We start from the raw sequence: 55,289 nt of genomic DNA, 5'->3' as shown, positions 1-55,289 counted from the left end.
GGTCCTTGACAGTCACACCTGCAGAGTCCCTTTTGCCATGCACAGTGACATTCCTAGGTTCTAGGGATCAGACCGTGGACATATTGGGGGCCATTATTCTACCGAGTTCTTCCCTTTGGCCCCACTGGTTCTTGTCCATCCCACATGCAAAATGCATCCACCTCATCCCAACACCCTCCAGAGTCTCATTTACTACACCATCAACTCAAAGTCGAACATGTAGTCTAACTATTATCAGCTCAAAAGCCTAAATATTTTCATCCTTATCACCTAAGTCAGGCAAGATTGAGACCCTGGGTGTGATCTTCTCTGCTCAAAATCCTGCAATGGCTTCTCATTTCACTCAGTGAAGAAGCGAGAGTCCTTATGGTGACCTTACAGCTTTCCTCCCCCTCCCCAAGCTGAGCTCATCTCCGGTTTTCTCCCTGGCTCACTCCGCTCCAGCCACACTGGCCTCCCTGCTGGCCCTTGGGGACATCAGATATGCACCCACAGGCCTGTTGCCCTGGCCGGTCTCTGTCCAACTCATATGCTGAAGTCCTAACCCCCAGGACTACAGAACATGACCCCATTTGGAAATAGGGTTGTTGCAGATGTCATTGGTTAAGAAGAGTTCATTAGGGTGGGCCCTAATCCAGTATGACTTGTGTCCGGATAAAAAGGGGCAATGTGGACACAGAGACACGTGTACATGGAGATGACTTGATGAGATGTGGAGAGAAGACGGTCATCTCCAAGCCAAGGAGAGAGGCCTGGACCAGCCTCTCCCTCCCAGCCCTCAGGAGGAACCAGCCCTGCTGACACCCTGCCTGCAGACTCCCCGCACCCAGGGCTGTGAGACAGTGAGCCTCTGTGGTTAACGTCACCCAGTGTGCGGTGCTGTGTTAGAGGGAGCTCAGCAACTAGCACCCCCTTCTCAAGGTCCTCAGTGAGCCCAGCTCTGGCCATCTCATTTTAACCTGGAAACTGCCTTCCCCTTGTCTCTGCCCCAGAAACCCCCTCTCCCTGATCATATTATTTCTATCACCTTCTAGAATACTATATATTTCACATGACTGTCACGACTGTAGTTTATGTTCTGCTCCTCCTCAGTCCTATAGGGACAAGGATCCTTATTTTTTCACTGACGGACCTCAGGTGGCTTGACCAGTACCCGTGGCACTGCAGTCAATACAAATTGGCCAGATGGAAGGAGGGATCGTTCCTTACATTCACAGGTGAGTGAACGAAGATTCCGGGGGACTGAGAGTTTTGCTCAGGCACAGAGCTGGTAAGTGTCAGGCCAAGGTGGGTTTCAGGTACCTATGAACCTGAGGGAGCCTTGAGTGATTTCCATTGATTAGTATTTCTCAGGTGTCTCTTTTTCTGGCTCTAACTTTTGACTTCTTTCTGTTATTCTTCTAAGCTTTCAACCAGTTTTAAGTTTTAATTCTGCTTTGTCTCAGGTAAACAAATGAAATCTGTAAATCTTTTAACTCATTATTTATTTCATCTAAATACATTGTGATTAGTGATGATATTTTATTTCTGGCATCTTGTTTTGTGAATTCTATTTGCTTTGCTCTGCTTTTCTCCTGCCTGTTATATACCTTGCAGTCATGGTTAAGAGCATGGCGTCTAGAGACAGCCTATCCGGGCTTGGTTCCCTCCCTCGCTAACCATGTAACCAGTATATGTAATCCCTTTGAGACTCACTTTCTTCATATACAAAAAGTGGTAGTATCCACCTCAAAGACTGTGAGGATTAAGTGATAAAATAGATGAAGAACTTAGAATAGTGACCGGCCTATTTTGCATTCTTCATTTTGACTTCTTTATTTTTATTCTCTTTTTAAACAATTACTTTAGAGATTACTGTTGAATTTTAATGAACACCCTAGATATTGAAGATTAAAATGTTACTTAACCCATACATTGAATTTTATATACCAAATGATATCTGTATTTTGTTTCCATAAGTTCTGTTTAGTTCTTTAAAAAATTGATCTGTTTTCTTTTTCATGATGTCCTGATTGTTCATTATGTTATATAAGATTCATTTTATCTTTTAATGATTCAGTCATACTTATTTTATGCTCTCTCTTAGATTGTTTCATAATTTTAGGCTCTGGAATATTAATCATCCTGTGTTTTACGGTTAGCTCTTTCTTCCCTGTGACACTCATTTCCTTCTGTTTTTAGTTGTGTGTCTGTGTGTGTGTAGAGTTGTGGGAGATTCTCTATAGTGAGTACAATTTTTTTTTCCTATGATTGTCCCTTACATCCTGGTTTTTAAAGTTTCCCTAGAGAACAGTTTTGTGTTGCTTATCCTAAGGCTCCAAGTGATATGATCAACCATGAATTATTATATTTTTCAGTTTGGGAATTCCGGAATCTTAAGTGGAGTATCAATTTGGATTCCACATTCATATAAAGCAGGGGAGTGGAGACTAGATTTTTTTAAGGGAGACTTTGTTTTTCCCTAGAGAACCAGTTGTTTCACCCCTTTCCTGTGTGCACATGTGAAGAACTTTGAGTCTTCCTTTCAGTGAAGAGGCAAGTCTTCCAATACGTCTTATGCAGAGGTTTCTATAAAGGAAGACTCTTCTACATCTGGTATGGACCCTTTTTCCTAAATGGACATTGCATCCCTATTTATGTGCAGATGAAAACCCCTTCCCTCCAGGGTGTGGTGGCATCAGCTCACAAGATTACCATTTTGGCGTTAAGTGTCCTCTTTGTATTGTCACCTGGGAACTTCTCTCTCCAGAGCAGAGTTAGATCTGTGTTACTTTTGTTGTTGTATTTTATCCGGCATTACTGAAAGTTTTACTTAAAAAGGATCCTAATTAGCTCTGTTTACCTGTTTCCAGAGCTGAAAGCTTCAGTTCTAGAGTATCTGTTTGATTTTTCTTAAAAATACATTCCAGTATATTTCTCTGGTGAAAGTCTTGACCCTGTTATATATTCTCCCATCGTTTCCTTATTTTCTTGAATATATTAAAAGTATTTTATAGCCTTTATTGGTAACTCTGATGCCTACCTACATCACCTGGGGGTTTGCATCCTTTGTCTAATATTTCTTATTCTCATTTTATCCATCATATAGTCTTGACATGTTGCATGTCTAGAAATTCTTTATTACATGGCAGACATTGCAAATGAAAAATCCATATCTTATCTTCCGTAAGAGGTTTTCTACTTTCCCGTTAGGCAGACAGGGTGAGGGACTGATCATCTCACTCCAATCAGGCCCTGAGTTGTGTCAGGACAGAAGTGCCTTTTTTCTTAAGACAGCTTTGAGGTATACTTGGCAAAATAATTTTCACACATTTAAAGTGTACAACTTAATACGTTTTGACATAAGTATATCCCCAAGAAACCATGACCACATTCAAGACAGTGAACATACCCATCACCCACAAAACTCTTCTCCTGCATTTTGTTGTCCCTCCCTCCCTCTCCGTCTATTCCCCTGGAAACCATTGATCTGTTTTCTATCACAACATACTGGTTTGCATTTTGAAGATCGTTGTATGAATGGATTCATGCAGTATCTACTCTATGTTGTCTGACTTCTTTCATTCAGTGTAATTATTTTGAGAGTCATCTATGTTGCTGTATTAATAGCTTATTTTTCTTATAGCAGAGTATTGCTTAGTGCTGAGTTTTTCCTGAATAGTTTATTGTGAGCAGTGTTTGGATAGACCATCCTTTGTTTCTTCATTTACTTCTTCATGGATGCATGGGTTATTTACAACTTGTGCTATTATAAATAATATTGCAGTGAATATTTGGTTACAAGTCTTTGTATGGACATATGCTTTTATTTTCTAAAGCATCAGATGAGGAATATCTGGGTTATATGTTAGATAAGTGTTTACCTTTTTTAAAGAAACTGTTAAACAGTTTTCCAAAATAGTTGTGCTAATGTAAATTCCTCGTGCTGTGTATCAGTTCTGGCTGCTCTATTTCCTTGACAGCACTTTGTAAGGTCGGTCTTTCTAATCATATACATTCTAGTATGTATGTGTACTAGTATCTCACTGTGGTTTTTAAAAACATTTCTCTAATGACTAATGGCATCTTTAATCAGCATCTTTTCATATGCTTATTATCCATCTGGATATCTTTACTGAAGTGTGTTTTCTGGCCTCATTCATTCATTCAGGTGTTTGCATTATTATTGAGTTTTGAAACATTTTTATTCTGGATCAGACACAAAGAGAGACCTTTACCATATATATGATCTGCAAATAGCTTCTGTCTATGGCTTGTCTTTTCATTTGCTTCTCAGTGTTTAGAAGAGCTTTGAAGAGTCTTCATTTTTGTAAAGTTCACTCTATCAGTTACTTTTTAAAATAGATTATACTTTTGGTGTCATAGCAAAGAAATATTTGCCAAACCCAAGGTCATAAAGCTTAAGCCTATGCTTTTTCTCCTAGCTGTTTTATAGTTTTAGATTTCCTATTAAGATCTATGATCCACTTTGAGTTAATTTTTGTATATTTTGTGAGGTGTGGATCAAAGTTCATTTTTTTTTTTTTGCATATCACTATCTAACAATTCCAGCACTACTTGTTGAAAAGATCCTTTCCTCCACTGCATCCTTTTTGAGAATGAATTGTCTATATAAGTGTTGGTTTAGTTCTGAACTTTCTATTCTGTTCCATTATTCTATTTTCCTGTTTTACACCAACACCATACTTTCTGATTACTGTAGCTTTATAAAAAAATTCTGAAAATCAGATAGTGTAAGTCTTCCAACTTTGTTTCTCTTGTTCAAAGTTGTTTTGGATATTTGGGATCCTTTGCATTTTTATATGAATTTTAGAATCAGTTCTTAAATTCCTTACATCCTGTTCTGCCAAAATTCCACCCATATCTTTGGCCATCTCCAAAGCCACATTTTCTGAAGAAGTCTCTCTAGATCCCAGGTGAAAGGAATTTCTCTTTTGTCTGTGCTCCATTCACATTTCATAATATTTGATTACATTTATTCATATTTGGATGTATGTACTTGTCTGATCTTTCCTGCCATATAGTAAGCCTCTCAAGATTCCTAATCTGCTGAGAAAACTAGTTCTATGCTTTGCAGGAGTGAGCCCTGCAGTAAGAGGTAACTGCAGCACACATCTAGCTCATTGTTTGCATATCGTCAAGGAATCCTGCAGATTTAGAATTGTTTATTGATTGTTGTCTCCAAGACGGCTCAGTCTTTTTTATTTCTATTACTACTGCTGCAGTTTCAAAGAACAATGAGCTAATTATTTTCCAAATATCAAAACATACTGTAATTGAGTTGTGATGCAAATTATGTGCTGCTTTGTCTTAAAAACCTGCTTAGTGTTCACAGGTTCCTTCACTCATGGAAATTTTGGGAGAATGACATATCCTTAGAGATAGCACTGCTGACTTTGGCGACCTGAGCAGCAGTATCTGAACTCACTCCTGTTGTTTTTCCAGTGTCCCCTCAAGCCCTCCTCCAGCCCTCCATGTGGGGACCTACAGTTCTGCCCTAGAAAAGCCTGTTGCTTCTCAGGAAGACTTCCCTATGAAACATAATCATATCTTTCTTGTGGGGACATTTAGTCCAGTGACCTGACAGCAGGGGAAAATGTTTAGTCTGTTCTTGGTAGAGCCTAAACTTTTCCATACTTATTAGAAGCAAATCCAATGAGGAAACTGTGTTGGCATCTAACAAATCAGCATAAATGTCTGATGAGGAAGATCAGCTTCCCCATCCCACTCAGGCGTCATGTTGATATGATGCTCACCTTGGCTAACATTTTCTACTGTGAGCAACGTAAAGTTCAAGATGTTATGAATGGCTTTTTGTTTTTCTTCCTTGGTCTTTCCACACTCACTGTGTCTGGTGAGATTATATGAATCCTGCTTATTTTCAGCCCAGCACTTACTCTTTTTAAAGGATCACGTGTTTAAAAGCCTAGTGGACAATTTGTTAGAAGATAGAAATCCTTAGATTTTGGTCCTAGAGTTGAATCCTGGTTAGGGGTGAATGAAAATTCCCAGTAAAATTTTAAATTCAGTGTTACAAAGTTTTAAAAATAGTTAAATATTAGTCAATTTCATTAAACACTTTAGCAGTTATTTACTTTTAAGCCTGTTTCTGGGGCAATTTTGCAATGATTCCCTCCCTTTATTGATTCCCTCTTTATCAGAATCCTTGAGAGGCCCCCGTCATCTCTGTCAGTATCATCATCATCATCATCATCATGGAACTGATTCCTCTGGATGATTCTAGGAAAATAAAGAGATGGGTGGGGTTATGTGTAGGTCAGTGTGTGCATATACAATAAGAACAGTTATCAGACATTAGATGCAAGATACCCATTCCATTTAGAGAAGAATGTGGTCATGAAATCCTGATGTGGTGAATGAAGGAAGCAGTGGGAACAGGATAGTCAATACAAAGGAGGAGGAAGTGAGCGAAGCGGGGAGCATAGATCCTTTGTTAGCCGATCATCAAATTGGTGTGAATGAGTGGAGTGTGGCGGCAGAATCATGTTCCTCCCCCGCCACAGGTTAGCCAACACTGACATGTTTCTATACATGGCAAAAGGGATGACAGATATATTAGAAAAATCTTAGAGGATTTCTGCCTTCTAAATTGTCTATTAGCCTTTTAAACCCATGATACATTATTAAAGATTAGTGGAGGGCCACAAATAAAAAGGATTCATATAATCTCACCACACATACTGAAGGTAGAAAGACTAAGGAAAAAAAACAAAAAGTCATTCATAAGTGCCTTGAACCTTAAATTGCTCATGGGAGGAAATGTCACACAAGGTGAGTGTCACAGCCACATACATAATGCCTGAGTGGGAGGGGAGAAGGGGATCCTGAGAGGAGACAATAGGGTGAGTAGCCTGGATTGTCCAGGTGAGCCCAATGTAATCACAGGGGTCCTTAAAATGCAGGACACAGCCCAGCTGAGTTTAAAATCAGAGGGAGGTGTAGCCATGGAGCAGTGTTCAGAAAGGCTGCTGACCATGAAAATGGAGGAAGTCGTGGGGCACAAGCTAAGGAAGGTGAGTGACCTCTGGAAATTGGAAAAAAAACAAACACAAGGAAACATTCTCTTCTAGATCCTGTAGAAGGAAGGAACCCTGCTGTTAACTTGAATTTAGCTCAATGAGAACTGTGTTGGATCTCTGACCTCCACAGCCATAAGGTGATAAATCTGTGCTGGTTTAAGTTGTTACGCTTATGGAAGTTTGTTACAGTGGTAATAGAAAAATAACATAGTGAGCGGTAGTGTAAGGGATTAAAGTTCTAGGCTGGGGTGTGGAGAGGATTCTGACATTTACACCTAAAAAACAACCAGGTGCAGTGGGAAGGTGTTTTAAGGAAGACCTACCCGGCAGGGCTGTTAGGAGGACTGTTTGGTGTGAGGAGAGCATTGGAGTAGAGGAATCAATTAAATCTCTACCAGAAAAATAAGGAATAAAATATAACAGGGCTTCAGTGTTAGTGGATTCAGTAATGGAAATGGGCTGAGAGATATAAACATTACTTTGAAATTAGCTACAGGTTTGATGATTGCATGTTGGGGAGAGTTAGGTGATGTGTGGACTGAATGTTTGCATCCCCTCAAAATCCATGTGTCGAAACCCCAACTCCCAGGGTGATGGTATTGGGAGGCGGGGCCTTTGGGAGGTGATTACTAGGATAAAATGAGGTCATGAGAGTAGAGCCCTCATGAATGGGATTAGTGCCCTTATAAAGGGCCCCAGATTGCTTGCTTCTCTCTGCTCTCTGGCCCATGAAGATAGTGGGAAGACAGCCATCTTTGAGCCATGAAGGCTATCCTATCCCAGATAGCCTCCAAAACTTAAGGAACATGCTGGTTGTTTAAGCCACCCGACCCATGGTAATTTGTTACAGCATCCCAGACTGACGAAGACAGTGGAGAATGCCTCTGAGTTTGACACTGATTGCCTGGAGAATGCTGAAACCCAGGGAAGTGGGCAGCACAGACGTTTAGTCATTTAATCCTGGCAACACGGTATGAGATAGAGTCTACATATTCCTCGCTATTTAAAAGGGAAGGAAAAAGAGGCACAAATAACAACAACAACAACAATAATTTTTCCAAGATTCACACAGAATCCCCTGGAGGCAGAGTGAGAATTTATACTCAGGCAGGCTGACCCCAGAGCCCCTGCTCATAACTACTAAGTCAGATCACCTTGCTTATGTGGTTCAATTTTTTTCAAGTGTGATATGAGTGTACTGTGTCCAGTAACTTATAATTTCAAAATAACTCACTGTGAGGGAATCATTAGTCGCAGGCATTGCAAACCACAGGAAGCTAGACATAAAAAAATAACTCGTTAGGGCAAGATAACCAATAATGTTTTTAAATATTATATTTGCTGAACCTTTGCAATAAAATGTGTATTTACAAATCTGTCTGGCTACAGAATAACTTCATAATCCTGAATGTGGCTGGTGGCTCCCATGGTGGACAGCACGGGCCTAGAGAATTTAAGTGACTTGTCCAGCCTCACTCAGGAAGCTCATGGTGGGATCAGAGCTATAGGCTGGGACTTTTCCTTCCTATGCAACAAGTCCCTCATGGAGGCTTAGAAGCTTCTCCTTTGGTGCCCAGCTGTCTATCCGTACTTATGACATCTTGTCAGGTGTCCCAGCCTGCTCCTGAACATCAGCCAGTGAACACTTCTGCTCTTTTCTGGCCAGGTAATACATTCTAGCAACTTCCATTGACTTCTTGGCATCAGTTCTTACCTGGAAGGGTAGTGGCAAGAGATGCAAATGTGTCCACATGACAGGCTTTTCATAAACATAGCAGGAGTGGTCAAGAGAAGAAAACGTCAGGAAGACGAGTGGAAGCAGGTCATTTAATATACCAAATGGGTACTTTCAATGTATGTTTGTGTTTCCAAGTCCAGGCTTGTTCTGCTTGTGCATTACAGGCCAATAAATCTGGAGACCATTTTGGGGCAAGAAATAGCGACTTTAATTTGGAAAGCCAGATAAGAAGATGGAAGTCTAATGTCCTGGAAAACCATCTCCCAAAGTCAGAATTCAGGCTCTTTTTATATTAAAAAGGGGAAGCAGGAATGCTTGGTTGTTGCAAACTTGGTTTATGAATTCTTTGTTGTTAGAATATTTTGTTCTTGCAGCTCTTCGCCTGGGTCAGATCCGTGTAAACCTCCAACAAACAAATGTTATTTTCTATTCTGTAACTTGTTATCTTTATATGAATGGAAAAGTGTTAATATCCTTTAAAGTCAGAGCCTTGAGAATAGGGTCTCCTGTATATTTCAGGCTCTAGGCAACATTGTTTTACAAAAGGTGCAGAACCAACAAGACTAAACCTAGGAAACAGGGCACAGGGTTAAAGTCAAAAGAACAGATCTAATATGGAGTCAGATTTGTTCTTTCCTATTTCAGTAGTGCCATGGAGAAGGCACTTTGGGCAGCTTGTTGTAGGGTCCTGGAGGCTTTCTCTCTTAGCCTCTGGGCGCCTCTATTGTAAACCCTTCATAGCTGTCTGGTCTGCTGGAAAACCACTCCAACTGTTTTGCACGGAAGATGTGTCCTGTTTATAACTCATCTCTACTCCTTGGAAAACAACTCAAGAAAAACTCAGTTGGTTTTCCACCAGCCCTGGGCAGGGGTGAGGGATAGCATGTTATTATTTTATAAAATAAAAATAAAAATAAAAATAATAAAAGAAGTCTTAAAACAGCACTGGGCACATAGGAGAGAGTCAATAAATGTTTCCTGGCTTAAATTAAAAGTGATGGCACAGTGATTCTATGGCTGCTGTATTTGCTGTGCTAGTTACTCCTTTGTTCCATTACAATTTTTTTTAACTGAAAAAGAAATACATGCATATGGTTAAAAAAATCTCAAACAGAGCACAAAAATACACAAGTGAAAGAAGTTTTCCCTCATCCCCTGTTCTTCCAGCCGTCCCTGGAGATGCCACTGTTTACTATCCTTTGTGTGCTTTTCCAGATATGTTATGCACATTCCCACCTATGTATGTAAATTCCTTTAAACTTTTACTTATTTTTAACTTAAAGGGGTTTAAATCTTCAAGTGCCTTCTGCCCGGGTAATAGAAAAGAACAAATCTGACTCCATACTAGATCTTTTCCTTTGACTTTAACTCTGTGCTCTGTCTCCTAGGCTTCATGTTTCTTGTGAAACAATGTTGCCTAGAGCCTGAAATATACAGGAGAGCCTATTCTGAAGGCTCTGACTTTTAAGGATATTTAACACTTTTCCATTCATATAAAGATAACAAGTTGCAGAATAGAAAATAACTTTTGTTTTGTTGGAGGTTTACAGAGATATGACCCAGGCAGATAGCTGCAAGAACAAAGGATTCTAACAAAAAAGAATTCCTACACCAAGAAGTTTACTACAACCAAGCACGTAGGAAAGGAGCCTGAATTCTGACTTGGGGAGATGGTTTTCCAGGACATTAGTTTGCCATCAAGGTCTACAAAAACTTGCTATTCCATGCCCCAACACCTAGTCTCTGAACCTATTGGCCTGTCCTGCACTGAGGAGAATGAATTTGGACTCGGTAACACTCTTATCTACCTAGCAAGCTGGGCACTGGAACTGAGGACAGCTTTCCCACACCCAGGGACCTACTGTGAGCCCTTGATGGTTCCACTAGGGTGGGGTGTGGTTTACTCAGGAGGTATGGGGACTATGCACTAACACTTAGGCAGTCTGCTCAGTCTGGGGCTCTGATCTTGTACTTCCCGCTCCCCGCCAGCCCAACAACTGGGACAGTGGAGCTAAGGCAGAGATAGTGCCTGCCTGTTTCCCAGCGTGTAAAAGGGGAATATGTACTCTTCCCAAGGTAGTTCTGAGCGACAACACCCGCGGGTGCTTGGGTCCCAGAGCAACAAGAAACCCAGCTCCGCGTGGGGCAACAGGTGTGATTCCCGTAGGGGTTCTGCAGAGGCCTCGGCTGGAGGGCTGGACCAGGGAGGTAAAATTTGAGCTGCGGGCCTTGAAGTGTTAGAGAAGGGTACAGAGGCAGGACTGCCGCCTGTTTCGGGGTGCCCCCAGATGTAAAGCTTTTTCTCTCCATCTCTGCTACTCCCCTCCCCCTCCAGATCCCTCCCTTCTCTGTGCACCTCCTGTCCATCTGTCTCCCTCCACTTTTCCCCTCCTCCCCTCCTCCTCCCATCTTCTCCCTCCCTCACTTCCCCAGCTTCTCTCACAGAACCCAGAGGCTCGCTGGCCCTCCTGCGCATGCGCAGTCAGTGCCAGCTGGACCGCGGGTTGGAAGCTCCAGCTCCGAGCAGGGGATCGGCCCCAAAGTCTTCTCAGCTCTGTCGCCCGGTAAGCCTTTAGCTCCTGCCCGGTGCCGGGGCCTCCGGCTGTGGAAGTGCAAGGTGGCGGGCTCACGGGAAGTGTTCAGGCGGCTGCGGGAGGGCGGTCCGCGTGTCACAGCCAGCGAGGGCGCGAGTCAGCGTGTGTTCAGCTAAATTGCTCAGGCCAGGCCCCTCTACACCGGCACCCCGGCCACAGCTGTCCAGGGCCAGGTGTGCACCTGCCGCCTCTCGCCCCAGCCGGGCTCCCCTCAGTCCACGGCTGGCGTCCCCTTCCCCTCTCCCGCCCGCGAATCCTCTCCTCCCGGGCTTCCTCTCCTTGGCCGCCGGCTCGTCCCTGACCCTGGGAGGGCTGTGTCCCGGGCGGGCGGGGTTTGCGGACCCGGACGGGGGCGGGCGGCTGGGGCTGGGGCTGGGGCTGGCCTCCGAGCGGGGCTGCAGCCCGCGTCCCCAACCCCCCGCTTTCCCTGCCCCGTGACCCCGGGGCTGCCCTCCTCTCCCTTTCCAGCTCCCTCAGGACTAGGTCAGCGGCGTGGGTGCTGCTCCCCGGGCTGAGAGCCTCAGGCTGTAAAGCCCAGCTTCTCCTGGTGGAGTCGGCAAAAGGGAGCGTCAGTGCTAAGGAAGCTTCAGTCTCCTCCCTCAGTGTTTCTGCCCCAGGCAAGTTCCTTGAACACTTTCAGGTGTTATGATGGCGGTGCCTGTTGATGTCACGTGTTTTTATAGTGAGAGGGATTACAGTGTTGAAAGCAGGGCTTGGTTCAGTTAAAAATGAGCTGAAGGCATGAGTCTGTGACATCCTCCAGGCTTCCCTCTCCCAGGGTGAAACGTGTGACTGTCGATTTTAGAAAGATAGTTACAGTCCCTAACTAGTCCAGCCCAGCTAGAGTGTGTTAACAGGAACAGCACCACCAGAGGCATTGGAGACCTAGGGACATTGCAGTCCTAAAGAGCTCTTGGCACAGTTTGGTTTGGTTTGGTTTTTTGTTTTTCTTTATTTGTGCGGCAGACTAGTTGTATAGAGGGGAAAATAATTGTCCAGAAATATTTTTTTCATATAACAGCTTTATTGTGATATTGTTCACATACCATGAATTCCATCCATTTAAATGGTACAATTCACCAGCTTTTAGCATATTCACAGTGCTGCAACCATTATTATTCCAGAATGTTTTCATCACTTCAGGAAGAACAGTGGAAATCAATGACCTATCCACCCTTCACCAGTGGTGGTTCTAAAGAAGTTTCTTGGCTGTTCCTGACCATAAATTAACTTGCTACATTCCATGAAACATCTGGTAGGAATTCTAATCAGAATTGCATTGAATCTGTCTATCAAAACAGGAAGAATTAATATCTTTATGACATAAATTTCTTCTAACCATGAATATATATGAGACCTTATCTTTTCATCTGTCCAGAGCCTGGCCCATGGGAAGTCCTCACTAATTTTTGGGCTTGTGAATGATGAGATTCTATACATTGTTAATTGCAAATGTAACCTTTCACAGAAGAGAAAAGTAACCTCAGTGAAGCCCAGTGAATCTCTGATGGTCAGAAAGGGTGATAGTCAGCGCTGGAGTGATCCAGTGGACTTGTTGCTTGCAGCCAGAATTCTCCACCACCTACAGCTATGGTGAGTACAGTGTTCTTTTATTTTTTTAATGACTTGCTCTTATTTTTCTAATTATTTTTTATTGAAGTGTAGTTAACTTATAATGTTAGTTTCAGGTGTACAGCAGAGATTCAGTTATAAACATATTCATATATATATACATATGTTTTAGATTGTTTTTAGTACAACTCATTACAATAACATGAATATAGTTCCCTGTGCTATATAGCAGGTCCTTGTCATTTATTTTATATTTATTAATGTGTATCTGTTAATCCCCCCTTTCCTGCCTGCTAAACACAGTTTATTTCTATGTCCATGAGTCCATTTCTAGCAGCACCATTTTTCCTAGTTAATGTATGCTTTTTGGCTGCTTTCAGTTTCAGTAATTCCATCTTATCTGTGGGCGTTTTTCTTCTGGTGGGCCTCTATGTGGTTTGCACACGTGGTAATAGAGATCTGTATTTGGGAGAACTCGAGGCCTTATGTAGTTCCTGGTACAGAGTGCCCACTGAGCTGATGCATGAACTTGGGAAAAAGCATAGTAAATTTTGGAATTTCCACTATGGTTGAGAATTCCAGGTTTCTATAACCTCTCTAGCCCACCTTAATGTTGGCTGCACCCATACTGGGTAATTTGGTGGAACTCCATGGTATGGTGATGTAGAGACAGGGCCTTGTATGCTTCTTATCTTTCCTTTTTCTAACACTCATTCTCCTGGGCCTCCCAGATCCTCCCACAGCAGTGCCCATGGCTGGCTTGGTGCTGCACTCAGGCAATATTTGTTAATAAGGCCCTTTCCTCATCTCTTCTGAGCCTCCGTTTCCTTCTCTGCACAATGAGACCATAGACTAGATAAGTCCTTTTCAGTTTCTTTTAAAGCCATGTTTCCTTTGAGAAACAGAAAATACAAATCTCTCCTCCCATTCCAACCCGTTAGATTTTGATATGTCCTCCAAGGAGTGACATAGTTCTTTGTGGAAAACTGATGTGATTGTGATTCCAAGTGGCACAGAAAAGACTCTTCAGAGATTTATTGCAGGGAAAGGGCAGGAAAGGGGCAGTATTTCACACTTTCTAGTGTGAGCAATGGAGCAGGGGATTGGGTTTAAATACGGTGTCTGATGTGGCCTCTCTCTAGTCTTGCACAATGTGATAAACCTCTCTCCCTCAGTTTCTTCATGTGTCAAGTTGGGGTGCTACTATTTTAGGGTTTTTGTGAAACATTATACACATAATCCATTTGTGTCTCAGTAGAAACAAGAGCTGCTAGGGAGTCAGTGATTTCTTTAAAAAAAAAATCTTGTCCATAGCACTCTGTCTGTGTGTATTTTGAAGTTCCTGGAGGGTGAGTGTTGAAACTAAAGTCCATCGTGGGACAGGTGGCCCATGGGTCTGTGTGCCGCAGATTGCCCCCTCCTCCCCAGTCCTCTTCCCCTCAGTCCAGGATGAAGTTCCCTAGTAGATTTACACACAGTTCTTGTGGAAATGGCTTTTCATTTTATTGTTTCACCAAGAAGGGCTGCCATCATTATCTCTGTGGTCAGGTTTTGCTGAACTGAAGGCTATGCAATTGGGGGTTTCTATTTAATAAAAAGAAAAAAAAATTACAAATACAAACTTAGACCTAGGGTGGTGACAGGGGCTCCTGGAAGTGGGGAACATTAGCTTTGTTAGCTTCAGGTGTAGTGGCCCCTGGCCACGAGGACCCATCCTCATGCTCTGAAGTTGGAGGGACCAGTGGGTTCAGTGGGAAATTTAACTGAGTGTATCTCATGGTCTAGGGATTGTCCTATTTGTGCTGTGTGTTCCTTATTTGAGACAGTGAGCTCATTTAACCTCAATAGCCTCTTTAAAAAATTAGACTTTTAATTTTGTGATGTAATGTAGATTCCCATGTAGTTGTAAGAGATAATATGGAGAGGGCCTATGGACCCTTTGCCCAATTTTCCTTAATGGCTCAATCTTGCAAATTTCGGGTACAATTCATTACTGACTCACTAACCCTTTGAGGTTTGTGTTATTGCCCTCATTTCTATTCATGATTAAACTGGGGTTTAGAGAAGCACACAGGCCTGCACAGTTCACCAACATGGTTAGTGTAGAGTCGGGTGAACGTGGGCTTGGGATTTCCAGGCAGTACCAATATGATGGTCTGTGGCAGGGAGCAGCATTCACTTTGCTTGTTTATTCATTCATTCAACAAACATTTATTGAGTAACCTCTGTGTATCAGATGCCTTCATAGGATTATCAGATTCTTCAGCAATACTGAGAATCAGGTAATGTTTTCTTTTTTTTAATCTGAGGAAATTAGCTCTGAGAGGTTATAATCCCCCCCAAATGTAATATAGCTCATAAAGGAGGGATAGTAAATTTGTACAGTCCCCCCTTTTTATGCAGGTTGTAACCTAGGCATTTTACATTTGCAAACTTCCATAATCCAGATGTATTCTTGTAAGGCAAGGATTTTTTTTTAATTGAAGTATAGTCAAGTTTACAATGTTGTGTCAAATGCAAGGTGTTTTTTGAATTTTGAGTTAAATAATATTTTTTGAGGAGGGTAATTAGGTTTGTTTATTTGTTTCACTTTTTAAAATGAGGTACTGGGGATTAAACACAGGACCTCGTACTTGCTAAGCACGTGCTCTACCACTGAACTGTACCCTCCTCCGCAAGACAAGTTATCTTATCCATTATTTTGCAGCTTAGGAGTTCAAATAAATTGGATAGAAATCCAGATGTTTTGATCCCACTGTGGTTCTTTTCTTTATATTCTGCTTAAAGGGGTGTGGAAAGCAGTTCATTTTTTCATTTCTTTATTCAGCAGTTTTGAGCACTGACTTTGCATCAGGGTTTGGCTAGGTGCTTGGAACAGAAAACAAGAAATGACCCTGCTCTGCAGGGGCAGGAAGCCTAGGCCAAAAGCTGGGTAATGTGATCCGACCTACGGTAGCCATGTGCAGACACTGAGGACAAACTGTACCCCCGGCTTTGCTTGGGCTCCCCTTGCCTTCTGGCTGGTACACACCAGGTCACCACAACCCAGAGGGGCCCACAGCCCACAGCAGAGTATGTATCTCAATCTCCTCTCCCCTCTCGGCAGGGGCTGCAACATGAGCATCCCTGACTACGTGCAGTGCGCTGAGAACGACCAGATTCTCCCCGTGGTGATCCAAGCCGTTGGGATCATCTCAGAGGAGAATTTCTTTTGCATCTATAAGCGAATTTCCTTGGTGAGCCAGATCAGCCCGTGCGGCTCCCAGTGGGCACTCTGTATGCACTACAGGCACCACTATGCACCCGAGAATGGGTGGAGAAACTTCCAGACCCACAGCAATGTAGTGGGCCTTGTCACCATTACCGATTGCCTCTCGGCCAAGGCTTTCGAGAAGCTCCACGTGCAGAGGAGCTGTATGGCACCTCGATAATGACTCTTAGCTCTTTGTCTTTGTGCTGCATGGGGAGGTGGCCGAGCAGACACGCACAGACGTGGCCTTCAATCTATGAGGACTGCAGGCTGGTGAAGAGGATCGAGGACTTCACTGAGTCACTCTTCATCATGCTCAAGTCCAAGTGGCTGGATAGGGCCCCCAACAAGTCTGGGGACAAGATCCACCTCCTCTGCACCTTGTTTGAGAAGGAGGACTTCATGGGACTGGACACAGTCAGCAGGTACGTCTATCTGGAGGCCCGGCCACCCTGGCTGTGTGCCGGATTGCTTCCCTACATCCAGGAAGGGATCAGCAAGGAAGAGGGCTGTCTTGTAGCCAAGGGTGGAGGGAGGTGCAGCCCGCCGGTTTACAGACATTCAAAAGTGAATCCGCCTTTGTTTCAGAGAGATCCTTTTAGGGTTAGTGTGGACACTTACTCCAGCTTTTCAGCCAGGACCCCTGGTGGGACACCTGGAGTTGCTGTCCAATAGAGTAGCCACAGCCACTGATGCTAGAAGCGCTGGGGAGGAGGCTGGTCTGAGCTGAGATGTGCTGTAGGACAAATGCACATCAGATACTGAGACTTATCTAGTAAAAGGAATGTAATCTACCTTGTTACTTTCTATATTGATTACATGTCAAAATGATAGTATTTTACATACAGTAGAATAAGTAAGATCTGTTCTTAAATCAGTTTCTAGTATTTGTTTTTTGTTTGTTTATTTATTTGTTTACTTTTTAAATGTGGCAACTGGGAAACTTTCTTTACATGGATCTCATTTCATTACTGTTGGGCAGCCTGTCCTGGGACAGTCTCATCCCTTTGCTTATAGATGAGATGCTGAATCCCGAGATGCAGAACGAGGCTCTGGTTGAGCTGGGGATGGAGCCGGTGTCTCCTGCCTCCCAGGCCCAGCACCTGCACGGCTCAGGCCCTCTCTTCATGCTAGACAGTCACCATGCCAGGTTAGGACATCAGTAACACCGCCAGGGACTTCCGAATGAACTCCTTATGCAGGAAAATGCATGTCATGGAGTATGGGACAGAGCAGGGAAAGGTTCATCTTCACTTTGTCCCTGTGATTATGTCAAAGGACTCACTTTTCCTTGAAAGTGCAGACGAGCTCTTCTGGGCTACCTACCCCTCACCTTCTGCTCTGTTTCCCCTTGTGTCCATCGTGCTGTCCCTCCGGCAGGAGAGGTTGAGATGCCTTTGCCGAGAGGTGGTCCCCCTTTGCTGCGGAGAGTGAGGGAAGTTGTGTCCCCCCGGCCTACGGCCTCAGGCCTTCAGTCTGGAGAGGGCTCATGGCGGTCTCATTGGTGACGGTCGGAGCTCCTAGCACATGCAGCCGGGTCAGCTGTGGAGGCGGTGATCTGTGATTCTTGAACTTACCTAAGATCAGATCCTAATTTCTGGTTGTTGGTCAGTTGGAGGAGAAGATGCCAGAGAATTGATAAAAAGAAAGTCCAGACCAGCCCTGTGAGTGAGAGGCACAGGGGACCCGAGTCCCACCTGCGTGTGGTGCCTGGCGAACTCTGGATGAATTTTCAGTTCCTCCCCGGACATTCTTCTATGGCTTAAGGAAGGGGCAAGAAATGTCGTGGCCATGATCTGTACTTGTCCTCGCAGGGCCCTGTGATCTACATGCCTGCACTCCCCTTCTGCTCCTTGGAGATGAGGTGGCAGGTTTAGGAGCCTGGGCACTGCTGAAGGCACAGCTGCCAGCACCAGGCTACACCGAGACTGGCTCCGTTCACCTCACCTGTCACCTCCTGCTGAGCCCCCAGGCATTAGTCCAGGTAGGTGCATCGGTGCAACGTAAGCAGGGACCAACTTCTCCCCCTTGACAGACTGCTTCGTGAGCAGTGGAAGCCTGGAGCATGCCCCAGCCCCCTGGCCAGTGCCTCCTCTATTGTCATAGGAGGCACTGGTGACATTTTTGCTCAGCAACTGCTTGTCTCTGAGTCTGTAGACCCACCGGAGAATGCCAGCTTGTTTTTGCCTTTTCAAGTCTGTCCTTGGATTTGACAAAGTAGTTGGATGTGTGCTTAGTCCATAGTGTTTGACACTGTCACCATTGTTTACCCAGAACCTCGTGTACCAGGCATGGTTCTCGGCATCAAAATACAGCAACACATTAAACCTCCCTCCTGGTGGGTCTGTCTGTTTTGATACAATAAGCGCCCAGCCAGCATCTGAACGTCAGTGAGATATCGCGGCCAGTGAGCTCGGGTCAAGCACGTTCTTCTCCAGTTACTTTTACTCCATTGTTCCTTTTACTATTCCACAGTCATTAATTTATAAAACAATGTTTGGTGCAGGAGCAGAGCCTTATCCTCTCCTGCTACTCTTGGTGGGAGTGAGTAAAACTGTCCAGCCTGAAATGCGACCACATTTTGTAGCTCAAAACCTGCCTAGACGCATGTAGGTGGAGTTTTGGTTTGGGGCTCTTACCACGTTGATGTCCCCTGGCAGCGCCGCTCCCCACAGGACCCTGCCTTCCCTGGAGCATGAGGTGAGGGTGGGTCTCACCGTCCCCACGTCCCTGTCCTCATCACACTCACGTAAGATCTTGTACAGGCTGTCAAAGTCATTTTTGTTCTTGTGTGTTTCTAATTTTCACTTGTTCCTCTTTTCCTTTTTCTCTTGTACTGCCCTGTGAGCATGTTGTTGCGTCTGAAAAGGTGGGCTGTGCACACCCTGCATTGGAAATAGCTAGATCGCCCTCCGTGCTGTCTCCATCGCTTTAAAAAGCAAAAACTTAACAGCTGCCTTGATCCATGTATTATCCTAGTCATCTTTTTATTTTCTAATTTTTTGGAATATTTGCTTTGTTAGTACATCACCCACTTGTGTTTGATACCTGTTAAAATCCTTGCTTTTAGGAACCTGTTTGGTCTTCCTCATATTTGGTGACAAATGAGCCCTTATTAAATTTGTTTGTTTTGAAGAAGTGAGATGCGAATTGATTTAGGAGGCTGCTTAGGGATTCTTTTCATGGAGTATTTAAACTTGGAATGTCAAAGTCTGCAGCACCTTGCTCGATTCCTGCTTTTACACAAAAGTGCTCAGCACGCGGTTCCTGGCTGTTGCTGTGTGACGTGCGTGATGGCGCTTCCTGGCCGGCGGTCACTGGTGAGGAAGTGGCCGGCTCGGGGGTGATCAGGTGCAGGGGACGCTGTTGGAGGAAGCAGTCATTTTTTTTTTTTTGTTGTATTCAACTTCCCCGTGCCATTTACTTTAGTTTGCCTTCATAAAGGGGCAGTATCAGGTCTAAAATCCATGCCACTCTTTTGTTCCCTGTACGAGGCTGTTTTTTCTGAGTATCAGGACAACTTGGCCTTCTCCGAAGAGGCTGACTCACCTGGATCTGGTGGACAAACGGACCGCTAAAGGGGACCGTATGTTCCAGTCTGCTTCATCCAGTGGGCATTCAGAGCCTGGTCTGTGTTTTGCCTCAGCAGCTGTGCAGGCCTCCCTGTACCGGCCTTTACTTTTAACCCACGTTGGCAGTAAATGGCTGACTCTGTGTCTGTTGCAGCTGACGTCCACCACTGACGGCCGTGTCGTTAGTTTTCGATAGTGAGACCCCAACACCCCAGTCAGCTGTGAAGGGAGATGCTTTGGCCGACCTAGGACCTTGTATTCTCACCCCTACCATGGTTCATCTCACCCGGGGGAAGGGTTTGGCCACCACCATCATGCTGACCATGAGGCCTTGTTCCTCCTTTCATGCTCTGGTCCAAATGTCAACACTGCGTTTTTCACTGACTTGGTCTCGCTTGAGACAGGCCAGAATTTCTGAAATAGTCCATCACATTCTGGGTGGGGAACAGAACAGAAGTAAGTGTTGCAAGTAGAAGGAGTCTAGGCTGTCCGGGTTGGCAAATGCAGGCTGGGATCTGTGATGGCTGGGCTGTGCCCTGGACAGTGGCCTTTCCCGTGGCTCCTGAGAGCCCAGGGGTCAGAGTGAGAACAGCCTTCCCTGGGTTCCTCCATCCTCTTCTGCTCACTGGCAGGTTTGTCTGCTAATTAGGAGCTCCCCCAGACCTCAGGTCCTTCAAAGCTCAGACCATGGACGAAACTTGAGTCCTTTCTCCTGGGCCTCCTTTGTGAGAATCCAGTGACTTCTGAGGTGACCAGCGGCAGGAGATGCCTCCTCCTCCAGGGAGCACCCTTCGGAGGACTGTGACTCACTGCACCATGCTGTGAGCTTGTGGGGTTACGGCCATGGTCCCTGCAGAAGCAGACTTGAGATGGGCTTAGCAACGGAAATAACAGGACTCATTCCAGACCAGGGCTTGGGGGAGGGAACAGCGGATATTGAATGTGACCTCAAACATCTAGGTGGGTGCTGGTTCTGTTAGTTAAATGAGGAGTCTGGGAGGTACCTGTCAGGAATCGAATTCCAGAGTAAATGGTGGACATGAGGCATTTTTAAGATGCCATTTGTCATCCAAGTGAGGACTTCAAAGAGGCACTCGGGTCTATGAGCTTGGGGCTCAGGTGAAGGTGCCGGACTAGAGATACACGTTGGGATTCGTCCTTCTTAGTTGGAGTTCACAGCCTTACATGTGGTTTAGCTCTTCTCAAGAGGTGCAGACTGAGGCTGAGGGAGGGCAGGGCTGTGCCTCGGTTGGAGGAAAGCCCAGACAATGCAGCTTTGGTGTGTCAGTCAGCGGCGTTTGGGATTTTCAGAGCAATGCCATTTATGCTTAAGGGGCCGGGTGTTGGGCAGGGCCAGCCAGGATGAAATCTAAAGGGAGGGTCATGGCCACGTGTGTGTCTTGGGAAGATGCAAAGGCTGCAGGGTCCGGGAGGGGAGACTCCTCAGAAGCTGGAGTTGGAGTGGGGAGGGGGGAGAAGGTAGTCACACTTACCTTTGACGGTGGGAAGGAGGCCTAGGGAGTCCCCACCCTACCGGACTCTCTTTCCCATGAACAGAAGGCAATCAGACAGAGGATCTGAGATGAAAAGGGATGGGTGCTGTGAGGGGAGCCAACCTGGAGAATGGTGCTTGGACAGTTCTGGAATAGTCTCCCTGCAAAATAGAGTTAAAAAAAAACACAAGCTCTAAAGAATATTGACAGTAACTGAGGAGGAGGCAGTTTTTCTGGCCTCCTAAGGGTAAGTCATGTATACGAGGATACACAGAAGAATCGGGCAGTCTCTTGCAGCGGCTTGATCCTTACCAGAGGCAACAGTGCAAGTTTAAAGTGGGAGAAGGGCAGCGGAGGGAAACTAGACAGGCCCCGTGTCAGGTACCAGTCAGCCGCCCTATTTGCGTGTTGCATTCACATCCATGCCTCCCAGGTGGTCGGTGGCAGCCGCCTTTTGCAGATTGGGAAGCCTTCTCAGAGGGGTTAAGGAATTGGTCCATTTAGCGGCTAGTAAATGCTGTAGCAGGATTCAAGCAGGGCCTTCTCAGACTTAAAGGGCATGTTTTCTCTACTAATTCCGGTACCTCCCTGTTGTAACTGGAATGGTGAAGTGGGTCAGTTTTGGAGCCTTTCAGAAAAAGTGCAATTTAAGTGCCTCAGGACTGTTTCACAAAGCTCAGTGTTCTTTGATTGTTCAGAAGCACCGCAGTGCTTTACGCCCCACAGATGTAAGGTCTTACTCCTTTGACGATGACGTGGTTGCAAATTACGTACAGGTGCAAAACCAGACTTAGCAGCTTCTGAAGGGAAACTCTCCAGTTCTTCCTTGATCCTCTGTATTCGGCGGGATGTAACCTGCTGCAGCGTAAGCCTGAGCTCTCCGTATGGATTGAGGGTTTGATAACCAATGTTAACATAAAACTGTCAGATGGAGAAAATCGACGTTGGCAATTTATTTTTGGGTTTCGTTATACAAGGTGCACTATCGGTTAATGGCCCATATAACGTATGAAATTGAGTACAGAACATTGCATTTCTTACTTTCTACTTAGAACTGTGTTCCATTGTAAGGTTGTCTGCTTTGAAAATTCAGCTCAGCCACTAGGGCTCCTGTCAGTGTGTTTGTGTGATTGCATTTACACAGTGCATGTAATCTGGGCTTCCTCAACCCCAAACACTCCAGTGCAGAATCATGGGCTGTAGCAATCACTTAGTTATACAAATACTTCTGAAACTATATGATTCAAAAAAAAAAAAAAAAAAAAAGGAGAGAGAGAGATTGCCTTTATCAAAGTTCCTTTGGAATTAAACTGCAAACTGTTGTTGAGCAGTTCTGGCTTCCTTTATATATGAATATATACATTTCTTTGCATGTAACTTGGTTTTTGGACTAGAACACCAAGCTCTTGCTTTCCATGAGCCACAAAAATCATAGCCAAATGACACACGTATGAAACATTTTATTCATTTTTTCTGAGAAAGAATCCTTAAATTTGGAACTTGGGCTGTGATTTTGCTTTTAGCTCTTCCCTACCCTCTTGTCGTCTCACTCCTATTTCCCATGTGGCCTCCAAGATGTCATGGTCTCAAAGGAGTGGGTGGACAAACACCATTTGGTCGCCATGCAGTGCTGCTCTAAAGGAAGCCCAGCCAAGAGCTAAAGGACATTATCAGAGAGGACTTCCTGGAAGAAATGGGCTCTACATTCAGTTGTGAGTACATAGTAAGTGTCAGCCAGGAGAAGGCATCAAGAAGGTGGCTCAGGTGACAGGAGCAGCCCGGGCAGAGGCCTGGAGGCTTGTGAGGTGGGAACTCAGGGAGTGTGCCTTGTGTGGCCCAGGGTGGAGGGTGCCCCTGCTTGGGAGGACACTGGAGATGGCCTTGGGTGGAGGGCTTTGGATAAGTTTGGGTTTTACTAAAACTGACCCAGGAGGCAGTGAAGGGTGTCAGCAGGAAGTGACCCTCAGGAAAGGTACTTCTGGTTTTGCATCTGATATTCTACAGAAAGAAGGGCCGGGATGGGCGAAAGCAGGTAAGTCTCTCCCTTTGAGACCCACCCCGTCATTCATTTATTCATAACATGCACACTTCTGAGTGTCTAGGGGAGAGTGGACCCACATTAATAAGCAAAATTTATTAGCATCTTGGGAGCTTAGTAGTGTCAGAAGTTGACTTAGCCTAGAATGTTCTAGGAACAGAGGAACAAAGTGCGGAGGTTGGAGGGAGGGAAGGCTTCCTTGAGAAATAGTCAAGATGAGCCTGGAGGCAAGTGGGAAGTAGGAGCAAGTCAGGGGTCCCCTGAGGTCACTGGGGACCTGGGTACTGAGGTGAGGCTGGGCGAGCATGGTCAGGGTCAGGGTCAGGGTCAGGTGTAGGGCTAGAACTCTACCAGTGAGCCTCTGAAGGGTTTGAAGTGGGGGTTGAGGTAATCAAATTTGTGCTTTGGGAAGGCTGCCTTGGCTCTGTGTGTGTGTGTGTGTGTGTAGCGGGGAAGAGGGGGAGGTTGCCACCAACTGGGGGGGTCATTAGAAGACCGTTCACAGGCTGGGAGGCGACCAGTGGGAGAGGGGCATCGGGGTTGCTTGGGGATGGCAGGGGCAGTGTGGATGCCAGATTTTGTTATGGGGAGGGCTTGTTAGCGGGGCCTCCCTAGCGGCACCTTGTGGCTGGAAGAAAACAGATGGAGGTCGCCAGGTGGACTTTCCTCTTCTCTCCTTCCCTGCCTTGCCTGATGATCTTAGCTCAGCCAACATTTGGAACAGAAGAGCTAAGTTCTAGGGTAGCCCAGGACTTTGTTGAGCTCGTTCGAGTGAGATCTGATAGGACATAAGTTTGTGTTCACATCTGCATGTTCACTTAGCTAGAAACGTCCCATCTTTTGGATTTCCATAGGGGTTTTTATTCTTGATAAAGATTGCTTTCTTGATGAGAGGAAATTTAATACAGCTGTTGTTTTTCTCAAAAAGAAATCATATCTTTTAAGAAATTTAATATTCAAAAGAATCGGAATATTTAAAAATGATAAAGTAAGGTTTTGGTGTAGTTTCTTTGGTTTCTGAGTTAATATGGAGTTAGAGCCTTTGCATTACTTAATAGCACATCCTTGTCAGTATTTAAAGAGATGTTAGTTGAGCGCCACAGGCCCCACCTCTCAAAGCATCGTTAAAGTTTGCTCTGAAATAGTGAAGTCATACAGTTCTTGTTTGCAGAAGCCAAACAGTTGGTTTATAATATGCAACATAGCTCCCTTTATAAAATAAAAATAGGATCAACATTAAGAAAGTGGAAGATAATTGATTTTTTTTAAAGCTGAAACAAAAACTTTCTTGTGCTAATGTTGCAACTGGAAATTTTGAAAAGAAAAATCCTTCTGTAATATCATCTACGTGGAATACATATATACCTTCACGTTTGAAAAGTAACTGCACAGTGGTTTTTGAAGTCAGGAGAATTCCACCTCAGATACTGGCAGTGATGGTAGCTGGTTTTCAAAGGAAGAGCCTAAATTTGCCTTCTTAGCTTTTTTTTTTTTTTTTTTTTTTTTTTGTAGTGAGCGGGTTGAGTAGTGCTTTGCCAGTATGATTTTGGGGCAATTTGGGGGCAGATATCATGCACCAGCAGTGAGATATTTCCATGCATTTTACTTTCTTGACATCAACAGGGCACATGTTGGGTTTATACCTGCAGGCTGGGATGCTGCAGGACTCCCTAATCCATCCCCATTATGTCCTGGAGCTGCTCCGGTCAATGAATGATTTTCTGTGGCTTGGAGGTAAGGTGGTCTGATGCAGATGACCAGATGTGTAGTTAAAGTGCTATTACTTGAAATAAGAGAAACCAAGAAACATGGCTCTAAAAATACAGGATGACGGAGGAGAACTGGCTGAGCTACTTGCAGTGGGGCGTCTTCTCAGGTGACTCCCTCCCCGTGATTCCTGCCAATATCTGCCTCAACCCTGCACGGTAGTCCTGCCGAAGCAAGCATGCACTTTGCTCAGAAACTCACTGAATTTCCTTGTGCCTCTGTTTGTTGCCTCTTTTTTTTAAAGCACATCTTGCCCTTTGTTTAATGCCATCCCTGCTAGTCACCTCTTACACTCATTCTTCTGGACCTCGTCCATACGTAGCTGCTGAATGGATGAACAGAATGTAGTATCTCCATGTAGTGGAACATTATTCAGACGTAAGAGTGAATAAAAAAGAAAAAAAAATTAAGGGGAAGATGAAAAAGGCCACCTGTTCTGGGAAGTCCACCCTGACTGCTCAACCTGCCCTTTTCCCTTTGAAACCCAACCCCTTATGCTCCACTCTACTCTTTTTGATAGTACTTACCACCTTCTAATAAACTTTAACGTTTTCAAAAAAAAAAAAAAAAAAACAGAGAGAGATGCTGATACCACTTCAACATGGATGAGCCTTGATAACAGCATGTTAAGTGAAAGGAACCACAGACGGCCACATATTGTTGATTTCAGTGATCTGAAATGCTCAGAATAGGCACATGCAGAGGCGGAGAGCAGGTGATGGTTGCAAAGGGCTGGGTGGAGGGGTGTTAGGGAGTGACTCTTAGTGACAGGGGTGTTCTTCTGGGGTGATGGTGTTCTGGAAATAGATGGTGATGAGGGCTGCAAAACCGTGAGTGTGCAGAAGACTGCTGAGCGCTGTCTCTGGGAGTGCCTGTTGTTGGGGCCGCTTTATTTTGTTCTCACCCTGCGATGTGAAGTGTCATCTTCTGCTATGGCCTTTCTATTCCTGTGAGTGGTGAGGCTCAGAGACTTTGCAGAGTCATGTTTCTTTTTTCCCCCTTGCTGAGTGTAGGCAAAAAAGGTTTAAGCCTGAGAAAGTGCTCCATCTGCAGAAATGTCTTTCAGTTTTGCATGGTGTAAAAATCTTGAGAGCTTTTTAATCATTGAGGACAGCCTGTGGGGGGAAACAGCCCATGAAGCCTGGGTGACACTGGGAAGAGCCGCGCTTCCATCCCTGACAGGGGTGGGGATTTCACCCCCGTTCAGGCAGTGAAGGGCCCAGACCCATGAGCGGAGTTGACAATCATGAATATTTACGTGTATCCGCTGCTTCATCTTGGATATTAATTTCAAGCTGAGTCAGTTTGTGGCGGCAGCCTCATCCTACATCAGGAATTTATAGTATCTGCTCTTTGAGGTGAAGACCAGGCAGACTTGATTATTTAACAGTCTCCCTTGAATTGATATCTCAGTGTGAGCTGGTGTTGAGATGAGTTAAGGCCGTGGGACCCAAGGCCACGATCAGAGCATGTTTGTAGTATGCAGTAAATAATTGCTCCACGCATGCGTCAATTATATAAGATTTAGAACAAAGAAAATAGAAGTACGCATGTGCTAGAGATATTCCGTAAGCCTGATGAACAAAGAAACTCAGACCGCGCATGTGCTGACAGAAAACAGATAAAAGCAGGACAGGTGCATCATAGGGTGCACCTCCCTGTGGCAATAAAGTGTTGTTAACCCCATGGATTCTCCGGCTGAAGTCTGTCCAGCAGTATGGCAACTCCTCGTGCATTTTTTCGTTTGGGCCGCTCACCTCCTAGAACCCCACATCAGCCTCCCTCGGCTGACACTTGGCGTAGTTGGCAGGATGAGGTGAGTGCCCCTTCTGAACCCCCTGCCCCTGACGGGGATGCTCTGGTGGATGCAAAGTGGCCCCCTACCTCTATATGATACCCGGTGGCAGCCTATTTGCTGACGTGGGCTCAACCTGAGGTTTGGGACACAGTGGCGCCCCAGCCAGATGATGTTCGGAGGGCGTTGGAGCTGTTAGAAAATAATGTCCCATTAGCCCACCAAGAGGCAGCCGGGAGGGTGGCCTGGATGTTCTTTTCTGTTTTACGGCATGCTAGCCAAGACATGAGAGGTTTACAGATGCAAGAGGAGCTTAAGCAGAGACCCAGCACAGCAGAAAGATGTCTGCATGGTCCTAGCTCCGCCGCCTCTGAGAGCAGCTATGCCTATGTAATTCCGGTCCCACTGCCCCTGGGAGCATCCAGATGATGAGCTCCTTACAGCTCGAATAAAAGATTTGATTTTGGCTAATGGCCCAACGGGAACATTTGGGACTATGGCGGCGCTACTAGCACCGTATGTAGACCACCCCATTCATGAAGTAACTGAGGCTCTGGCTCGTCTGGGGGACATAGAGGTGCGCTGAAAGGGGGTACATGCTGCCAAGACTCAAGGTGAGTCCAAGATCCCCTCCTCCTGTGCAGTGACACAGAAAGGGAAGTCCACACCAAGGAGGAAAAAGGGGAATGCTCCAATTTTAGGAGGGCCCCAAAAGCTAGATCGCTGGCAGATATGGTGTGATTTACTGGCAGCTGGCCTGGACCATGTAAAATTAGATGGCCAGCCATTGGAGGTGCTGATGGCCTTATGGAAGAAATTATGGCCTGAGCAACAATATACTCCATTGCCAACCTCCCATCAGGCCCAAGAGGTGGCCTTTGCTGATTTCCTCCCAGACTAGGAGGAAGGCCAAGGTGTTCAGGATGTGGGGCACCCCGATGACCGGAGGCCACATGTTTAGCTGACTATTCACTGGTCCCCCATGAATAAACAGCGAGTGCTGGCACTAGTAGACACAGGAGCTGAAATTACATTGGTGCATGGAAATCCGGAGCGTTTTCAGGGACCATGGGTTGATATAGAAGGATATGGAAACAAGCAAATGTGTGTTAAACGAGTGACTCTGATTTTGGGCATTGGCCGTCTGTCCCCTGCTGCATATGAAGTGCATATATCCCCAGTAGCTGAATACATTTTGGGGATAGACATTTTGCAAGGATTGCAAATACAGACGACTCAAGGGGAATTTCGCCTGAGAGTCCATATGGTGAAAACAGTTATACGGGGGCATCCTCATCATGCACCTTTGATTTTGCCACGGGCCACAAGAGTGGTGAATGTCTGGCAATATCGATTGCCCGGAGGCCATGAGGAAATAGGACAGACTATTCTGAAGCTTGAGGAAGCCGGTATAATTCGGGCTACGCATAGCCCATATAACTCTCCAGCATGGCCGGTGCGGAAGCCAGACGGCTCCTGGAGGATGACAATGGACTATCGGGAACTGAATAAAGTCACTCCCCCCATGCATGCAGCTGTGCCGAATATAACAGATTTGATGGACCGACTGTCCCATGAACTGGGTACTTGTCACTATGTGGTTGACCTGGCTAATGCATTCTTCTCGATAGACATAGCCCCTGAGAGCCAAGAACAGTTTGCCTTCACCTGGGAAGGCAGACAATGGACATTTGTTGTGTTTCCGCAGGGATATCTGCACAGCCCTACACTGTGTCATGGCCTGGTGGCCCAGGACCTGGCTACCTGGAGCAAACCGGATACCGTTCGCTTGTTCCATTATATTGATGACATAATGCTAACCTCTGATTCTCTTTCAGATTTGGAAACCAGTGCCACAGCGCTGCGAGAAGCCCTGGTGGGCTGGGGGTGGGCCATGAACGAGGACAAAGTGCAAGGACCTGGATATTCTGTCAAATTCTTGGGTGTTGTCTGGTCGGGTAAGACAAAAATGCTGCCTGAAGCAGTAATAGACAAAATCCAAGCATATTCCCGTCCTGAAACAGTTAAACAGTTACAGACTTATTTGGGTCTTCTGGGATACTGGCGGGTGTTTATTCCTCATTTGGCCCAAATAGCCAAACCCCTGTATAAACTGATTAAAAAGGGAGAAATCTGGAACTGGTCTGATGAGACCGAATGTGCATTTGTTGAAACTAAGAGGGCAGTGGCCCAAGCGCAAGCACTGCACACTATAGATCCAGACATCCCTTTCTGTTTGACAGTCCATGTGGACAGTGATGGATATGGCTGGGGCTTATGGCAGAAACATGGGCAGTAGAAAGTGCCCATAGGATTCTGGTCTCAGTTGTGGAAAGGGGCTAAATGTCATTATTCTCTGATTGAGAAACAGTTGCTAGCGACTTATGCATCCTTGATTGTCACTGAACCCCTGACGGGGAGGCAAGAGGTCCAAGTGCAGACCACATACCCTATTGCAGGATGGGTACAGACATGGGCAAAGCAATCCCGATCAGGAACTGCCCAAACCCCAACTCTGACGAAGTGGGGTGTTTATTTGGAACAGAGAGCCAGTACACCGCTAGCCCCTTGGCTGCAGGGTTGCAGCAGTTTTTAGGGCCTGTGAGATTTGTTGCGCCTGATGTACAGACCCTCCCACAACAAGGGGTGGACCCTGTCCCCAGTCCCTTTCGTGAAGGGAAAGGGCCACCCCCGGGAACTGCTTGGTATACTGATGGATCTTGTAAGGGCAGTCCGCCCACTTGGGTTGCAGTAGAACTGCACCCTGCCACTGAAGCCTTCTGGTATGAGACCTGAGAAGGCCAATCCAGCCAATGGGCTGAGTTACGGGCAGTATGGCTGGTGTTGATGAATGAACCTAGCCCCTTGCATATATGTACAGATAGTTGGGCCGTATATCGAGGCCTTACATTGTGGATACCCCAATGGGCCCTGCAAGACTGGATGATTGGGCATCGGCCCCTGTGGGGACAACAGATGTGGAAACAGTTATGGGACAAAGGCCAAGAAGGCCACCATACTGTTTACCATGTACCAGGGCACCGCCCAGCCCTGGCACCGGGCAATGATGCTGCTGACGCGCTAGCCCAACTCCGTCCTGTACAAGCTATGGTCCCAGGACCCGATATAGGTCCGTGGCTCCATAAGAAACTTGGTCATGTTGGCTCATACACAATGAGGCAGGTAGCCGACCGGTGGGGCCTGCACCTGAGCCACAGTGAAGCCAAAGATGCCGTGCGGCAATGTCCATGGTGTGCTAAGCACCACCCACACCGGCGGCGATGGCCCCAACAGATGGGGAAGATTGAACGGGGAATTCAGCCATTGCAGGTATGGCAAATAGATTACGTAGGCCCCTTTGCTCTGAGTACGGGCTTGCGGTACCTGCTGACAGCGGTAGACACCGCTACTGGCCTAAGTTTTGCTCACCATGTGCCCCGAGCTACACAAGACTCTACTATTAGAGCACTGGAAGTTTTACGGGCCTTCTATGGGACTCCCTTAGAAATACAAAGTGATAGAGGGACCCCTTTCACTGCCCAACAGACCCAGGAATGGGCCAAGGAAAATGATATTAACTGGATATTGCATGTGCCTTACCGTCCTCAAGCAGCAGGAATGATTGAACGGTACAATGGTCTATTAAAGGACAAACTGAGGGCTCTCAAACCACAAGGGCGAGGCTGGAACAATGTCTTGCCTCAGGCGGTACATCTTTTGAATGAACAACCTCGCCATACAGGTATGAGCCCACTGGAAAAGTTATTGCAAGGGACTATTCGGAGGCTCAGAATTGGGCCTATGCAGGATGCCTCCGATGTCTCAATAGTGGGGCATGCGTTAATATTACGCGCCCCCAGGGTGTTGAACTCAGGAAAACAGGACACCTGGACATGGAAGAATCAGGTCCAGACTGAAGGCCCCTGGCTAGCCCTTTTGGAACCATGGGGCAGTGGGCTAGAGAAAGCCCTGCAGGTAACCCCACGAGTGGGGGAATGGCCTTTTGATGTGCAGGTTATTCTAGGGAAAACAGGAGTGTCCCTACTTAAAGGAGCAGAAGCCCTACAGCTTTGGGCAATTCCACTGATAGCTCCTGAAGCTCTCCCAGAGTGTAACCAACCTAGTGTGGGCGGGTTGATGTGGTACCACCGCCCAGGGCGAACAGCCCTTCCTGCCACTGTACTCTCACAGGATGAGAAAATGGCTTGCATCCTCCCAGAAGGGAGAGATTTGCCAATCATAGTGTCCACCTCTGCTCTGTCCTTCCATCCAGGGTAACAGCAAATACCATGTTCTCCTGGGCACACACTTTCGCTTGAGTCCACAACGTCTCTCACTGTTGGGTCTGTACTGAACTTCCTGTAGACGCAGGAGATAGACTGCCATGGCACCTCCACCCCGCGTCCAGAGCTAATTGGAGCACCTTGATTCGATGGAATGCCAACAGGACAGAGAGATCGCCCTGGGACTTGCGGCGGAACACTATTGAAGAAATACTCCGACATGAGCGGAGCAATACCCCCCCTAATTGGAAGGACTGTATGGAATGGGTGGGGATGGATGAATAATGTTCATGTGAAAGTGAGGAACTTAAGCCCCCTCTGTATTGAGCAGCGGTTTGAACACGAGGCTCCAAACCACACAATGGGGTGGCTCCCAGAAGAGCTGTGTGCCAAAATTACTTATAATGTAAATGCCTCCACCTGGTGGGATGGACGACCTCTAATTGGCACAAAACCCACTGATTTCCTGCCACCAGGGTATCTGTGGGTATATGGCATCCACGGATGGTCTTATCTCCCAGATAAATGGACAGGGCACTGTACTTGGGGGTAGAGCTTACTTGCCCGGACATATCCGGCCCACTTTGACAGAGCACCCCACAAATTGGGACCCACTGCACACCCGGTGGCACCGGGGGAAGCGTGCAGCTTGATGGTTTTATCCCATGGCCCTGTTCCTGCCTGGTGCTGGGACCATCAGTGTTGAATTTCAGGTAGAAGTTTTAGCTCAGCACATATCAGCTGTACTGAATGTTACTAGAAGAGCTATAGAGGAATAGTTAGACAAGACTACCCAGATGCGAAAGGTAGTCTTACAAAATAGAATGGCATTAGATATTCTCACTGCAAACCAGGGTGGCACATGTGCTATGTTACATATTGAATGTTGTATCTATATACCAGATCACCAGAAGGAAGTAGCTAAGGCACTGCATGAAATAGATCAGGAATTGGATCGCATAGATCATATAACTCAAGACCCCCTCAAGAATTGGTGGTCATCCTTGACGTCCTCCTGGAAATGGAGCCTAACTCTCCTGGCTATTGTTGCTGTCTGTGTATTGGTAGGATGCTGTACTCTATATTGTTGTTGTGGCCTTTGGGCACAATGCTCCGCTCTATGGGTTAGGGTTCCCACGACCTAGGGGGTGGAATGTGAGCTGGTGTTGAGATGAGTTAAGGCCGTGGGACCCAAGGCCACGATCGGAGCATTGAGATGAGTTATAGCCGTGGGACCCAAGGCCACGATCAGAGCATGTTTGTAGTATGCAGTAAATAATTGCTCCACGCATGCGTCAATTATATAAGATTTAGAACAAAGAAAATAGAAGTACGCATGTGCTAGAGATATTCTGTAAGCCTGATGAACAAAGAAACTCAGACCGCGCATGTGCTGACAGAAAACAGATAAAAGCAGGACAGGTGCATCATAGGGTGCACCTCCCTGTGGCAATAAAGTGTTGTTAACCCCATGGATTCTCCGGCTGAAGTCTGTCCAGCAGTATGGCAACTCCTCGTGCATTTTTTCGTTTGGGCCGCTCACCTCCTAGAACCCCACATCAGCCTCCCTCGGCTGACACTCAGATTCCTTTGTCAAAAGCAAAACAGCAGAAATACAGACGTCCTTTAATGCCGATGTGACCTGGAACGGGTTTAGTCTCAGTGCCTCACTGGCCTTATCTGCGGGTGGGGAAGATGATAACAGTGCTTCCCTCAGAGGGGCTGGGGAAGGGGGGAGTGAGAAGCACAAATGTAGGACTTACACGTGATGCTCATGAATGACCGAATTTAATGCTCTCAGCCTGGTGAGGCCTCAGGGGCAGAGATGTCAGAACAGAGCAGTCCTAGCCAGAGCTCGATCCGTGTTGGCAGCTGTTATGATCACTATCACCATTGAGGGTTATCAGGTAGTTTTAAGACTTGGTAATATGAATTCTTGAATAATGTTAAAAGACTAGACATCTCAGATCCAGTTTACATAGTTCTCAAGATTTCCTCTGAGAAATGGATGTTTTTTCCCCATCTTAAATCTGAGTTGAGTCCTCTAAAAAAATTCCGTATTCCTCCATCATTTTGCTTTAATTCTCCATTTCTTAAAAAAATTTTTTTAAATGAAATTACTGGGGACTGAACTGAGGGCCTCATGCATGCTAAGCACATACTCTCCCAAATGAGGTATAATCTCCCCCTGTTTTTTTTTAAACTTTACTTTCTTAATATTCAGAGGTTAGAGGCCTCTAATTCTTTTTCTGGAGACTCGTCCGTGAACCTGTAAATCTATAATTAATCGACAAATCTTGGTTTATTAAAAAAATCAATAGAATATTCTGCAATCCATCCAAAAGGAAATGCTCATTGACTTAAAATGTTTCTCCTTTATGGTGATTTCTACTTTTTGGTTTAGCTTAATTTATTAACAGCCATCCTCATCATCATAATGACCAAACTCGCTGTGAGTGGACACCTACCTAAGGCTAAAATGTTTTCCTCATGTTTTACTTCATAGCAGGTGTTTGAGGGTAGGTATCAGTGTCTCCTTTTTTGCAGCTGAGGGATTGAGAGATGGGCCAGCTTGTCCCAAATCTCACGCAGCTGGCGGTGTCTAGCTCGGTGCTGGAATCCAGGCTGCACAGGATGCAATCTCAATTGCTCCTCTAATCAGCCTCCCGTTGAGTGGTTTCCCGAAATCCTGTGAGTCCATAAATGACCGATTTTAGCGATCTCAGCCTGATGAGGTCTTCAAAGGAGAGACACCAGTGAGAATGTGAGACAGAGTGGCATAAATTAAAATTGTACATATTAACAAATGTTTTATTCTCAGGTAATGACTTAAAAAGATAATATCTTTTTTTTTTATTTTAGTGCTTTGTAAGCACTAAAAACAAATCATTTAAAATAATTATTGTTCAAAAGAGAAGTGGGCTTTGAAAATCCAACCGTTGCTAATGATGTTATTGTTTTTCTCTAGGGGCGCTTATTGACTGAAAAATTTACAAAGACTGAATTGTTTTTATGTAGTCTTAGTATGGAAGAAAAGATTGTCAGTGAGTATTGTAAGTAAAATCCTTACTCTTTTCTTTCTTGATGATGAATATGTTAGTTGTTTTCATGGCTTAAGTACATTTCGTCATTTGTGAAATTTGAGTAATATCGTTTACCTTGTCTGACTGTGAGAGTTAGACGCCTTGTATACAAAGCACCGTTGAGGTGCTTAATAAAAATGTGCTGTCACAATGACTGATACTTTAGAAGTATCAATTCTGAATACTAAAAAGTGTAGCTTATTTCTGATGCATATTCAATATGTATATATATGTTATATATGAATATGGCTTAAAATAACAAGGATTCAGTTTTTTTTTTAGTGCAGTATGAAGTTTTAATGAAATCTGTATCATTCTCGTGAAACAGGGAATACTTAAATTGCCTTAAGCAGACGACCTTGAAGATTATTTACACAGAATGTGTATTGTTACAGCTCAGAATTCATGTTGCCGTGTAAATATCCACTCAGACTTATAAATTCATGAGATTCTGACCAGAACCATTAAGTTTAGAAAAATCCACATTGATCATTTTCAGGGAATAAGCTTCTCTCATTTGTGATTAAAGAAAATTTTGATATTTTTTCTGCACTCTTAACAGGTTTTAAAATATCAAAATTTTGATTTGAAATGTCACTTTTTTAATAGAGAGAATAAAGCTCAGGCTGTTTTAATATGTAAATAAATGTTTTTGTATTTCAACAAACTTGTATGACTTCCTGGCTCTTTGAGAAGTATTTTGCAAGATACTTTGATTACCTGCTGTTGGAAAAATACAGACGTGACTTTTATGAATATAGGCGTAGTACAGATCTGTTGGTTTTTGCTACAGTGCAAGACATGAGGCCTAGGAGAGCTTTGCTGCTGATTGCCAGGAGGACAGATCCAAGGTATCAGTCTCCCCTCCTGTAAAATGAAGTGGCTGGACTGGATTCTTTCCTCCTCTAAGATGAGTTTCCATGAGCCTGTGTCTTTTGTTTATATTCAGGAGTATTAGCAATATCAGATTAAATACTGAATACCCCTCCCTTCCCCCGAAGCAAAGTGCAGTATGTGGTACATAAGCTTTTAGTTACCTGATTCTCCTTTCTGATCATACAGGCAATTTTTGTGTTGCATCTTTCCTGGGAACCTGGAAGGTCTTTTAAGCCGTAGGTGGTGCTGTTGCACCTTCTTACAGTCTTAATTTTCCTGTTTTTAAAAGAAGGCTTAAACAACGTGATTTTATTTTGATTTCTTTGCTTAATGCTTCAGAATAGCACAATGTCCATTATGTCTGTCTACCTGGAAAAATTATTCTGCCTATATCTTAGTTTTATTCTGTCATCTCGCTGTGAACATTTCAGACTTGCTGTGCAAACAATGGGAAAATCGGACTTTTCTTCCAGTGTTAGAAATCAGTGGGCCGGGATTTTATAAAAGAGCTAGAAGCAGCCTCTGGAGCAACTTAAAGCTAAAAAGTGTGTTGAGTTCCCTGAGTATTGACACCGCCGATGTATGTTAATTGGTGGGAGATGATTTGGTACATATACAAAGGGGTGTAGTTTTTTGACTTGGGTTTGCGTGTACGTGCTGCCACTGAACCACGTGAGCCTGAGTCAGTTCGTTCTGAGTTTTTCCCTCGTCTGTGAGATGGGGACTCTCGTATCTGCTTTGTAGAATTGTGAGAATTAGAAGTTATGTAAAGTGTTTACCACAGTGGTTATGTCAAGAGGGCTTATAAACTTTAGCTGCTGTTTTGTGTGAAGCCATCATTTGATGGTCTTTGGCAATTACTAAGAAACAGGAAAATAAGAAAAGCTGGTTTTATGATGAAAGATATTTGAGGAGGTTCCATAGTTCCTATACCCATAATTTAGCATCAGCAGAGTCAGGACCGTTACACAGTCGCCCTGAACCAACGTTAAGCTACAGAGTTTTTGTTACTTCATATATGTTGGGGCCTAAGGGGATCCAATACTTATACACATGTTGTCTCCAGCAGCCAACTGAGAGATAATACGAAAGACTAGGCAGGCGATAAATGTTTTCTTTTTTACTGATGAAGCCACGCTCTCCATGAACTTCAGGGTTGTGGGTAAATGAGTGTTGTGATACAGTGTCCCAGAAATAGAGACTTACCCTGTCCCAGGTATCTCTGTGCCACAGCGAGCCTTCCCTTGAGAAGATCTGCCCCATCATGCAAAGGGCTGTCCTGCTATGGAGCTGAGCACCCCAGGTGCTTCCCAAGGGTGGCCAACCCTGGAGGGAAAGGAAGGGCTTCACATGCCCTGCTTGTCTCCCTGGAATCACACCTCACTCTGTTAGTGTGAGGAGGGCTAACTGTGAGCCAGGGGCCAGGGGTATGAAGGGAGAAGCACTCTCCGTGGCCCAGAGGAGTGGGGAGGAGGCATCCCCTCCCTCAGTTTAAACAGGTGGTGGGATGGAACAGAAGGGTGCACCCCAAGAGTTTATAAAAGGAGAAATGAAGATTTCCTTTGGGACTTAGTCTAGCCAGGAAACACAGGAGATGATTAGAAAGGAGACTTGTAAACCACTGTAATATTAAGTTGATATTTGTTGAGCACCAAAAATGTGCTACATTTTTTCTGAGCATTTTACAGAAATGTATCCTTCAATCTTCTCAACAAGCGAGTAAGAAAAGTTTGATTTTTATACCAGTTTTACAGTGTGGAAATTGAGGCACACAGAGGGTAAGTTGGCCAAGGTCACAGAAATAGTAAGCGGCAGAGCTGGTATTTAAACCCTGGCTGTCTGGTTTTGAGGCTCCGAAAATGGGCTTTGGGTGTTTAGATGTATCTGCATCCCTGGATCTCTGTACGTCTGTGCATCAGTTAGCCCAGAAAGGACAGAGAAAGGAGAGTCACACAGGTGCTCACAGTCGTGTCTTGGCCACTGTCCATGAAGAGTGCACCGTGATTAGCGTTGTTTTCCAGACAGTAGATCTGTTGGTATAACAGAAATTCAGTCCATTGAATTAATCTAGAAACCCTTTCTGCTGCTCTGCTTCTGTCCACGCTTGCCATGTGACTGCCTGCCCGTGATTGGGCCATTGAGGAGAACATGTACTCATGGTTGAACTCTGATATTGCAGTCTGGTTCATAGTTTCACGTCTTCTGTTACATTAATAAGTTAAATTTCTGGTTTTCTTGCATCAGTGTGTCATGAGTTTGGTTAATGTGAAACCAGTCCATGGGAGCCCAGGGGTAATGACGGTATAATTTCTTAGCACGTTGTGGCACTTCTACCCGTGCAGACCTGGCGGGAGGATGTCCGTATTCCGCACTGATTTCCCCCAACTGCAGTTTCCTCTCCCACCCCCGGATGTGAGGCTGGGAGCTCTCTGAGTAGGCCAGTCAGAGGCCAAGTCCACCAATCAGAAGTACCCAGAAGAGGGTTTAATAGAAGTAAAGGGTTTCCAGGTAGTCCGATGGGCTGTTCGAGTAATTTAGTGAAAAGCTGTCCACTGTCTGTGGTTGAGCTGCTTCTTTGCTGTTGAAAAGTCTGGATTAGATGAAGGGATTTTAAAAAGCAGAAAGGAATGATTTCAGGTGGTACATCCACACCAGGGAGAAGTGATGGATGACCGCCTGTGTGAGGCATAGACAGAGTCTTACAAACTTAATAAAACAGCTTTAAATGCTCTGCCATCGGAGTGCACTTCATAAGGGGTCCATATCATCACTGGTCATGCTGAGAGGGCAAGTAACTGATGATGGCAGAAAGGACACGGAGGCATCAAAAAGGTCTCAGTCACGTTCCCTTTTTAAAGAATGAGGCACAGTGTAATGTATTTGAGCTGGTTTTTCACTGAAAAATTTTTAGTGTTTTCTGGGACTCCCCAGTGCCACAAGGTTCCATGCAGCTGGGTGTCCCCTCAATGCAGCTCTGTCAGCTCTTGCCCTGGGCTGACGCGGTGTCACAGGGAGCAGGACGGTCAGCGTCCCCGGCTCCTCCGAGCTCCATCTCCTCATCCGCAGTGCTGGGTTGCTCATCCGTGTCTACTTAGTAGGGTTGCTGAGAATCACAAGTGATGGTTGTCAGGTGTGAGTTGTGGTTGTCTCTGTGATTGGCATATAGTCAATATTTGATAGAAACACTTGTTTTTTTATTGCAATTGTGGCTCCTAGGTTGCAGTGGTTTTTAGTCTGCATTTTTTTATAACTTTACTCATTTTTAGTTATGCACTTATTTTTATTTATTTTTTTGGAGGTACTGGGGACTGAAGCCAGGACATTGTGCATGCTAAGCAGGTGGTCTACAACTGAGTAACACCCACCCTCCTTGTCTGCACTTAAAAATAAATATTGCAATACACAAAAGAGCTCTTAAACACCATCATGGGACCTAGTCTCTGTATAGGCATTTGAACATGTATACGATATCAATAAGAATAAATGTTGGGACAAAGCTTTCTGAATCTGTTAATGTGCTTAAAAACGGTCATAGCTAGTGATAAACATGAGACTTGGACCCAGTACTTCTTAGGGTCTGTTTTGCCATCATGGGAAATTACATTCTACAGAGAAGGCTAATTGGGTCTCTTTGATAATTGGATGGTTTAGCAGATGATCAAGGCTTTCAAAAGCTGACAGTTTTGTATTTTAAACTAACTACAAAGTTATCTTCTAGAAGTTGGAAGTCCTAAGCTTGTGAAGTGCCCAGTAATCCAGGGGGTATGTGTCTGTGTCTGTGTGAACGTTTGTGTGTGTGATTTCAGGAATGTAGAAATAAGTTCCTTATGGACTTCTGATACCTTTCTCCTCCAGTTCAAGGTGTAGGCATATATTTACACAAATAAATTGATTTTCTTTTGTCATTTTGCATATTGGTGGGAATAAGAGGTTGTCATACTTGCTTCAGAAGGGTTGGGGAGCATGAGCTTAGAAAACGGGAGGAGAAAGAGGCCGGGAGGCACTTCACACTTTGTGCAGGATTTGAGGAACAGGAGCTTTTCTTTTCTCTTTTCTTCTAAAGCAAACTGGCACTGAATCGTAACATATTATTACTCAGAATTGCTTTTCTAATCAGATACAAGTGCCTCAGAATTTTCAAGGTAACATGAACGATGAAATGTGTTTTAGCATTTATCTTTAAAAGTAGTTTTATTTTTCAAGGAAAAGGCTATAGCTTATTCTTTCTTCCAGTGGTACATGAAGTTCTCATTGATCCAAGTACATGATCTATGTGCTTAGTTTCTTTGAGTTTTTTGTTTTTTTTAAGTGCTTGTTTCATTGTGGTGTGAATGAATGTTTAAAATTTTTGGATTTTGATCTTTAGAACATGCTGATTTATCAGAACTGTTAAAAACCTGATTGTTCTTTGGTCCTTGTTTGGTGGGGCACCCTATTGATTACTGTTGTCTGTTAAAGAGAGAAATTGTTCCTCTAGCCTGCAGATCATTAAGTGAATGGTTTGCAGTGAGCCTTAAAATTTCATTGAATGCATTGAGCATGATTGTCCAGTGAATTTTGAATTGACTCATAGTAATGACTTTGCTTTGTTTCTGTGGCTTTTGCTCCTCTCCACAAGAGTTTGAATTCTCTGTTGCATTTTGTATACGTGTTCTTAACAGGGGAAGATATTTTGCATTTTTTACAGAGGTGGGTTTTCCTATCCCCTCTGAATGCCTTCTGTAATTGATACAACAAAAATCTGTTATTGCAGTGCTTAATTATTTCATACACTAGTTTTTGGCTTAATCAGAAACAATGACAGAGTGATAATAAAAAATAGGAAAACCTTCCCTCCTTTGAAGAACAGAAGTCAGGTGGTAAGGCTCACCCGTGCTTTGTGCCTGACACACTTAACTCTCATGTCATTGTGTATCATGATTCAGAGATGGAGTTGCTTCAGGTTTATAGAGTTTTGTTTTAACATTTGTGTTGAATTCTCTCTCCAGGCTGATATATCCTGTTGTGTTTGTTGAAACTGTAGAAGGGAAACAAATTCTTTCTTTTTGTTTTCCAGAAGCCTGATTTGCTGACGATAAAGAGTTGAGGGTGGGCTGAGGAACAAAGTGACACTCCCTCTACTCCCAGCTGAAACTGATGAACAATGAAATCAATTAAGTGTATCGATATTTGACCAATAGAATTCAGCGAGACCAAACTGGCTAGTTATGCCCAAAGAAAGTATGGAATTCACCTGCAGAATTAGTTGTTTACCAAGAAGCAGCAGCTTAGAGCTATCAGAAAAATCAGTAATATGATGAGATATAAAATGAATATAATATCTTTTATTTCTGAAAGTTTTCTACGTTAAGTTGTGTAGAGCTAAAATTAAGTTTCAGGCACCAGGAGTTAAGAGTGTGGGTGGTTCTGTAGGATCGTTATTCAGGGATCTGCCTAGACCCTGCTAGAGTGGCTGAAGCTGGCAGGAAAAGGCCCAGAGCCAGGATTTGTCACCCAAGGGTGTCCTCCATAATGGTTCCATGTGGGAGCCCATGATTGGGTTAACAAATTTTAACAGACCCCAGCCGTCTGTCAACTTTAAGGAGAAAAAAAAAGCTTAGTAACTGCTTTGCAAGCAAGCGTCTGTGCATCCTCACTCCTGTCTCCTTGCCTTAAAAAGCAGAGGCAATGCTTTGCTTGCATAGTTGAGGTTTTAGATAGCACTCTGCTAATTGCAAAGCAATGACCCAGGCCCTCAGGTATAAACGCTGGGCTTGTGTGCAGTTAGATAGTCTATTATCCCCAAAACAAGGACCTAGCTGGTCTGGTGGTCTGCTTTGTAATTCACATATCTAAAGAATATATCTTATTCCCCACACCCCATGACTTCCCTAAAGATACACGAAGACTTTGTACTCATGGTGGATTCTACAATCTCTTTCTCATCCCTTCTTTCCCCAAGTTCCTGCTTACTATCACACAACTGTTAATGACTTTTTCCTTTGATTATACACAATAAATATGGTAGCATTTGATAGGATCGTGGAGTTGGCTCCCTACTCCCTATCGATTTCTGGGCTATTTCCACAGAGTCTTGAGTAATCATTTACTGTAGGTAAGACTTCTGCAAGCCAGAACCCACAGTTCCAGGTGAGAAGGATGCAGGTTTATCTCTCCTACCCAAGGGAGAGAGAGTAGAGAATTGAGATCTGCTACTTCATGGTCCCTTCCTGCCCCAGGGCAACTCCAGTTCACCTGCAGCCTTCTGGCCTCTGCTCACAGGGCCTCTGTCCCAGAACTTACTGCAGCCTTTTCTTCCCTTGTCAACATTTCCTATGCCTTTTAGAAGTTGGTCTCTTCTCTGCAATACAACCCTGGCAGATGTGATGGTGGTCAGTGTGCTGGTGGGCAGTCACTTGGGGACTGCCAGGAAACATGCTGATTCTCCTGAGTCTCTCATTCGGGGTTACAGAACTGTTGAGCACCGGAGGAAGCCCATTCGGGTGAGACCAGCACAGCATTGTGTCACTTTCATTTTATTTTTGAATTTTCAGTGGAGAAATTATTTGTAGCAAACTGTTCCAGATTTTCGGCTGCCTGCGTTCCTCACCACCATTTCCTTGTTGGCTCTGGTGCTTGTTCTAAGAACAAAGTATCTTCTCTGGTCATTTCTAGCAGCTGGGCTTGCTAAATCCTTGATCTTCATTTGAAGCAGAATTCTTCTTCGTGATGTCAAGCTGATTTTCCTATTTCTGAGTATTTCGTGTACACTCAGCAACTGTTTCAAGTGAAATGCTCTTGTCCAATTTCAGTTTACCCACATGATGATCTCCTGCTTTCATGCTGAGGGCAGTTTCTTCTTCCTGTAATAAAAGTTAGCAATTTGCATCTACTATTTGAAAGTACTGGCCCTAGGTGCTTTTTTTCTTAACAGTTTTAATACAATTCACCCATTAAAATGTACAGCGGTTTTTACTCTATGCCCATAATTGTGCATTGCAGTCAATCTTAAAACATTTTCATCCCCCAACAGGAAGCCCCGTATTCACAAGCAGTCATTCCCATCTTCCCCATCCTCCCCCAGCCCCAGGAAGCCACTGTTCTCTCTCTGTGGATTTGCCTCTGTTGGACATTTCATGTAAAATGAGTCATTTCATGTAAATGAAACCGTCTATTGTGACTGACTTCTTTCACACTGAGTAACGTTTTAAATGTTTGTCCACGGTGTTGCCTGGGTCAGTACTCTATGCTTTGCTATTCCTGAATAATATTCCACTGTATGGCTGGGCCCCACTGTTTACCCCATTCATCAGGTGATAGTCATTTGTGTTGTTTCTGCTTTTTGGCTGTGATGAGTAATGGCGCCGTGAATATTCCTGTAGGAGTTTTTATGTGGACATTGGTTTTCAGTTCTCTTACGTGTGTGCCCAGAGAGCAGAAAGGCTGGGTCATTCATAAACCAAATGTTCAACTCTCTGAGGACCTGCCAGGCTGTTTTCCAAAGTGGTCACACAGCGTTACGTTCTCACCAGCAAGGGCTGCGAGCTCCGCTTCCTCTGTGTCCTCATTAGTGCTTGTTACTCTTTTTTTTTTTTATTATAACCTATTGTAGTGAGTGTGAAGCGGTTTCTCCTAGTGGTTTTGACTTGATTTCCTTTACAGCTAATGATATTAAACATCGTTTGATTGTGCTTATTGGCCATTTGTATATTTTCTTTGAAAAATACATTTTCAGATCCTTTATTCACTTTTTAATTGAGTTCCCTTTTTATTGTTGAGTTATAGGAGGTTTTTTTTTTATTTGAAGATAAAAATTCCTAATCAGATAAATGATTTGAAAAAATTTTCTCCTGTTTGTTGTTTTTTCACTTTCTGGATGGTGTCCTTTGAAGAAATGTTTTACATTTTGATGAATTCCAATTTATCACTGTTTTCTTTGTTCCTTGTGTTTTGGGGTAATATTTATAATCTGAGGTATTTTATTTAAATTTTTATATATAAAATAACTTAATTCTTAGGACTGTTCTAGGAGACGGGTGCTGTTGTTGTCCCCAGTCTATGGATAGGAGACTGGGATGCAGAAAATTTCACTGACATATCAGTGTCACAGCTACCCAGTGCTGTGGGAGTTCAGACCCTCATGTTTGTCCCCAGCATCTGTGCTCTTCACCACCATGCTCCACTCCTTCCTGGAATCGTTATGGAAAAAGTCTTTCCTTTTTTGATTTCTTGTTAGTTTGTTTTCTCATTGGGGACCTCAACTCCTCATTTTCCTTGCAGAGATCAGTGTAGGTTTATTTTAGGTCTCATGTAGGCAGAAGCATTGCTATCAGTTTACTTCTTTATTACTCACTCTCCAGTGATGATTGTTGCTATTTGACCTAATCAAGTCTTGCTTAAGTCTTTCCTGCTCATGACACTGAAAACAGTCATGACTTACAGAATGCTCAAAAAGAAAGTACTTGAGTGATTTTATTTTTCTAACCAATCAAACCAATCAAATAAAAACCCCGGTGTTGGAACACATTATAAGCCCTCCAGAATAGGGTCACTGTCATCCTTGTGTTTCATTTGTTTTGTCACAGTGTCTGGATAGTGCCTTTTTGTCCAGCAGTTTTGTTAGGATACGGTGCTCGTGAATAATTGTAAGGACATAATTTTGACAACAGACTGTGTTGTTCATTTCACGAGGGAAAAGATCATATAGAAATACTGCTCAGAGGTATTTTAAAATTAAGCTTGGAATTTTGAGAAGAGTTCAAGGAAGCATACAAAGATCTTTTTCACTAATTTTAGATCTATCTTAGACACATTATGTTTACATAGCAGAGTAACTTATCAACTAGATTTGACAAAAGGTGTGTAATATTGATTATTTGTTGTAGTTGAAATATTCTACCTGGGATAAAGTAATCAGTGCCCATAAATGAACAAATATGTTTGTATTTCTATGCAACATGGGAGCAGACTTCATATGTTTCTATATAATATATATGACTGTGTGTTTTAATCTGTCTGTCAGTGTTTTTATAGTTTTTCAGCAATGTTGTAACCTTAGAATTCTAAGAAAATCACCCCTGATTCTAGTGCAGTTTGTACTGTGTATCCTGTCTTATGCATGGGATTCCACTCTCCCCTCAGGGAGGAATTTCCTCTCCTATTGAGTTAGTAGCAGAGTTAAAGGCACTGTGATTTCTAGGCCTTTGCTCTCCATGTGTTTGCAGTTGGCTGTCAATCACGATTTTCCCTTTCTTGAGTTTTCATTGTTGAATTAGAATTTTTGAAAATAACTATTAATATGTTGCATCGGTCTCCCTAGAAACTTGATGTGTTTGTACTTTTCAGTTTTCAATTTATGAAAAATGTAAATGCACTGTTGTTTTAAGTAGTCCTTTTTCACTAGATATTTGTTTACCTCTTTATAGTTAAAATATTATTTTCCCAATGAATGAATTGGTGTGCATGTTTTAAAAGATACCTTACTTTTTATTTTTCTTATTGTAACAGTTATTTTCATTGTAGAGAATTTAGAAAATAAGGATAAACACAATAATAACTTAAAAATGGCCTCTAACCACACCTGGAGATACAGTTGTAAGGTTTGAAATTGAGTATTACAAGTCCTCTCACGTTGTTCTTTTTCAAGCACAATTTGGTTACTGAGACCCTCGAATTCCCATATGAATTGTAGCAGCAGCTAGTCAGTTTCTGCAGTGGAGCCAGCTGGGATTGTGATCGAAACCACGTTGTATGTATGGATCGCTCTGGGGAGCACTGCCATTCCAAGAGCGCTGTCTTCTGATCCAGGAATGTGCGTGGTGTGTCTGTCCAGGTATTTAGGTCTTCTTTAATTTTTTTCAACAATGCTTTGAGTTTACAGAGCATTATTTTACTTTTTTTTCTTTGCCTTTATACTGAGGACAAGTGTGCCAGGTACCGGGATCAGAAGTTTACTTGAGCCCCGCCACTTGCTGCCACCATGGATGCTGCACTCTTGCTTTGCCCTCTGTACAATCTTGCACAAAATAAGACCACAGTAACTCTCTCTTGAATGAATGATAATATGATTGTTGAATGATGCTTGAGGGTCTTTGTGATGATGTCTTTTTCCCAGTCTTTCCCCTATTCATAACGATGCCCTTTCCCTTCCTTTCCTCCAGCCTGGCTTTCAGCCTGCCTGTGGCATTGATTTTCCCTATCTGTAGACTCTTCTTTTCACTGGTTCACGATAATCTTACATGTGCGCTGTGGAAACTTGCTAAATGACAAGAAAGAACAAATCCATTGAATGCTAGTATTTTTAGAGTGTGTTATTCTTTTATCGATTGAAGTTAAATCAGGCTGACCCCCTGAGCCCTCCCATGAGCTTTTCCCGCCTTCCTACAGGTGATACAGCTCTGGTTGCTGCATGTCCCTGCCCCCAGCCTTGGTTTTGCAGTTGAATAAGTCACCATCAGTGGAGCACTCTCTTTAAAATTGAAGACAACATTTGCTCCTTCTCCCTGGTTGGGGACTTGGATGAGATGAGGTACCATATAAAGAATGGAGCCCCACCTCATTCTGACCCCTGTTCTTTCCATTCCTTTCTCCAGGGGAAAAGAGTACAATTCAAAAATATAAAGATTGTGAGCTAATGAGATAGACAAGACAACCGATCATTTATTAAATATTCTTTCATGCCAGAAACAAATGTATTATACACACAAAAAGCACACAGAGCACGTTAGTACCATGGTTACAAACGTGGGTCCGAGTTCGAGTCCTGCTCTGGAGTGACCAGTCCTGTGAGATGGAGAAATGTTAGGTCAGCTTAGCCTCTCCCGGACTTGTTTCCTGTCCTGTAGAGACGGGCTCGCTAGGCGTCCCCCCCCCGTAGAGGTGCTGTGGGGTATAAATGGCGCACCTGGGCAGCCCGAGCACAGCTGCTCGTTCCTCGTAAGCGCAGGATAGCATAACTTTTGCGGTGACGGCTTTATGACCGTCCCGTGTAGACTCTTAGTGCTCCGAAGGGATGCCTTGTGGTTTGGAGATGGGATTCTCACTTCTGTAAATACCCAAGGATTGTGTTATTGGGCCCTGATGATTTGAATCTATCCTTTATAAAGTACATACTGTAGATATATTTTTCAAGCATGCATGCTTTTTTTCTTTTATTATTTATAGTTCTACCCTCTCATCTCTTGGTGTGACTTTTCATGGAATCCAGGAAACAGCCCTAAGCCATCTGCCTCTTCACTCTTCTCCGTGGTGGTTTTCTTCCCTGACTAGAAGAGGGTTCTGCATAGGAAATTTTCTTTCCCCTTTTCTTTCCCCTTTTCTTGGAGTCTCTCTGTTTGTCTGCCCATCTCTCACCTGTCCATCTATCCATTTATCTACCCACTCATTCTTCTGACTTGTTCCAAGAAGCATATTAGGCAGCTTACAGAAGAACAGATACCAAATAAACAGGTGAGAAAATGGGGCCAAGTACAGACATTATGGCTAGTTGGTGAGCTTGTGTGAGGGTTGCAGGCGTGAGACATTTAAGACTTATAAGATTGCTGTGACTTATAAGATCGACAGCAAGAGTGTGCCTGAGGCTCCCAGCAGACACAGGGAAACAGGGTTTGTGGGAGATTCTCACTGGATGTGAAATGAATAAGTGGATGAGGAGAAGCCCAGCCTTTCCAGCTACTAAGGCTTAGGAGAATATTTTGAGTGTCTTCCAAAATCAGAGTATTTCATCTTTTATTTTGTCAGAGTTCTATGTATAGTTGGTTACATTCTATACATGGAAATTTATCCAAAACTGCTTCCCACGTGAGTCCCATGGCTCGGAATGGGGTGGTTCTGCTCATTGACGGTGTTTGGACAGAAACAGAAATTGACAGCCTCCAAGGAGCCTGGGATTTGTCAGTTATGTTTTGTCAGTGCTGTAGATTTCAGAGAATGTTTTCACAGTTTCTCTCCATCAGAGGCGGCAGCATGCTCTCTTAGCAGCATTAGGAGCTCAGGGCCACGGGATGGTGAGTGCTGACTGCACTGCCATCAAGGCAGATAAGGTAGTCACTGCAGGCGTGGTGCTTTCACGTAGTGCATTTCATGTTCTTTAATAGAAGGTTTCAACAGGGAGTTGAGTTAATTAACATTTAATAAATATGATGCTTTGTTGAAAAGACAGTTATAAGCAGAATATAAGCTGTGAAGGTTTTAAGAACGGTTTCATTACTGAAATTTCAGTAGGGAAGATTCACAGTTTATCTTATTTATGCCTCTCTTTTACAGTAACAAAGAAACAAGACAGAAAAAGCAGAGGATGATTTCTGTTTTTCCTCTCAGCTTGCAGGTGCCCTCACCTCCAGTGGCATCCATCCAGACACCAGCACTGACACTGGCCGTGCTCAGAACTGCCTCAGCCCTGAAGACACAACTGACAAATAGAAGGGGGCCATGCCCTGTTACAGCAGGTGCTCTCACTTTGTGGGTCTTTCTGTAACTGCGCGTTGTTATTCAGGATCGCCTGTTCTTCATTTTGTGATGCTGCTGCGGTGCCTCCTAGTTATTTGTTTCTGTAAGTACTCATGTATTTTCTCCAATGCGTGGTACTAGACACCTAAAAATGCTTTTTTCAGATGAAAAATAATGTGTATTTAATATAATAAGTCTGAAAAAAGGGGCAAAAGAGGGTATCCTTGTCCCACTACTCAGAGATAGTAATTAACACTTTAACATCTATTTTCTGTTCTTTTTGTCAGTTTGTATCACCTCTGTCATAAAAACCAGCGATCACTCTGTGCCTGTTGACTGTGTGGAGACCTCCATTTTCCATTCGGCTTATTACATGTTTTTCCACAATATTCTAATTCCCCTGGCATGATTTTTAATTACCAGTATAGCATTCTGTCTTGTGGAGGCATCGTCCATTTTACTTCGGACTTGAAAAAAACTTTTAAATTCAAGTATACTTAACTGAAATACTGAAAAGAGAACTGTGGTGGTACCAAAAGGCCCCTACCTCCCTTCCCCTTATTTCCTGAGTGTAAAAGCTGTTGACAATGTGGTGTATATATTTCATGACATTTATGCCTATGACATATATATATATATATCCATAAATACATACATACCTACATATGTACACGTATATGGGAAATCTATTTATATGTGTGTGTATATATGCTTTATTGAAAAATAAGACCATACTATATGTGTTCTGCAGCTCGCTTTATTCACTCACGGGTATATCACAGACATCCTCCCACTCCAGACTCACCCAGTCCTTTCGGATAGAGTGGAGGGGTCTCCTGATGTGCAGGTGTGGTCTCTTGTGCAAGGACAGCTTTGGTGGGAGAGCGATGTGGACACGGCCCTGGACCTTGCCGAATCGCCGGCCCCTTCAAAGCCCACATCTCGCCGTGATTTACTGCATCCTTTTCTTGATGGTGGACCCTTAAGTTTTCTCCATTTTCCACTTTCAGAAAGGATGTTTGACTGGCATCCTTCTTGTACAAACATTCCTGTGATCTTGTATGAGTATTTCTTTAGTTAAGGCTTCTGGAAATTTAGTCCCTGGATGTGACATTTACATTCATCACAGGTTCCTTTCAAGTGACTCTAGAAATTGCTTCTCCAGTAGGGAATGAAAAGCTGTAGAATAACTTATGTAACCAATTTTCTATCACTGGATATGATTTCACTTCAGCTTTTCTTCCCAACATTGTAAACAGTGCTGTGTAAATGCTCTGATGAGTACATATTTTTGAATTGATTATTTTTCTAAATGAAAAGATTCCTAGAAGTTGAGTTGAGTCTGTGTGTACACACGTTTTTCAGAGTTTACATATCCATTGACATGTCATCCTCCAAAAAGTCGCTCACAGTTTGTTCTCTCACAGATGGACACTAGCTAGAATATCTTTTATAAATATTTGACAATATGATGAGCAAAAGTGCTTTTTCATTGTTTTAGTTTGCATTTGATGACCAGTGAGGTATTGAGCATTTTTCACTCATTAGCCATCTGACTTTTTAAAAGTGAATGATCCCTTTTGTCCTTTGCACACATTTAAGTGAGGGAGCTTCTTGTTGCTTTGTGAACAGCTCTTTGTATGTTATGAACATTAACCCCTTGCCTTCATCAACATGTATCACAGAGCTTTTTCTTGTCATTTCTTGCCTTTCATTTTGTTCAGTAGGTTTTTTATTTTCGTTGTGGCCCAAAATATTTTTAAGATTGTAAATGTCTTCCTTTTGGGTTTTATCTTTGGTATTATTCTTAGAAACACTTTCTTATAATGATATAAATCTATTGTGTAAGTTTTTTTAATCTCTAAGATGGAGATGATAATAGTACTTGTTATAGTGAGGAGAAGTTGAATTAATATGTGCAAAGAGTTGCAATTGTTGTTATTAGTATTTTAATATTTACATCACTTTCTGTAATTTTTCTTGTGGTCATTAGCACAGGAATATAATTTGTTCTTTCCAGGTGATTGTCTGATTGTCCCAGGACAATTATTGAATTCATACTTTGCTCTTTGATTTGAAATCCCACCTGTACAATATACTTATGCACACTAGAGTCTCTTTTTGAGCTCATGGTTTATTTCTGTCAATTTTACTTTCTTACTCTAGCGCTATATCTTACATATTGTAAAAATTTATTTAATATCTGAAAGTGTTATTTTTTTTTTATTCTTTTCTTCCATCCCAAATTTTCTTGGCTAGTATTATGACTTTATTATTCCTGAAGAATTCTAAAATACTTTGTTCAAGTTAAAAAAAAACAGATAGGATTTTCATGGGATTTTTTAGTAAGTTTTGAATTATCTTTAGGAGAACTTACATCTTTACAAAACTGCTTTCCTCCATGCAATATGTTGATGTCTCTACATTCACACCTCTTACTTTACACCTCAGTAGAGTCCAGTAGTTTTCTCCATGTAGAACTTGGGCTTTAATTTTGAGTTTATTCCAGATTATTGTTGATGTCTTTGTTAATTTTGTACATGAGAATTTTTTTGCTATTATATTTTTTAACTGTTAAAACTGACACCTAGGAAGGCAGATTTGGTTTGTAAATACTCACTTTGTAACTTGTCATTTAAAATTGGAAGTATTAAGTATTTGTTCCAGAATGCTTTCTTTTCTGTTTTTAAAAATTTGTTTCCAAGATTATCAAAATGGTCATAGCTAAGTAGTATAGGTGGGGATACAGATGGAGAGAGGTAGTGTGGCTCATGTACAAACTCTGAGCAGTTTCATGGCTGCCTTTAGGCTGGAGAAGCCGCAGAAGAGCCCAGGTTAGACCGGGGGTGGCTTTGTATGCACTTGAAAGCCAGCTTTCCTGCCTTTATGGTGAAGCCTGGTGGGCGTGGCAGGTAGATGATCAAGGTCCGATGGAGGCCATTGGCTGCACAGAGCGCTGTGACTGTGAGAACTGGAGACCATCGCTATGGGAAATGCTTGGTGCCAGGAACACTGCAGGGGAGCTGGGGAGCCTGTGTGTTAAGGATTTTCCAGTCCTGGGAGTGGGAAGATGAGACTCTGCATTCAGATCTGAGTTTGAATTCATCCTCTCTTGTTTACTGGCCCTCTGACTTTTGTGAACTTATATACCCTCTTTGAACACCTGTTTTCTTGTCTCTCAAAAGAGGAGAATTACGGCCTGCTGCTAGAGTGTTTGATCAGGGTAAATGATTTGTGTCTATAAGATGCCACGTACAATCACAAGCTCAGTAAGAAATGGGCTGTCACCTCTTCTTCTGCAACTCAGTGCTTGACAAGACATGGGGGAAAGCCAGTCCATAATTTGTGTGTGATGTAATTAGGAACAAAATTAATGTCTTGCCTTTCCCTAGCAGTATTCGTACTCCTTTGCTTCATTTCCTTCTTTCCTTCTTTCCTTTCCCCTTTCCCCTCCTCCACCAAAAGAGCCTGAGACTCTCTCAGAACACTAGATTCAAATTACTTTAAAGGTTGTCTCATCCTCATGAAATGACAGTAAGATAAAAAAATCTGTAAATATCCCAGAATTCATTGTATTTGATTTACACACACACACGCACACACACACACAATCAGGCTACCTCCCACTTGCTGAGGGAGAAGGAACACTTTTTCTGTGTTTTCATTCACTGAGAGTGAGAACAAAGTCTCTTATGCAGACTTTCTCCCTGCTTCTTGCATGGTGTTTTTAATTGGATTTCTGTTTTGTTGCCATAGAAATATTCTCCTAATAGAAGGGAGGAAGTGGAGATATAGACATTCTGCTGAGATATTGGTTTCATTATATTTAAGTTGGAAAGTACTTAAGAGCATAGAGCCGTAACTTTTTATGGGTGAGAACCCATGATGGTGTAACTTGACAAGAACCTGGGTCTTCTGCCATCATGTCCATGCGGGCAAAGAGGCAACTGGGCAGGGGATGGCAGGGGTCCTTCTTGCTTGAGTTCCAGGGTCTTGTTAGTTTTCATTGCTCACCTGCCTTTAGTTTATGTCCATGTGGCCTCTCATGGGAAGGTCACTCTCTCCTGGTAGACTGAGTTTCTAATCAGCAAAAAGCTCTGGATCCACTCATATTTCCCAGAGATTTTCTGCTGACCTGCTGACACTTTATATAAATGAGACCTAAGAAACTACTTAATATAAAATCCTTATTGATATCATTTGCCCTTGAGTTCCATAGGAATGGGGTGCTGTCTCAGGCTGTCTAAGGCTAGATCTGAACAAAGATATGGTGATAGGCTGTGCTGCTGGACCCTCCACAGTCAAATGGGATTTCCACCTAGTTTTTAGAATCAGGCAGATGAGTTCAAATCTTGCCTTTACCAGTTATTAGCTTTGTGACTTGGGAAGAAACTGTAATTTTTTGTGTCCAATTTTCTTTGTAAGTTCAGTAATTATTTTAAGGGTTTTTTTTTTTTTTAATAGAATTGAATGAGCTAATTCCCTCATTTATACCTAAAATACTGATCGCGTCTTTCTATGTTGGTGCCTTGGTAGTTGATTACTAAGGAACTCGGCAGTGAGAATGTGGGTGGTGGACCCCTGGATCATAGAGCTTATATTCCAGGATATGCTTGTAAAAGACTGGATGTGCTGTGGATTTTTAGTAAATATCCATACCTTTCCTAATCCACATTGATTGTTTATATATCTTTACACTAATATATGAACAATTTTTTATTGCAATTTAAATATCTTTTTAGTATTTAAAATATGCAGCTATAACAAAAATACGTGAAATAAATAGATTTGACTTTTTTTCTTTTAAATAAGCAAAACAAATAAAATAGAAAAGAAAAAAAAGTTTTGAAGGAGTAGAAATAATTTTATTTCCGTGGAATCAATTCCCTATGTTAGGTTTTTTGGTTGTGTTGTTAAACAGCATATAAAGTTGATAGGTTGTGACATATTGGAAATGAGGAAACAGTGGAGACATACTACCTCCAATGAAGTCATTTTGTTACCACGTCCAAACTAGTTCTGCTTGCTGAATGACAGGCCAGTAAATCGGGAGATGAGGTGTTAGAGCAAGGAATAGTGACTTTATTTGAAAAGCTGGCAGACCCAGAAGATGGCATACTGATATCCTGGAGAACCCTCTTCCCCAAGTCAGAATTCAGTCTCCTTTTATACTAAAAAGGGGCGGGGGTGTGGTTGGTTGTTGCAAACTTCTTGCTGTACGAATTGTTTTCCTTGGAATCATTTGTTCTTGCAGCTGTCCATGTGGGTCAAATCATGGTTACCCTTTAAAACCTCCAAAAAAAAAAAAAAAAAGGTTATTCTCTATTTTGCAACTTGCCATCTCTACATAAGTGTAGAAGAGCTAACATCCTTAAAGATCAGAGCCCGCAGAATAGGCCCTCCTGGATATTTCAGGCTAAAGGCAACTTTCTTTTACAAAAGGTACAGAGCTAGCAAGTCTGAGCCTAGAAAACAGGGCACAGGTTTAAAGCCAAAGGAACATATCTAACATGAAGTCAAATTTGTTCTTTTCTATTACAATTTCTTTTTCCACCTCATAAATAATTTTAGTAAGAAACATGAACAATTTTTAATTTTTCTTCTTAATAATGGATAAATGAGCCAACTACATTTTTGTGAGCAGGGATGCTGTGCATGCCTTGGGGTCACAGCAAACTCTTGTTGGGGGTGGTCGACCCTGCAACATGTCTGATTCCCTGTGAGTGTTGGTGAGGGTCTCCCTAACCTGGGGCTCTCTTCAAGAACCAGCATATGGGCATTGACCTCTGGAGTCCTCTTTTTCAGCTGCAGGAAATTTTTTCAGATACTGTGATTGAAAAATCACTCCAGCTGGGGATAAGTAGGGAATAAAGGAAGAGGAAAAGGGCTTGGAGTAAAGTAGAAGAGAAGGACAGAAGATTAGGGAGCCTGGGGGCTTGGAAGCGTGGCTTTGGGAGAGAGACGAGCAGAGGTGGGGAGGTGCCCGGCTCCGGAACCAGCTCCTGCACCTGTCAGTGCGCCCAAGCCACACAGCATTTAATTGGCCCAGGACGCTATCCTGTCTGGATGTCACCCTGGGCAGAACCTTGAGAATCGAAGGTAAGTGGTGGGAAGCACTCACCTAGGGGGTCACTGAAGGCTTTAGTCAAGTCCACAGTGCCTTTATAGTCATGTGTCTTCACTTGCCCTTTATCTTAGGATCTGAGAAGCAGGAGCAAGGAACGCAGGGAGAGATCCAGGAAGACATCTGACTGTGTTAAGAGACGACAGTCACAGCGACACGGGGAGTGAAGACACTTGCAGCAAAGTAAAATAACTTCACAACTATTGCATCAGAGCTGCCGGTGTGAGAGAGCCTAAGCCTGTCTCAGAGTGCAGGGGACAAGCGGAAAGGAATGGCAAAATTAACACTGACAATTGAAATTTTGTTAAATAGCCTTCTACTTTTAATTGTAGCACTTGATTGTATGTAGGTGTATTTCTGTGAGCATTTATAGGTTCACACAACCCCACCAGCCCCTCTTGCCCCCATCGGGGATGGGCTTTCTCAAGCACAGTGCCCCTCCTGCTTGGGTGGGCCACGCTGCTGGTCCTCGCCTGGGGCCGGGCTGCTGCAGGGCACTGAGTCCCCGAGGCACGGCCTGCGAGATGTGACACTAACATCTCTGCTCTTGACTGGGGGCCTCCTTTCCCCCTGCAGTGTAAGAATGCTGGTGACTCAGAAGCATGCTTCAAAGCTGTCCGTGTCCTTGACATCCAGAAGCGGAGCCTGGAAGCTTCCGAATTTCTCCAGAATGTGGTTTACATTCACCTTGACAGGTGAGTGTATGTCCTTTTACAAGTGGAGGAATTACTGCAGTTTTCCTGGAAATTATTCACCACTAGTCCATCTGATTTTTCTGTGCTAGGATTCAGTATGGTATACTAAAAATTCTGGAGTCAGATCTTAATACCCTGATGAGGAGGATTATTTATTTTATTTCTTTATATTATAGTATTTTACTTTCAAAATTCAGAGTTTTCAGTTCCTTGAGGAATTTTTTTGGGGGTTGGAGAATCAACTTTGCTCTTACCATCTTTGTGACCTGTTGCTATATGCCTCTCACCTGTCTTCTGTCACTTGTGAGGCGGTTCCATTTGTGACCCTGTGCGGGTTGTTCATGTTATAAAATATAAAGTCTGTAAAAGTACAGTCCCTTTTACTCCGAAGACATTCCACAAGTACTACTTAAATCTGGGTGTGGTTTTTAGAAGACAGAATCATTAGAACATGTACTTGCAGGTTGCTAGTGCAAAATCCCCAAATCAATAGTGTAGCTCAACATCTAAAATCTTTCTAATCTACCTTGGATTTGTATGGATAAGTGAAGCAATTTGTTAAGAACTCAAGACCAGGTTTAGAATACAGGCTGGTGTATCTCAGCAGGTCCTCCCAAGCTGATGCTCTGCCAGAGGGCTGGGCCAAGGAGTGAGGGCGTGTCCTGCCCTCCCTGAGCTGACAGTTTGATGACAAAGACCTTCACTAGGTGAAGAACTTGGAGTTTCTTCTAAGAAAAGTGGGTTTGAAAAGAGTCCTAAAAGCGCGGGAGTGACACAATCCCATTTGTCTCAAATAGGGGCGAGCGGCTGTAGGGCCACTTGGGAGACTCGTGAGTCCAGGTGGGCAGTGTTGGTGGCTTCCACTTGATCGGTGGGACGGTCAGTGGGTAAAAGCGAACAGATTGAAGACATGTTTCGATGGTAAAAAGGAAAGGATGAATGC

General features: G+C 43.7%; 1 long non-coding RNA gene and 1 pseudogene across 1 annotated transcript; both read left to right on the top strand.

The window, feature by feature from the left end:
- Positions 1-15,776: 15,776 nt before the first annotated feature.
- LOC135321177 (trafficking protein particle complex subunit 9-like) lies at positions 15,777-32,822 on the top strand (annotated as a pseudogene).
- Positions 32,823-34,115: 1,293 nt separating this feature from the next.
- Positions 34,116-54,484, top strand: LOC135321181 (uncharacterized). The gene is made up of 5 exons (XR_010380759.1): positions 34,116-34,195; positions 44,727-44,912; positions 47,399-47,630; positions 53,726-53,834; positions 54,228-54,484. It is a non-coding gene; the product is annotated as an uncharacterized LOC135321181 (long non-coding RNA).
- Positions 54,485-55,289: the final 805 nt, after the last annotated feature.

Source organism: Camelus dromedarius, chromosome 1 (assembly GCF_036321535.1).
Source record: "Camelus dromedarius isolate mCamDro1 chromosome 1, mCamDro1.pat, whole genome shotgun sequence".
NCBI lineage: Eukaryota > Metazoa > Chordata > Mammalia > Artiodactyla > Camelidae > Camelus > Camelus dromedarius.
This window is presented reverse-complemented; position numbering and strand designations above follow the sequence as displayed.